The 71663-nt window shown below is 48.1% G+C and overlaps 1 protein-coding gene across 5 annotated transcripts; it reads right to left on the reverse strand.

The window, feature by feature from the left end:
• Positions 1-9459: 9459 nt before the first annotated feature.
• On the reverse strand, positions 9460-57102 carry PRDM11 (PR/SET domain 11). 5 transcript variants are annotated; one of them, XM_075754700.1, is made up of 8 exons: positions 56820-57102; positions 37220-37338; positions 36564-36667; positions 35388-35650; positions 34343-34410; positions 18059-18246; positions 14303-14953; positions 9460-13472 (listed from the first exon to the last, which is right to left on the reverse strand). In XM_075754700.1, the coding sequence occupies exons 2-8, from the start codon at positions 37333-37335 to the stop codon at positions 11308-11310; spliced, it is 3555 nt and encodes a 1184-aa protein (XP_075610815.1). In that variant the 5' UTR covers positions 37336-37338; positions 56820-57102; the 3' UTR covers positions 9460-11307. The 5 variants fall into 5 exon arrangements, with proteins under 5 accessions (XP_075610815.1, XP_075610812.1, XP_075610816.1 ...); XM_075754697.1 differs by lacking the exon at positions 56820-57102 and adding an exon at positions 56323-56550; XM_075754701.1 differs by lacking the exons at positions 14303-14953; positions 56820-57102 and adding an exon at positions 56323-56550.
• Between the last annotated feature and the right edge of the window lie 14561 nt (positions 57103-71663).

Here is a 71663-nt window from a genome sequence, read left to right on the forward strand (position 1 = left end):
AAGGTAGTGCTGATACTCTCTAAATTATGCATCTGTAAGGAGGAATACCTACTTAGCTGACCTAATACCATCACTAGAATTAGCTGGTTCCTAACAAGACATAGAGATCAAAAACTGCACATAAAAGAAAACAGATTTTTGGGGCAGGAGTGGGAAGTATTTACTTCATTGACAGTTTGGGGGCACTCCCTCACCCATCACAGTCAATGTTAAAGCACAAGGAGAAACAACAAAGTGAATCTGCCGGAGCCCCAGGCTGCTGCTGCCTTAGCAAAGAGGGTTGCCACCGGCCTGTCAGCTGCACAGCGAGGCTGATGCTACCAAAGCATTTGCCATAGAAGTGGAGAGAAAGGAGCCGTATTTTTGCCGCACAGGGAGTTGAACATGGGTGGTGCATTTGCCAGGGACAATCCTGCCTGGGGGATTAGCACGGGGTTACTCAGTAATTCCAGCCCAGCATATTGAAAAGCAGCAATAGCCACCACAGAACCATTCTTCTCTTAACCCTGCTGTTCATTGTCACTTCGGATTTATTAGAAGCTTTTTTCCCCCCATGGTATTTAAAAATTAAAATGGGACTGGCCTATAATCCTCTGTCTGGCCAGAGAGAGTGGCACCTAATCCAGCAGCTGTGTCGCAGCCATTACCAGCGCTAGCCCTGGAGGTTTGCAGCCGGTTCCTCCGCTTCCCTGAACTCTTAGTGACCGCTGAACGTGGAATAAACCCAGCGAGAAAGGGGCTCCAAGATGCCCCTGAGAAGACAGCTCAGACCTGAAACCTACCCGCTACCCAGTTTTCCAGGACAGCTCTCCCAAGTGTCATGAGGTACGGTGGCAGCAGCCCGGAGCGAGGGTCTGCAAACCCCGTCCTTGTGCCTCACACAGCTCCCAGTCCTGGCCCCAGCACCTCAACATTGCTCTCCCACTCCTGCGTGCCTCTGGAGGGACCACCAGTCGCCCCAGAAATGGGAAGACTGACAGCAGCATGGACAGCACACTTATTTTTCCCCTCAGATCAAAACAACTTCAAATGGGGGACTTCAGAGAGCTGAAAAGTCTTGTTAGCACATATGCTGTTCTGCGGGAGCCTTTGATTATCCTTCAGATATTTTTAGAGCCCCTTGCAAATGAGCTGTGGCTCTGTTCGTCTGGCAACAGCTCTGTGAGAAGCAGCCTCTGGTCCCCTGTGCCCACTGCTCCGTACCACTGCAGAGCCAGACCTGGCACCACCCTGATGCCTGCCCCGGCCCTCCGATTTAAACACCTCGGGGGGGCACCCACTTAAACCCACTGATGTGCTTGGCTGCCCTCGTTTTCCCTCCTGCCTCAGGAGAGGCAGATAGGGAAGACAGCCCTCAGGAAGCACTGCAAATCCCCTCTGGTTATGCCTGCAAGCCCTCAGCATTGCAGGCACCACAGTCCTCCTGTTTCCAGGAAGAAAAAAACACATTGGGGTTTTTTTTGCTAAATCAGGTTTTAAGTGCCAGCTGCTAACAACAGCCATCTCCATGGAGCATGTCCAGGACACCAGCAGAGCTGGGGAAGAGCACGCCAGGCTTTAATGCTATGACAACCATCACGGAGGAATTTTTCAATTTCCTTTTCACTCATATTGACATGAGAATAACTGGTCCTAAAAATGAACGGCAGCTTTAGCCCTAGATCAGATAAATTTGCGCAAGCTTCCCTTCCTGACACTGGTTCTGATTGTGTATTTTGCTTTAAGGGATCTTGCTTTTAAGTCCTTGGTTTGAAGTTACCAGCAAGGAGGCTGATCACTGCCAACAGCGGTGACCGGTGACAGTCAAGTGTCCACAGCACAAAACCACTTATAGGAAATTAATTACAAATCGCCAGTGCATTTCACATGCTGAAGGCGAAGCATTGTCCTGCTTTGTGTGCTGCTAATTGACTAGCAAAGGCAAAACTCTGGAGATGAGGTTTCCACCGCTGGCTGTCGGGTGCCCAGCAAACCCAGAGCCCATTAAGTTGGAGCTAAGCTCTGACAACTGCCAGGATTTTGCTAGGCTTGCTTACTGCTCAAAAAACAAGCGATTTTAAATCACTACAGTGAAAGCTGCCAGAAAATGGCAAATTGTTTGTAATACTTGGACTGCTTGATGACTTCTAAGAAGTCACTAAAAGCAACCTTTTCTATCGGATCACTAATTTTGGACTATTTTCACTTCTGAGTCTGGAAATTGCCTCAGTCCCTGGTTAAAATTGTGGGGCATTCACTCTGAAAGCAAAGCTTCTGCACAGCCCACCACCCTCAGGGCCTGACTCATCCGTATGCACGCTTCCCCCGGGGCCTGGAGACCTCTAAGGCCAAACTGCCCTCCAGGCCAGAATTTCCACCCAAATTTCCTTTCCTTTGGGAGGGCCAGCAAGCTGCATAGCACTGGCACCTTGCAATCAGAACAGTCACCAGTGGGACACTGCTGGGCATCAAGTTGAAGTCCAAGACCATGAGCATCCATATGACAGTGGAGCCTCAAAGGGGGAGCAAAAACCTTTTTATACAATATGCATCCATGGGATCAAACATTTGGTAGAGAGCTAAACTGCTTGCCCGATTCATGTAACACCGGGTCATCCGCTGGTAACCATTCCCATGTATCCATACCCAGGATCAATTGGAAAACTGAGATCCCTCCAGACCCAGTTAAATTGAAGAGCCAGTCCTGTTTATGAGAGCTTTCACCTCTACACACTGAAGCTCAGCAATGCTATCAGTATCAACACTTGCAGTACGCAGTGCCACATACAGGATCCGTACAGGCTGCACAGCTTCCTCCTGTGTTTTCTGGTTCCCCCCACTGACACACAGAGATGCAGCGAGCAACTGTTCGACATAGAAGGGGTTTTTTTCCTGCCTGTTTCTCTCTAGCTGTGGTTGGCACCCGGTAGCAGGGTTGGCCTAATCCTTTGCAATGTCCTCCCTGGTCGCACTGCCGTGCAAACCTGAAGCGCAGCGAAGGAAGGATGGCCTGTAGTCCCTGCTGCGCCTTGGCCGTGGGGTGTATCTCCAGCAGCAGCCAGGCTGAGCCCAAGGACGCAACGTTTTCAGCTTTGACAGCTGTTTGGTCAGAAAACACAACTCACAGCCCAGTGCTAATCCACGGACACTCGTACTTGTTTCAGAGGTTGGCTTTCTTGCCCATGCTGATTTAGCGGATGTAAGAACCTCCACGTAGAAAATTACTCTTATTTCATTGAACTCTTTTAAAAGTCACAACTCTAGTTAATCCACTGTGGACCCAGCCTCAACCAAAACTTTAATGTCAAAGAAGACAACTCCAAAGTTAAACCACCTCTTTCTTTTAAGGGTAGAAAAAGCCAGCCTCCCCCAGCTGTGGAGCACATATTGCTCAGGAAAAGACTCTCCGTCCTTCAAACCAAACCAGGCACACACGCAACGTTTCATCAATGTGCATTACAAGCACAGCCCACAGCACCAAAGCCAACGATATCACCACTGTACCCAACCAGAAAGGGAGCGCAGGGGCACCCACTCTACACCCCTACCCGACCGCAGCACGTGCCAACATACTCGTGCTGACCCAGGGAGCTCCTGCTCTGCGCTGCTGCAGCCTCGGCACAGTACCGGTACAATCCAGCCCGTGGTGGAATGATGCAGTTCTGTCACAGGACACGCCACACCTGCTCACTGAGGTGAGGAGGTTGGAGGGGCTGCAGATACACCCAGCACATGAAGGAGCGAGTCACCCAGGAGGGAGAACTACCAGCACCTCAGGGGGCTGCAAGGGACCCTTCTGGATAAATCAGCACTGGGCCTGCTCCTTACAGTCATTGGCTGGGGAAGAGGGAGCACACCAGCTTAGATGTCCTTGCTCTGGGAAAATGACATTAACCTCCAAGAAGAGTGTAAATAATTAGCAACTCAACTTGATAAATTTAACTTTTTTTTTTATTAACAATCATTTTACATTACAAGGATAATATGACAAAAGGAAGGTTCTCGTGTACATACTATGATATATCAACATAGCTCTATTCGTATCCAGTGTCCTAGGTCCTTTCACACAGGTACTATAAAGCATAGTCTGTAAAGTAATAATATTTTAATGTTCTCCAAAAAGAGTGATATTAACGTATTAATACATATGTAGTAATAGACATCTAGATATTTTTCTCTCATTTCATGTGTGTGTGTGTGGTGGGTGGGTGAGTGGGTGAGAGATCGCTTGAAACAGTTCAGCAGGGCTGTGCTTGGATGTGGATATGGAGAGGTTTGAGACAAAACCTCCTGTTTTCTGGAAGTAGAAATGCATTTTTGCCAACAGTCGGGTGAGTCTATGAGGATGCCGTGACTGGCAGAAAACTCCGTAGCCCTCCTATAGCATTCGGGACATTACAGCATATGAGACATGGTTTCCCCACGTAGCCCAGCGAGCTTATTCGACATGAGGTGCAGTGCATGGGAGCCCCTCGCCGGGCGGCAGCACCACCGGCACGGGCAGGCAGACGATGAGGCCACGGGCTGAGCCTACGCAAGTGTCAGTGGCATCTGAAGGAGGGGGCTGGGAGCGAGGAAACCGTCTCTGAGGTTTGTGAGGAACAGGTGCCGGGGAGCTCCCCACCGGCGCTGCACGGCCAGGGGGCTGCGGCGGAACGGGGAGCCGCCGGCGGGCGGGTTGCGGCTGAGGTGGATTACCAGTTGTGTGGAGGAGAGAGGCCTGGAAGAGGGTGCTGAGGTGTGTGACAGGGCTTGGGGGGAGCTTGCACAGCATCTGCTCATGCAATACCAGTGTAACGAGTCATTTGGCCATCGGAATTACAACTCACCCTCCTCCCGACCGAAGCCAACAATTAAAACAAACGGCGAGGAGCGCAGTGGTTGACAGGTCTGGTGCGGAGCTGCAAATCCAAACCTCCATGCCTCCCCTTCAACTCTTGTGGGCAAGCAGCATGGTGACCCACCACCCACTGCGAGCCTGGCCAGAGGCACCTCTCGTGTCCCCCCAGGTGCCAGCCAAGGGCTTCACCCTGCGGCGGGGTCAGTGTCCTACAAGCGGCTGTGTGAAGGGAGGGACGGAGGGATGACGTGGCTGGCCAACCTGCAGGCATCGGCAGACACTCAGGGAAGGCTGATCCATTGCACAGAAGTGCCTGTCATGCAAATCCAGGTGTCTCTCTGCACGGGCGGGGCAAGAGGGTTGCACCCTTCGGTGCTTCAGTCTGGCAAGGTCAGCATGCCATGTTGGGGCCCAAAGGCACGCGTGTGCCACTGACTACGTCTTCCACGCAATCATGTCATTCCCTTTCCTCCAGAAAAACCACCTGGGCCCCCAGCCAGACAGGCTGCTCACCGGCCGAGGAGCAGCTGCGAGACCTGAGGGAGTGGAGTGGAGCGGAGCAGCTGCTGCAGCAGAGCAGCGGCCAGCCTGACCCGACAGAGCTGCACATGCCTTCCCAGTGGGGCTTGCATGCTCCCATCCTTATTGCTCCGAACTCTCGGTCCCTCCTCATTCATGCTGCTCCAGCTCCGTATGCCATCCCTGCCATATCCGACCACATGGCAGCGACCCTCCCTCTACTCAGTAACGCCTTTGCTCTCCTGCTGCCGTTACCCGTCCCACAGCTGTGCTGCTGACCGATGCCCGCAAGCGAAGCCACGCTCTCGCTGGGTCCTGCGCGAGTCCCCCAGCAGCGTGCTAGCGATTGCCGAGGAAGGCTGGGCGGAACAGGAGAAAGCCACATTTTCATGGCACCGATACCCACAGTTGCCAACCGCATCCGTGCAGAGAGAGAAAAGTGCATATGAAGGTGGGATATGTATCTGTCCAAGTGTGAACACACAGGACCTCAGCCAGAGGCTTACTCGGGAGAAGACAAGGACACTCGAGCATTTTCCCCCAAGACATTCCCCTATTACACAAACCTTATTTAGCACTTGGTTAACATGCCAGCAAGGAAACCCCTTGCCCTAACCACAGCAAAGCCCCTCTCCATAGAGTGCTATACACGTAAATGTAGGCCTCAGTGTATGGCTAAAACTATCCCAAAGTCCAAAGTCTTCAGTGTTACGTGCCTTGTGCCAGAACACAGGGCCAGCCTTACACAAGGGTGGTTGAGTCTATCTCTATATTATATCTTTATATCTATCGAAAACATAGAAATATATAAATATATAGGATTTTATTTATAGATATATAAGCATGTGATTTTAATCTTTTGTACTGTGTGTATATGTACTGGGATGTGCGTATATACAATATATAGACCATATGCATATGTACTGTATACATACACTAGCTTACATGCACACACATCATACGTGTCTCCAAGGGAGACAGGAATTGCATAGGCATTACTGCATTGAATACAATGGCTGGGGGAGCAACGTACCATTTCTCTGCTTTTGAGACCTCTTTCAACAGGGCTGAGAGGGGAATCTGCAAAAGCAGAGGCTGTTGCTGCTTATTTGCAAGCTGGCTGTCTAGGTTGTCTTACCCACTGGTCAAACAAACAGCAATCCTCATGAGATAACAAAGAAAGGGGTCCCCAAAGACCCCGTGGGCCACCTGGTTGAGTTTGTGCTGTGAGAAAGAGATGGACCGAGCCTGAATCACGTCTGAGGAGTCGTATCAGCAAAAGCGCAACCAGCACGGGGGATATCGCCATGGTCAGCCCCAGACCCAAGGCAGACCACACACCAGGACCCTGCCCACCGCGTCCCCTCGCAACCCCCCGTGGCTCCTGCGTGCTTTTGCTGGTATGGGAAGAGCTTTGGTCTCTTGTGAGGATTATCCCTGCTGAGTTTGGTCTTGTGGCCGGAGGGCCCAGACCCCTGCGGCCACTGGCAAGCCTTGCAGAAGGACACGTCTGCATGTGCTTCACGGATTTCTGCTTCACAGCAGGGTAAAAGAGGCAAGGAGCCTGAGCAAAAAGTGGGGAGGGGAAATTGGCAACCAAAAAGCCCACGGGCTAGAAATGCAAACCTGAGGGCCTGAAGAAGTGTGCATTACTCACAGTCAGATGCCATAGGTAAGACGTGAGGGGAAGGAGAGAATAAAGAGCTCATTTGAGAAGAACTAAACCCTTCTCTCTTTGCAGCCAAAGCTGTTCAAGATGCTGTGAGCAACACGTTCAAAACCACCTCCTTTCGCTCGCTCAGCGCAGCAGGAAAGGATTAAACCCCACGCATGGCAACCTCCAAGCCACGGAAGCCTCCCTCTGCGCCACACCGAGCCCTCCCCATGCCTGCCGCTGCCCCCCGCCCCGCTGCCAGCCGGCCGGGCGCGGGGGTTTGCAAACAGGGCACAGAAATGCATCTGCTCCGGGAAAGGCCGGGCAGGCGGGGCACGGGAGCCAGGGGCACTTTGCATTGGTATTCCCCCCTCCTCCCTATCTTGCTCATGCCGGCAGTCACGTTTCCATCCACAGACTATCCATGGGAGTAACGGCCACAGATCTGAGATAGGCGGGTAAACCTAGAGGGAAAGCTTGCAAAGCACCTGCGTTTGTCTAGGACAAAGGCCGGGTTTATTTTCTGATGTGAGGGTGATGGGGAATTGTTTGTGTTGGGAGAGCTGGGCCGGGCCAGGGCCGGCTGCTCCGCCAAGTGCTCGTTTCCCCCCATCACCAATGCAAAGGGTCTCTGACCTTTCCCATCACCGGTATCCGCAGCATCCCGCGGCAGGGAATCATGCTTCCTACCGACACCGCTCACAAGTGCACGCAAAGTTATTTGCAAAAGAAACAAGAGCTTTCCCTTTGCCAGCTGACAGCCCGAACAAAAAAACACCACTCGCTGCACGTTTCGCTCTGCCATTAGGAATAAGGGCAGCCGGTAAAAGATGTCACTGATGAGAGTGGGTTTTGCAAACAAACCAAAGGAGTGACAAATTAAGAGGAATAATTTCTGAACATGCCTCTGGCAGCTCTTACCTCACCAACAAGGCAAGGCACCATTTTCTCCCCAGTGGCAAAAGTAAAGAGGGTCAGAGCAGGAGCTGTAAACAGGCCTCTGAGGCGGCTCAGCACAAGCCCTGGGGGAGCACTCCCGTCCATAAAGGTGTCTGCAGACTGTCCCAAGTGTCCCTTCCCTCCACGCAGGCCAGGCACTTTGACGGGCCTCTGTGACAGAGCCACATGCTGAGGAGCTTTCGCTGCTGCAAACAGAAAGGCGGGTGATTTTTTTCCTTCCCTTACAAAGAACTACGAAGTTGAGCAAAGGAAAGAGGAAATTTAAAAAAAAGGGGAGGAGGGAAACTGTCTTTACAGCCTCTCTAACAACCACAGCAGCTTGCATCAAACTTCTTTGTTACTTTTGCTCCTGCTGCCATGTGCATGCTTGACATGAAAGCCTCTCCCTGACCTGCCCATTCCCCTCCATCCCCAGTGAATGGTGTGTCCATTCACTTCTTGTCTCCAACACCTACGTTCACCTTGCCCATCTCCAGATCAGAGACTAATAGAGCAGCAATTCTTCTGTCTTTTTTTTTTTTTTTCCTTCTTTTTACATCTCCTCAAATTTTAACTGAGAGGGGGGCCTGCCATCTGCCTGGCAGGGAGCAGCTCTGCTGTGGCAGCACACCGAGCAGAGTCGACTCGCCCAGCCGAGAGGGCTACAAGCACCTCGTGTGGACAGATCCCTATTTTACGGTCAGACAAACAACCACCCAAGTCTGCACAGCTGGTGGAGGGCTTCCAGTTTAATTTTTACTCTTCTAGATGAATGGGTCAATTTGATCACATCATTTATTGGGAAAGACAGGAAAAAATGCAAACAAAGCCATTTTTTTGCTTGCTAGGTGTCGCATATAGATGCCCCTGCGCTACGACGGCATGATGCCCCGACCTAGCTCATGACATTTCCTTGAGGACCGCAGGGAGAAGCGCCTGGTGCCTGCACCCCCACCGGCGGTTCGGTGGCAATTAGGTGGTCCCGGTGCAGGTGCCCCCTCCTGCCCGAGCCAGCCCGCAGGCTGCAGACACCATCTGAGGTAACGCAGAGGGGACAGGGAGTAAGTGCTACAGAGGGTACACTGCCTGCCCAGCCCTCGCCGTGACATTTGCGGGGTCCGCTCTACTCCCCTCAGACCTTCTGGCCAAGGAGCCCCGTTTTACAGCAAAGTAGGCAGAGTCAGGACACAAGGATTGGACACTGCTAGTGCTTCGGGCAGGCTCAGCCCCTCCTCAGTCCCATAGGGACAGAGGGGAAACACTTCTAAAACTCCGACCAGCACCGGTCTAGCTATTCCCGTGGGGTCTGAAAGCCGAGGCAGTACATAGCGGCTTGGCTGCACGCCTCTGCCCAGCGCTGGCTGCGCAGCTCAGCTGCGGGCAAAGGGGTTAGTGGGAGGTGAGCGAGACCTACGTAGAAGTGCGTGTTTTCCCGGGGAAGACAGTGCGTGAACCCTGGCAGTGAAAGTGACTCCAAGAGAGATCGGTTCCAAACATGCTACATCTCCATTGAAAACAAACAAAAAAGTTTAAAAAATAAAATAATATTATATATATATATATTTATATAAATGAAAAGCTATCAACTAGCAGCAACGGTTCTAGAGATATCTTAGCACCAAGACCAAGGGCAGGGGTATAACAGGAGAAAGGAAAGGTTCAGTGTTGCTGATACCACCATCATGTTTCCAAACAACACAGCTTGGCACAAAGCTCGTCCCTCTGGGAAGTGAGAACATGTCGGCTCGGACACCTTCTAGACAACAGGTTCTCACTCCCACAATGGTCTGGTCAGGTTGGTGCTGTCCATGCCACATCAGCGGGACAAGGCACTAGCATCTATGGAGTTTTTGCACCTTTTTTCTTTGTGGTTTTTTCTTTTTTTTTTTTTTCTTTTTTTTTGGTTTTTTTGTTGGGTTTTTTTTTTTTGCTTTTCTAACCTGAAGTGATATTGTGTGAATGCCTGGAGCTCATTTACTTTAAAGAATAAAACAAAGAAGAACCCCAAACCCACAGAACAATCTCTTTGTGATGGAAGGTGCAAGTCCCCCATTCACATCTCAGGTGGACTCCGCATCCCTTCAAAAAAGGAAGAAGTATTTCGCAGGAAGAAGCAGAGCATCCCTTCTTCCTGCTGTCATCAGTCTGCTGTGCTGTGGAACATGTTACCTTGGTCACAAGAGAATACATGAACCTTTGTAGGACATCATCACATGAATATAATCCAAGATAATCTTGCATTGATAGCTCCTGCCACCAAACCGCAGCAGGTTTTTCTTTCAGTCATTCCAAACAAAACAAAACAAAACAAAACAAAAAACCCACAACAATCTAGGATTATAAAGACATAGTATAAATAATGTAAATTAGAATATAATTTTTTAAGCCTTTGAATCTCCACCCAGAGATGGCTCTTGACTCATTGGCTGTCTAGCTTCCACAGCAGCCCTGGTTTTGAATGAATAGTTGTATATATATATATTTTTATCTCCTACAATATAAAAATATAAATGCAAAAATTTCCCCCTGCCTTCTCTATTTTGCTATTTAATAGTCTGCACATGACATTATGTTATAATATATGCATGATAGACTGGTACTACGGTTATCATAAAAGGAGCTGAAAGCCAAGTATTACTCTACAGCCCAAAAGTAGAGAGAACTGAGAAAGGGGCATCACAGTTTAGTGGAGGCATTTGTTTCTAAATCAGAAGAAAAACCCAAAATCATGCCCCCAGCCTTTCCCTCCTGCCAGTAATCTCTGTGAGTGAAGAAAGGTCCCACTCGAGTGGAGAGAACTGGGTGGAGCTGGAGAGACGGGGGGGCAACAGAAACGCACGGGATGCTCTGTCGGAAATCAGAAATCTGATGGTCATCAACAAAAGGCTCAAATGGCTCAATAATTGGACTGAACAACGGAAAGAGAGGCAGAGATTAAAACTGAGGGGAAAAAACCCAAACAACCAACCCCAAAACAAAACAACACAAAAAAACCCCCAACCCAACAAACCAACAACACACATACAAAGGAAACCGCCGGGAGGATGAGGCTGACAAAGACCCGTCGTCTAGCTTATAGATCATTAGGTTTGAACATGTAGAGTATGGCCCCAGCACATGCTTCTAAAGAATGAAATGTTGCCACCTACACTGCAGCTGCCATGGTTGGAGACACCAGTAAATGTCTAAACATTGTCTCAATCTTTAAAATTCTGCTTAGCTTCTATCAGACGCACATCGTCTTAACTTTTAAATTTTCAGTGTGGGTTTTTCCTTAATATATATATAATATATATATATTTTATATAATATATCAAAGTTTAGAGTATAGATTAAAAAAATTATTCAACAGCTTTCTGATCTGAGGCATTCCTTCCTAAATATCGGGGTAAAACTCAGAGCCATGGTCCATGCTCTGCAACATCGGCTTCTGATCAAGAGACGACATCCTGCTCAGCATTTCGGCTGACAGTGCGTAACTATTGCCCGACTTCTCCTCGAACCAACTATCTAGTGCCCTTTTGCAATCGAAGTTGGCAATGGGCGGCCCATTAACGGCAATCGTCAAAAGATCACTGAGCTGCTCCAGCGTGAGCCGAGAGCGGTTGTTTTTGCGCACTCTCTGCAGGGCGGTGCGCCCCTTCTCACAGCAGGCCGATGAGGTGGGAAGGACTTTGAGGATCTGAACTATTTTATTTAGGAGGGGGAATCTCTGTTTGTATTTACAAATGTGACTGAGCAAGTCTTTAAAACCGTTTTTGGTATAATAATCCACCTTGAGTTCTCGCCATTCCATCAGCAGACTCCCTCGGGTGTCCATCCCCTCTCTGCAAACCTCTCTGGAAAATGATGGGACCGTCTCCAGGTGTTCAAATATTTGTACCATATCCTCCTTCCCATAGCTCATGAGCTCATCAGTGCTTCTGGGCCAAGCTGCAAGGTCAAATACCTGACAGGCCTTCACAAATGTCCGGCTACGGGAATCAAACCTTTGGGCTAGGATCACCTGGGTCTTCTGGCAGATCTTTTCTCTGATTGACTGGAATTTGGCTTCAGCCACCCGTAGGTTTTTCACAGCAATGCCATTAAAGCTTTCACGGAAGTTTTCCTCAAATTCCTGCAAGTACTCTCCAGGCGAGTCTGCTAGTCGGCTGATCTCCTGGATGGCCTCCTCTATTTTATCGTCCACCTGTGACACAAGAAGGTACTCCCCTTGGAAGACGTAGGCGAGGCGTGAAAGCACAGCGATCACATCCAGCAGGAAGTAGATGAGTTTAATCGACTGGTAGTCCATCAGGAACTGCAGGAGGGCCAAGGCAATCGCAGAAGCATCTGCCCTTTGGGTCTGGCCACTGACGTCTTTGAGATGGGCCACAACCTCAAGGTAATCCTTGATTAGAGCGTTGAGCACATTCTGCTCCCCAATGATCCACTTCACTGCTCGAATGTCCCCCAGGAACTCGGTCTCCTCACACAGAGTGGCAGCAGTGACCCTCAACTCGCACATGAGTCGGGGAGAGTAACGATAGAAACTGAGCAGTTGCTTCAAATTGTTTTCTAGCTCCTCCAGGCAAGGCAGTTCCTTTCCGCTGATTGCATCCAAAATTTCCAGATGGGGCCTGTGCACCATAAAGGGCAGGCAGAGTAGCCAGGGCAAGGTCTTTCTGATTGTCATGAACAAGTTGGCTCTCAGGCTGGCGGTAATGTTAGCACCATCGACTCCCAAGCCAATAGTTGGCTTCTCATCCTGCAGTCGTATTCCCAGGCTGGAAAAAGCCCTGTCTAGTGCTTGGAGGTAACTGTCTGTTGTAGAAAAACCCAGTTCCTGAAGAGACAGGAATTCGGTTGCTGGAGGCCCATCGCTGCTCGTGTACTGTACATAAACCGCAACCGTGTCTGCAAGCAAGTCATCGCTCTGCCCGTCCAGAATGATGCTGAGGAAAGGAGACTGTCGGATGCGTTCAACCAGGTCCTCTCGAAGAGCCCGGGCGATATGGTGGATTAAGATTTGGCAGTCTCCCTCATTCATGTATTGATCCACCACCTTAAGTTCACACTTTCTCAGTAGTTCTGCCAGAGGCCGAAAGTCATAGTAGGGCCTGCCCTCCAGGGCCAAGTGGTAGGCTGTATTGAAGAGCAGGGTCATATTTCGGCACATCTCTTCCGTCTTCTCTGGGTGCATCCTGAGCTTGTAAAGCTGCAGGCACTTCTTGTGGAGGTTGCTCTGGCTGTGAAGCTTTATTGTGTGTATCTTGAACTGCTTTGAGCCAATGATGAAGGCTGAAGTCCGAGAGGATTGCACTGTGTACTGCCTACAGACGTGGCACCACATTTCATTCAGTGTCGGGGAGTACCGCAGAAACCAAAACTTTTTAAGCCACTCTTGCTTGAACCGTCGTATCCTCCGGCCCGTCGCCGAAGACATCTTGGAAGGCTCGTCTGTAGCAGCAATCATGTCATTGGAAACTGATTCATCAGCAGAATCCACCTCTTGGTCATCGTCCTCCATGATGGTGGGAACAGAGATGATGCTTTCTGAAGCTGTAAGGAAAAAAAAAAAAGGAAAAAAAATAAGGTGTTTACAAAGTTGCTGAGCTAGAGAAGCATCCTACTGGTGACAGCAGAGCATTGCCTGACGAGCTGGCCACAACCTGCTCTCTCCTGCCCACAATGCACTATGGGTAGAATTTGAATCATGGCTTTGAAGGGAAAATAAATCAATGTTTCTGCATATGAACTTTGTCTCTAACATGCCACAATGGACAGCAAGAAATGACACTACATCCTGGCCACTTGCACAATACATGGTGTGACCCAAATACTCCTTTGGTGAAGGCTCCTGGCTGCTGCTTCCTGGAGGACACAAAACATATCTTCAGCAAGGGACACATGGTTGTGTTAAGGCAGTGGAGGAAACAGAGAGGGCTTTCCAACAAGGGACACAGTGGGACACCATTTCATACACAAAGAGGGTGCATTTCAGTGTTACCACAGAGTCATTCAGACTTTCTTGGTAGCATGCGAGGCACTGCAGAGGGGCTTCCGCTGAAAGAAAATGCATCAAAAATACAGCAAACAAACTGTCTGCAATGGAATGTCTTTTTTATTGGCAGTGCATTATCGATTACAACGGCAACAAATAGAGCAAGTTGTCATACAGAGTCTTTCCCAGACAGTGTCTTCCACTGTGCCCACAGCTGTGTCAGCTCCTGGCCCACCCGGTCACAAAACCTGACAACGAACCTTCCACGGAACCACGTGTTCACCTGAATACTCAGAGCAAAACGCTTTAGATGGGTACACAGCACACAGGCATCTCACTATTCTCCTTAGGCAGGGTTTGGAGAACGCTGTTACTTCGCAAGGCTTACCTGTGGGGTCCGAGAACTCTTGGAGCTCGGGTACCTGGGGCGGTAGCACGGGTGGCTCAGGTAACTTCCCAGATCGCAGCATGTCCAACTCGGCCTGCAGCTCCCGGATCTTCTTCTTCAGCCGGATGCAGTTGGGGCAGAAGGAGGTGGTGGGGATTTCGTGGGAGTTGCCTTGTGCAGAGGCCAGTGACAGCTCGGTTGGACTGTCTGCTTTGAGTGACAGGGGCTCTTCCTCCTCATCTTCAAGGATGCCCATCTCTTTGGCTGAGCTGAAAGACGAACCATGGGGGACCATCCATTCCCCCTCGTTCCGGTTTCTGCTGAGGTTCAGTGAGCCATGTTGCATGGCACCGCCACACCTCTCAAAGATGTCTTCAGCCTGGTATTTAGATGCTTTTCTGATGGAAAGCGGCGTACCCGTTGCTAACTGGTTCTCTTCAAATTTGGCGGACTCCAAGGAAGCCTCCAGGACGTCTTTGAAGATGAGGTCAATCTTTTTTTTCTTTGTTTGGGGGTGGGATTCCCCCTCGTCACAGCTGCGCTTGTAGGGGCTCTTCCCTTGCTTTAAGGTGGCGAGCTGGAGTGGCCCCCTCGAGTCCTCCTGATTTTCCACATTCTTTTCTGACTTTTCCCTCTGCAACTTTTTGTCTCCTGGAAAGGAAAATGAGGGGTGGGGATTATCACCGGGAACTGAGCAACATCCCTCAATCTAAAACTCAAATGAAAAAAAGAACAAAAAGGCAGGCTGTATCCCTGCAGGTCTGCACATTGCATCACAAACCAGGGAACTGACACAACTCAGTGGAAACCGAGGCTCGCGAGAGGAGGAGCCCTGCTAATGGGCACGTCTGCAAAAACAGAGACAGTCCTGGGTAGCCACAGCGGAGTAGGACCCACACACTTTAAAGAGAAGAGAAACTACAGGCAGCTTGTTTAACCTGAAGGTATAACCAACCTGTGCTAGAAGGAGACTACAAGGTGAATGACTGAATCGCGGTGGAACCTAACACCCAGAGCCCAAGCGCCATTTCGGCTGGCTGGAAGACCTGTGCCTGTTTTGACTTGGTAAAAGGTATCAAGCGTACAGCAGTGCAGCAAGAGATTTGGACCGTTTCATGACAACCCCGGCGTCTGTGCACGCCATGGCACAAAGTTTGCAAGCCCCTTTACTCTCGTTCAGTTTGGAGGCTGCTCCAGAAATGCAAAGGTAAAGGCGTAAAAATAACTCGCACTCTTAAACCCCAAGGTACTCATTGTCAGCTGAGCTACAACGGGTGAATGCCCTCCAAGGATGGGACATCTAGCTTGTCCCGGTGGAGTCTAGAGCATGGCCATTCAGTGATTAAAAAAAAAAAAAAAAATAAAAGCAACCTCATACAAATTATTAATTGCTTAAAATAAAGGGAATAGCCAGATTTCCTTACCTGGAAATTCAAAAGACGATAGGTTTGGCTCAATTTCCATCATTCTTCTATCTTGTAAATAACTTCAAGCATTGATGGCTTCCCAAACAAGACGCTGCTTTATGCTGATTTTTGGGTTTGTTTGCTTTTAAAGTGTATTCATGCTTTCATAAGAGTTACGGAGCAAAAGCTACCATTCCCTCTCTAAGGAGAGCAATGCTAAGAATGCAGAAAAGATGCGAGACTCGAAACAGTTAGAGTAAGGCACCGTAAAAAGGGCTGGCCCGAATGGCAGGGATTTTGCACTGGGTTTGGGTGCTGGCTGGCAAACCCAGCCATTTCTTGAGTGAATCCGTAACAACAGATCTCATTTTCAACACATTGACGAGAATTTCTATGGGCAAAGCTTTGAGTCTCTGCTCTAGTATTTACCCTGTTACAGACTATAATGACTACTGGCAGAGGTAGGGATTTAGAGAATGGATTCTTCTTCTTTCTCAGTGATTTTCCCCCCCAACCAATCAAGTGGTTCAGCCCTATGGAAAAGCTAGAAATCACAAAACGATCCCTCGTATTATCGGTCTCAACTCCCATTGATGAGGCGGGTCGGAAACTGCCGACAAAAACAAAACCCGGGAACCATGTTATTTTTCTGAGAGTTAATAAAGCGTGTCACTTCACTCGACAGGCTCATCTGCAGGGGATTTGAAATCTTTCAAATAGAAAGTGACTGAACAGATTTTGGAGCTGCTCCCTGACCACTTCCCAGTGCCCTCCCAGCTGAGGCTGCGATGTCTCTCGCAAGTCTAGCAATGGCCCAAGTGATGCTCCGTTTTAACATCTCTGCACCTCTTTTGCTAACGCAGGCTGAGCCTGGCTTGCTATATGATGAGCTCACCGAGACGTCAGGGGGTTTCTAGGATGTTCTCCACAGCTACATGGGTTTCTGCCTGAGCGTGTGGCAGGCTATGGTGTGTCCTGAGGAGCCCAGAGGCAGATCTTCGCTGCACTGGTAGCCAGAGCAGGCTGTGAGTTACCATTTCAGCTCATGTAAACTACGACACCATGATAAACCACGACTAAAGGCATGTCTGTATGGCAGGGCACTCATAGCCTTGGTGCCCCTCCAGAGCAGCTGCTCCAAGGGTGCAGTCTTTCTCTTGCCATACTTTCAGAAAGTACTAAGCAATCTGGACAACAAACATGTGCATGGGATGCAGCAAAATCACTGCAGCCTGTACCTAATCACTCAGTGATGTTCATTAACATAAAAAAAGCACATTCATACCGATGTTAATTCAGAAGTGGGAATTGCCCAAATACAGCCATCAAGATGCAACACTGCAAGTGCATAATAACTCCAAGGTGACGGAGGATAACCAGCTTTTTCAGGACATCTTGTCCACCCCATGATTAGAGAGGAGACACCTTTTACCAAGTCAAGGCAGCAACTGCAGCTGTGTAATAATATACATGGGAATCTTAATTAGAAAGTTATATTTAGTGTGGCTGCCCCTCTGAGGCCCTGCCATTCTGTGGCTAGGCCTGGAAAGAAATGCCCTTAATTAACTTCAGGTCTCAGCATTGTATAGATGAACAGATGCATTAAGAATTTTTACCCTCCTCTAAAGCTTCCTATGTTGCTGACATTACAGTGACCTAAAGGACCACTAGGTTTGTTCCAGCATGGCTACTCTCAGATAACAATTTTTATCCAGGGAAGAATCAGTCTGACAAGTACAAAGCCTCCTGTACGTTGTACATGCACTCTAAGGTTGTGAGACTAAGGAGTCTCTAGCTGATGTCGCGCTGATCCCAAATTATCTTTCTGAAGAAAGAGGAGATAAATTAAGCGAGGAAAATGGACATACAAACACACCAAGGAAATCTCTTTCACATGCACACAAAACCAGCCAGAGCTCCCTCAAACAGGCTGCTCACAGGAGCCAGAGAAAGCAGCAGGTTCAGAAGAAAATACTAATGCCTGTCTGTAGGACCACCAGCTTGGCAATCTTCAGGCCAGGAAGTCTTGTGACAGAGGAGCTCTGTGGTCCCTGGGCTTTGCATCAGGCCCTTGCAGCACACACACACACGACACACGACACATGACACAACACGACATGACACAGCACAAATCTTTCTTTCAAGATCTTCATAACAGTGGTTATATTATTCTTCTTGTACACCCATCCATCCATGCCATGCAGAGCTCTCACCCAGAGGTGCTCTGCTTCTAGAAACGCAGCTCTCCTCGCACAGCCTGTGCACCACCTACTTCACCCACCACACTCGGCCCAACATGCGTGGCAGCCCAAGGGGATTGGGGGAGAAGGCAGAAAGGGAGGAGACTCACCGCTTGTGAGATTTCTGTTGATGGTCTCTTGGGACATACTATGCAACCGCTTCATGTAATCCTCACTGTACCAGACCCGCAGCTTCTCCCCAGGGTGGATGTCACGGCAGGCACGGAAGTAAATCCTCTCGCTGTGCTGGAAGGCCATCAGGTTCTGCTCCCTCTCCTCCCGGGAGATGATCACATACCTGAAGGTGAGGTGACAAGACAGGCATGAAGCACAAACTTCTCTCCTGTGCCCCCCCTTGCACCAGAACAACAACCACGATGAAGCCAGAATGACCTTCAGAGAGAGCCATCAACACAGCCAGACTGGAAAGCATGGAGTTATAAGTAATGGTATGCAAACTGCCAGAGATACAGGACAACGAGCATGGACACCTAGGGAACACCAAGCCAGTGGGTCCATTTCTGCTGGGAAAGGGATGACACCAATGTAGATCCAATCTGAAGGAGTATCTCTGCCAGTAATGGTGACACAGACTCTCATGGGCAGAAATATCTTTGCCTAGTGATGGAAACAAGGGACTTCTGGATTCCCCATCACTTCACATCCCAGGACCTCCTCCTTTGTTCTCAGGAGCATCCGGAATATGGCAGGATCCCTCTGCCTGTCTCTTTCCTAAAACCACCATCTTCCTTTTTAGCAGAAACCAGATTTCCTTGCTTCTCTCCTCTTGGGCAAGCAGAATTGAGATACTCAGGGCAGAAACACGAACACCTAATGCGCATGGGGGTATTCACTGGTTGTCCAAAAGGAAACCAAGGACATGCCAGTACTGGAAGGATTTGCACTTGGGCCTTCAGCAGGCTGTGACATAAAATTACAAAACAGCCCTGCAAGTCTCAGGAAAGCCCAGTACCAGGTTGTGGGGATCTCCTGGCAGTGCTGGCAGAAAGATCACTTTCTGGGCATGGGGTTTGTTTTCCTGATTTAAAACAGCTAAATTTCAGCTCAACAGAAATGTATTAACTCACACTCCAAACAACTGGTCCTCTGTGCAACTTGGTAAGACAGAGATTATAGGTAGGATCGTATTATTTGCTCTCACATTCCCCATGTTCTTGCTAGAGGACATGGAAAAGCCTTGGTAATACTGGTTCCAGCTGCCACCGACATGAGCTCCTAACACCCACTCAGGACCAGGAGGAGGCCCTGTCATGGCACGTACAGACCCGAGAGCAGATCTGAACAGTTCGCAGCTAAAAGCTTTTTCTTCTCTTACACCATTTGCCTCTATTATTCAGCACTCCCTGCCACAGTAACATTAATGAAGGCAAGTGGCATATGGCTTGTCTGACATCTCCTGCTACTAGTCCTTGCCCAAATACTCCTTTATAGCTCATGGATATTTCTTTGGCTTCAGATATCCGTCAATTTTTCCTTGAACACTCTCCCGTTCTCCAGCCATGTGCATGCACAGATAGAGACACAAGCCCACCTGCATGTGATCACACCAACCCACACACATAAGGTCATAAACTTGGTGAAACTTCCCGCAAAACACAGAAAACAAGTCTGCAGTGTCTCAGACTGCCCGAGGCTCCAGCAATTCTGGTTTTAATGTTAAGCAACTGTGCATGTGCCTGCAATCAGCTGTATTTTTCCTAATGTGTGCTACCCAGGATGCTCCGCAATCTTCAGTAATTATTTAAACAGCAGGCTCTGGCACTGCCAAAATCATCTGAAAATTAGCTTTTGTTAACCCTTATTTTACTTTTGATCACAAAACAAAGGAACTTTTAAACCACCAGTTTGCATATTTGAGAAGGAATGGAGGCCTGGACCAGCGTGGTGGGCAGGAGGTCCTGCAATGGAACACAGCTAGCACTCTCACGCTGTCACGTCTGGGTGTTAGTGATCACTCCACAAAAGGTGTATCAGGCATTCAGACAGCCATGAGATACACAGCCCTTGAGATAAGGCAACATGTTGTGGTCAGTCTGATGCCCTGCAGCACAGGAGATCCTAGAAGATGCTCTCCCCAGTCCAAGCATAATGCCAGGATGCTTCCTAGTGCCAGCTGAGGAGAGCCCCTGCGGCCGCTCTGCATCTCGCTGCCCAAACATCAGCCAGAGCAATGACAAGATCGGGCTGCCCCTGCGAAGGAGGCCAGTTAACTGCAGAGATTTATCACCCCCAAGTCACTCACAGCTCCTTAATACAACGTACAGGACGTGCATCCCCACAGCCAGTGGCACTGAGGACTTCATGGGGCAGTGGAAGGACGGTCCAGTGCATTCCCAGCAAACTGCATTTGGCAGCAAAATTTAGAAAAATCTCTAAAACACAACTTCGCGTGGGAAGGGGAGAGCCTGGTTAACTATTCCCACCAGGGCTCACTTTTATTACAAAGTATTTTATTAAGCATGAGCATGCTTTTCCTGTTTGCTCTCCTTCTGCCTGTAAACCCCTCCAAGTTTCTGCCTGAGACTGTCCTTCAGCTCTGCTGCCCGTGTCCTGTGGCTTCGGCTGCTCCTGGTGTGGCAGGGAGCTGGGAGGAGAGAGCAGGCTGGAGGGCGCGAGCTGCAGTACTGCTGCATCCCTGCAGCACGCTGCCCAGCCACCCGCTCCCATCCAGCGTCCTGCAGCGACCGGCACTGCCAACTTCACCAGGAGGTACGAAGAAAGCCCTTAACAGTTGTGGAATAATCCAGTCACAAACACGTTTATTCACAGCTGCTGGTAGCTAGTACCTGGTTTATGCTCTGAGAGGAAGCTTTACATTTGTGGCACTTCCCTGAGGTAATGTAAATGGGGGTGAGATCATCCACAAAAATGAACCGCTTTCAAACCAGAGCTGCCCAGCCCAGCTCCAGCAAAAGCGACCCCAGGGGCACAAATAACACAGGTTATGAAGGATTGCATAAAACCCAAATCCACCTGTCGGTCTAAGATACCTCATGCCGCTGCATGTCACGGATTAGAGGCAGGTGATTTCCCAATGACAGAGCAAGTCACTCCACAAAATGGCAGCCTGCTTGGCAAGGTAGGGGCACAAACTGCCTGCTAAGGAGAGAGACTGTACCAGTCTGCCTTCAGTGACATATCTTCCCGAGGCTGAAGCGCTCGTGTCCTGAGCAACCCTTCCTGTGAAGGCTGGAAAGCGACCAGCCCTCTTGCCGATGCCAAGCACTCAAGCTGAATTGAGGCAAGAAGGCTACCCCAGTTTAGATGCCCAGGACAGGCTGACACAAGTCCTGCACACAGACAGGCATGGCCCTGCTTGCGCAGCAGGTGTCCCGAGGGATTGTGACCCCAAAGGAAGAGCAGGGTTGGGACTGCTATTGGGGCAGACCCGGCCACCCAGAGCTGCTCCTATTCCTGCAGACGGGCATTGCCACCAGCTGCAAATATGTCATTTCATGTCCTGCTCAGTCCCTAGGACGAGCCAGGCTCAAGAACACCGCAGACTCTGCCCAGGTTTAGGACCAGCCATTGCACCAATGGAGACCATTTACAACCCATGTGCAGGTACTGGGGCTTAGACCAACCCCATGGCTGTTAGAGGCACACCTTCTTGTTTCACAGGGGCTCCTTTTGCATAGCCTTTCTAGCTAGCAGCAAAAAAAAAAAATCCTCGTCTCCCATTTTTCTAAGCCTCATCCCACCAAGGACACCAAATTGCCAAGTTTTTGGGATGGCCCAGTGAGCGTGTCCAGAAAAATGTGAAGGTGGCTTTTGGCAGCTGGGCCCATTCCTCCCCAGGAGGGGAACTGAGCAGCCAGGAGAGACAGTGAGGAGGAAGGAGAGCCCTGCAGCTGGAGGGAGGCTCAGGATTCTGTCCCCCCCACCCCAGATTTGCCCCATGCCTACCCTCTGCCCGCTGGCCCCTCTGCTGCTCACCCTCTGGCTGGCCCCAGGGGTCCTCTGCTGACACCCTGCCAGGGCAAAGCACTACAGGGAAAAGGCCACTGGCCTTTCCCAAATCAACATCAGGTGTAGAGCCAGGGCAGGAGATCCCGCGCAAGAGAGCTGTGACCAGCCCTGGCAGACACCATGGGGTGTCGTACCTGCAAACCCTGCCTCAGCTCTCCCATGCCAAGTGCCCCCCAGGAGACCCAGCATCTGTGATGAGCTTATTATCAGTTCAGGGAAAAATTATATGAGAGAAACACAAGACTCAACAGCGGTTGTGTTAAAAGTGTTATGTATTTATTGCATTCTTAACAAAAATACTTTTAAAGAGAGAACTTTTTTCAGCATGTACAAGACATGGAGATACTGGGGTTGAGCACAGCAGTTTGCTTTCACATGGGCACTTACTTTGACAGCCAGTTAACATGATGGGTGCAGGAGGAAGTATCCTTTGCGAGCCAGTACAGAAAAGCCACTCCACCGAGGGGTCTACACAGGGCAGGAGATACGTCCCCAGATCTGGGCCAATCTGTAATAGTCCACAGAGGTAACTGGGGGAGACATCAGGCAGTTTATAGTACAAGGTTTCTCCTGAGCAGAGCCCAGCCTTTTGGGGGTTTGCATGGAAGGCTGTGCATCCTGTGCCAGGACAATGGGGTTCTCTCTCTAAACATGTCTGTGTGGGCAAACCGATGGCAGCGATGCCAACTCCGTCCAGCGCCCAGCACCTGCGGGAGTCTCCTCCTCTGCAGACCCAAAAGGGATCCACCTGGACAATATCAGAGGAGCTAATCCTATCAGTTTATCCATAGGAGAACATCAGCAGGGACCAAATAGTACAAAAATATAAAATACTACTTCTAATATATAGCAGCAGCACTGTATTGACTCAAAAAGCCTTTAAAACATATAACCATTTTTTCAGCTCTCTGTGATTCATAAATTAGATCCACTTCTACAAGACTTCCCAGTCTTCCCTTCAACTGAAGAGAGATCATGACTTTTGCAGAATACAAATGTTACAACAGAAGTAAAACGACATTCTCAGAGGAAGGTGAGCGAGTACTGCCCTGGTCTGGCACCAGCACTACGAGGAACATCTTCTGCATGAAACCAGCATGGCTCATTCCTCAGAAAGGCGGTTTCTCTCCTTGCCAGACCTCTACTTCCTTGAGCAAGGGCCTTTTGCCATACCGCTAAAAATAAATTACTTGAATTAGAATTACAGAACAATTAAAAAGAAAAAAGGAAAAGCACATCAGGAATGCCTGATGCAGCAGACATACACTGAGCTTTCCAGAAGAGAAGCTAGTGCACTATACTTTCAAAGGACAGGCCAGACATATTGAAGAAGATCCTTCAAGACCACATAAACCAAGCCATCCTTCTGCTATACTGCGCTGCCTGTGTTCAACTCCCGCTGAAGTTTATATAACTTTTTGGCCAAGTCTGTAGCCCAGACAGAGCATGATGATGGGCATTCATATTAACTTGAATAGTTTCCTGCAACCCACCTCCACATACAATAGGACAGCCTGGAGAGCAGCGGCGTGCTAACTGTGCGTGGGTAACACCTCGACCCTTTTCCCTGCTGAAGCATGAAGATTTTTCCAGAGATGGGGGCAGCACGGTAGGTGCAGACGTGCAAATCAAGCAGAAGACAGACATGTTGTAAAAAAGCTGCCACATATATGTTATCACCACCTGAGGTGACATTATTAAAGCCTAGTTTCAGAATCAGGGTTGTACATGGAAGCCTTACACAGTGCTAAAGCAATTCCAATGTTATAACACAGTTCTTTCTTGCGTCTGTATAGGGAAAGAAAGCAGTACAAAACCAACATGTCTAAGATTTTAACCTATATAGCTGTGAATTTAGATTGTAAACTCTTCACAAGAGGAGAACACAGTACAGATCTCACCCTGAATAACACTAAGTGCAAAGTAACTGTACTGAAATGGACAGAATTACAGTGATACAAAACCAAACTGTTGCCGAGGTCAGAAGCAGGCCCTATATCCTTCCTTGTTTCTATGCAGACTCTCACGTTTTGAAGAGGGTGAGGTGGTTCAAAACTGAAGATTATAACATGCAAGAAAATAAGGTGATACAGTTCTCTTTAAATGTTGTCATATTGTGAAATAATTGTATTTTAACTGCAATTGTGAAGGGTAGGTAGGGGTTTCAGACTGGAGCAGACAAAGATTAAACTCTTTGATATAAGTGCATGTGGTACTGCAGGATCCAGGCATGTACCACAGCAGCCCTTTTCAGCAGTCTAAAACCACACAGTGCTTAGACCTGTCCTCCTGTCCCCAGCATCGTGCCTTCTCATCCCTGCACGAGCTCCGCTTTACACCCCTCTCCCCAAACCTGTGCCTCAGTCACAGTAAGCCCTGGGTTGCCCATTATTGCTGAACACAAAACTAACGAGCAGTAAGTCTTCAGAGCCGTAAGGATGTATCTCTGCACAGTGCATATACTAATTCGCAGGAAGATGATGGGAAGGCAGTAGTGGGGTAAATTTGTGGGTTAATTGCAAAGGGAGCTCTGTAGTACAATGTCTCAGTAAATAACGTTTCACAGGCACGAGAAGAGATCAAGATAATGATTCCTATTGCATCTCTTAGCTTATAGAGCGCGCAAAGCACAGGGAAGCCGGTGAAAACTCCTAACCTCTATGAACAGAAAGATGTCCTACATCCCAAGCTCTGTAAGATGTGAGATTACTCTTTGTCATTGCAGAGGACCAGCCCTACTACTCAGCTGCCATAATTCATACTGCTCTGTTAGCTAGCAGGGGGATGGACGGGTTGGGGCAGCTGTTGACCTTCCCCATAGAGTACTGATACACATGGAGAGGCCATGTGAGCATGCAGCAGCTCAGGAAGGGGCACCCTTCTTTGTTTTATATGAAGCAGACTAAAAATGGTGTTTTCTCTTTCGTGACCTGGTAGTCCGTGCAGGAGGAGTCTGTTTTGGGGGGTTTTGGTTAGACTCTGCACTGGGCTCAGGGGGCTGTTTTGAGCAAGCTGCTTGCAGAAGAGACCCCTGCATGACACCAGGATCCTGTATCCTATGGAAAGCCTGGACCCCATCGCGGATTTCCGACAGGGTCTGGCACATCTGGCCAACCTGGCTGGTGAGGTCAGCCATCCTCTGACCGATGACATGCATGCTGTCTGCCATGTCTCTGTGAATAGCCACCAGCTCCTGGCAGAACTGCCTGAACAGATCTGTTTGCTGTGTGTGGGAATGGAGAAGTTGGCGATCGAAGCTGGAGAGGGGTGGGCTCCTTGTGCGGGGGTGCGGGGGTCTGCAGGACGAGGTGGTGCGCGGGGATGGACGGTGCAGTTCCTGTCTTTGGCTGGTAGCTTCCGAGTGCTCTGATGAGGAAGAAGTATGGAGGAAGGAGGGCCCGGAGAGATGGTTGATTCCTGCACTGGCCCTCTGCAACGATGAGAAGTGGTGTTCTCGAGAAGTGCCTGGCATCTCTTCATCTTCGTCAGCTTAAACAGAAGAGGAGGTATGAATTATTAATGTGAAATCCCTCACAACTTTGACTTCTGTTTCATGGTCTCTAGAAGCACATGGAAAATGGGTTTTCCCCTCCCCCCAGCCTGCCAGTTGAGACAAGCCTGTAGCTCCTGATACGTAACTCAACATGCACGTGCTGCACTGTTAGCATCTGGGTGACAAGCTTAGTCGTAAGAGGCCTGAAAAGCAGGCGAACCCAGTCAACCGAGGAGGAATCCAAGCTGCCATGGTATCCTGTACACAGCATTGTTCATTACTAGAAGATATATGCATTTCAGAAAGTAGCAATGACTCCCCTTCCCCAAAACCATAACTAGCTAGCACACTCCAACATTTTGGAGGGACAAAGGCTCCTGGCCTTTGGTCCAGTCTCAGCACACCCTGACACATTCGGTTTCTCATGCCAAAACCCTGCTCCCCTGTCATTTCTTACATCCTCCGCACTGAGAAAAGCATAGACGTAGTATTTGCTGCTCACAAAGTTTGTACTGCAAGGCCACTATGTGGCTTGGCACGACTAAGAGAACCGGGCAGTCAGGTGTAGCAGCAACAGGACCCTATATTAATTGGGCAAGTATACTTGATGCAAAACCAAAACCAAAGCAAAACACCATGCAAAAGTTCTCATTAGTCTGATAAACATCTTGTGATGTGCCAGTTCATGGGTACAGGCACATCAAGTGTAAGAAGAGATGACACTTCACTCGTTGCAACTGCCCACTATCTCCTTGCACAAGCTGTATTCATTTTACCTCTGAAATAGTGCAACTGGCTTCCAAGACAGATGCAAAGAATGACCAAGTCCCATTTTGTCAGTTCTTGAAGATTTTTGTCCTTGCTTTCCCACTAACAACATTACTTCAGATACGAGATAAGACCTAATGCAGTCGGACAGTGCTACCCATAAAGTGTTAGTTGGCCCACTTCCCAAGAAGATACCCCCTCTTCCTCTGCTTTGTGTCCCTAAAAGCTCACAGACCAAGAAGTTGCACCTCCACACAAGAAAACTGTATGTACGCAACTCGGGAAAGAACCTGCAAAAAGCAGCTTGTGGTTCAGCACTGGAAGGAGTCTGAGAGTTGTGGTGCAAGAAGATTAACTTAGAAAGCAGAACCAGTAGTTTCTTAAAAAACAGTGAAGAAGGGAGCCATTATCATCTACCTTTTTCACAGCACTTGCGCTGAGCCTTCAGACCACTAGTGAGAAACCATCAGTGGCCTGGCCTCAAAGCATAAACATCAGTGATCCCTGAGCCCCCTCAACAGCTCTCTTGGAAGATGGTTACCATGCAGTGATCCATTAGAGACTGACACATGGTTCTCAGCTTGACAGCACTGCTGTTTTATTGGGGTGCATGCAAGTTGAAGAATTCCTAATCCGTTTCAAACACTTTTTCACAGACTGGAGGTAGTTACACTTCAACTACAGACGTTCCCTCACTTGCAGGATTAGTTCAGACTTCGGACCCATTAAGAAAGTGGAATCTGAATGTCTACCCTTAGAAGACAGTATGGGAAAGGACTAGATAAACAGATGAAGAAGATGATCTTAACTTGGAAAAAGCTTTCCCTCAATCCATCTCAACATTCCATGATCACCAGAGCAGGCTGTCTTGAAACCGAACATGACAGTAGGACCTGGCTTGATAGGCAACCCAGCATCTCAAAACACGCAACGCTCTTCTGGTGTCAAACTGAGATATGCAAACATAAGACAAAGAGGTGTTAAGGCAATGATACTTACAGCTTGTTGACAGGCTGTCAACCACGTCCAGATCCGCTCTCCGGAAGCCGTGCATCTGGCGTGACGAATGCAGCGTCGACTCGATGGCTCTCTCGTGGGCGGTCAGGACGATGGCCGAGGGCCGCCCCGTGCTGCCGGGGCTGGAGAGGGACCTCTGCATGAATGCCAGTTTGTCCTTGGTCCTTCTCTTCATGTCGTCCCATCTGTGTTTAACGTCCTTTACAGATCTGGGGACCTGGCTGACTGATGTGATCTGCCTGGCTATGCTTTCCCAGATCTTGTCCCTGTCAGCATGGGATAGACGCATTGTCTCCCTCCCAAACAGCATGGCTTCATTTCGGGTCACCTCAGTGACCAGAATGTCCAGTTCTTCCTTGGAAAACTTGGGCTTCCTCTTTCGTTCAGCCATGTTCCTTGGGTTGAACATCCCACAAAGCACAATTGGGTAAAAGGAAATCAGCGCAAAGCATCCCCCCGCATCCAACCACTTGGCCAGTGCGGCACTGGGGTAGAGGAGTTCGGTGGGATCCAGCTCCCCCCACCCGCAACAACCTCTCAGTTTTCCTCAATTGCACCGGGAAAGGGCAGCCGTTTTGTTTTTAAGAAGCAATTTTCAAGCTTAAGGGAAAAAAACCAAGCGACACTAGTGTGAAGGAACCTTCTCAGCTTTACAGTTAGAATGAAATTTTACACTCCGTCTGATGCCCTGACTTACATGTGAGAATTTCAGTACAGCCTTGCATCGCTTGCCACAGTCTGTGCGCAGAAAAAAGCGTGAGAACTCACAATCACATTGGTGAATTAGCTTCTAAGGTGACATTGCTCAAAAATGGGTTCTTGAGGAAATTTAGAAGGCCTGAAACATATCTTATTGTTCTGCTTGGCACAACATGCAACGGAAACTTTTACACCACCCTTTCTGTTAAAACTCGCAGGATGTCACGCCGAGGCTACATCAAATCGAATTTTTTTCTGGGGAAGGGGATTTCAACTAGACTCAAGGGCAATTTCTACAACTCACTTTTCCTAAGGAAAAGTCTTTTCTTCAGCACCAGGGGTACTGCACATCCAGTGTTTGTCTGCTTCACAGCAAGCTCTTGTTTCACCCAGAAATGGTTCCCGTTTCCTATTGTTCTCAAAAGGAACGAGGCCACCCACTTGCTTTTCCTGGCTAGCCTTTGCTGTCACTGCTGCTGACAGGAGCCTGCTCCCAGCTTCTGGAGCTTCAAACAAAAACCTCGTAGCCTCAGCCCATTAAGAAGAGGCAATCATCTTGAGAATGAGCAGTTTTGTCCAAAGAGGTGTGTGTGTATGTGTTAATTTTTCCAGTCACAGTCAAAGGAAACTCTAAAGATAAACAAAATATTAGTCCTAAATGGGGCTTTTTATGTGTGCATGTGGGAAAAAGGCAGCAGATCTATTCAATAGGGAAGGAGAAAACAAACCGCATGAATATGCAGTTTTGCACATAAACAAGGTAGGATTGCGGACGGGGAATAATCTGCAGCCTGGGCAATGACCCTTGTGTATAAGCACACAGAACAGCACAGAAGAGATCAGAGGTCACAGAGGAGCAGAACTGCTGGGAAAACCTAGTGTATGCCTTGATTTGAATTATACCAGAGTGAAGTAAAATGCCAAAATGGTTATTCTAGTGCTACACATTACAAAAGACTGCTTTTACACATCTTCAAACATTTAAAAGCAGGGATGTCGGTAAAGTTTTTCAAAAAGGTCAACGTTTTTGGTGCTCACATCATACAGTTCTTAATATTTTAAAAGGTTAAGTTCTCATATAGAAATCTACATCAGCATGGAGTTATGGTAGAGAACACAACACTATCTGAGGTAGAAGACTTCAGTGTTAATACAAACCACTCCAAAAATCTGTCACTACAAGCCTAGAAAATTAATGCTGAAAAAGATATTAAGATGTAACATACAAGAAATAAGACATCTTAATGGTTAGCACACCTAGCAACTCTAACTCTGATGTGACACCATGGGAGGGAAAACCTACTCGTTTCCCCATGTGTTAGTTTTCTTTCTGCTTATGGTCCCAAATTAAATGTGAAACCAAAAATGCCATCTACTAGTAACAGATAACAGATAGTATTACTAGCAGATTGCATCTTTGGTTTCATTTAATTTGGGACCTACTGCTAGCATCTTTGCAATGTTAGGGTAATAAACTCTGACTGGGATAGCTCAGACTCTCCTCTTTCAAAAAACTACATTTAATCCTAAAATCTTGGCTGAATGCTCTATCTCTCACAGGCAGACTTTAGCCACCCCAAAATACTTTCTGAAAAGTTGGTATAAGCAAAGGTCTCAGCATTTTTCCCACTTGTTCCATGTTTGTGCTGGCCCTGCTGGCACCTCCTCAGAGGTGGGTGCCTTTCAGCACCGCCATGGCCCAGAAGAGAGGTGGTTTGGGGTGCTCTCATGTGAAAGGTGCTTGTGGGCTGCAGACTAAGAAAAACCTGCAGAAAGGCAGAGTGACTCTTGTCAGATGTTCTGGTTTCTCCTTAGTGCTGTTACACTACTGTTTAATGAATCTCACTGACACTGCTGCCTTCCATCAGAGTGTCAGAAGCTGTTAACTTTGGTTAAAGCTGGAAAATCAGTAGGAAATCCTGCTCAAATCCAGGCCACATACAGGGGGAGCAGGGAGCTAAGCACACAGATGCATTTCACTTGGACAAATGTAAATGCATCCTTGAGATACTGTTTTGGTGGAGCTTCCTTTACGGAGGGACAGAAGGAGTGTTCAGGAAAGATGGTAATGAAATTATGGAGAGCCAGCAAAGCACTTGCTACACTGACCTCAAGGGAAAAAAAAAAAAACCCAACCCAAACTTAAAAGGAAAAAGGAGTTCTCCCAGCTGAACACTGGAAGGAAGGAAAAGGCTACACAGAACATTGAGCAAGGGAACATTTACAGTTTCATTTTTATCACATTCAGCAAAACTGGACTTCATGTATATTCTCTGCGGGTGCCCATGACTGCACAGTATCATCAGTGCCTCCATGTGGTGGAAACCTCCTCCACTGACAAGCTGCTCTGGTGAAAAGAGTAACACTATTTTGCAAAGTGCCCCTGGGCACAGGTGAGCTTGCAGAACAGAAGTCCCTCCGGAGCTGCTCAGAGCCACTGGTGGGGTCAGGAAACCTGCATTGCCCTTCTTTGCTGAACCCATGGCCACTAGCCAAGCTGCACCAATGGGGAATTACAGCCCTTTTTGCTCTTTCCAGGCAGGGTATCCCATCAAGTGCACTTACGACAACCTGTGGTAGGCCTGGATATTCAGATTTCAGGGCTTCCCCTCATTTGCTCCAGCATGACTTGGGTCAAAACTATTTAAGGTAACTTAAGTATTCCAACAGCAAACTCACCACGCAAAGAGTAATGAGTTCTGGCCAGTTTTAATCACGAATTCAATTAATGTTAGGTTCCCAGCAGGCACATTAACCTCCTCCTTATAAAAATGCAGACAGTATTACTGTCAGGAGATCTTTCTACCCTTGTGCATTTCCTCTAGGATGCACGATGCCTCTAGGAGCAGTCACTGATATTTGGAAGTACCTCTCTGGGGATGCCATGTGGGTTTTAGCAAGCTCCAGAGGAGTCCCAGCTGCGGGTCCACAAATTCACACCTCAGCCCCGGTCAATCTGAAAGTGCAAGACTGTACAGCTATTTCTTTAAAAACACATGTGATGTTGTAAACTATGTGAACAGTGGGCACTTAATGATCACCCCACAAAGATATCAGCTGACTCCACTCTTCTTGGCCTCTAAGAAGCAAGCATATAACCACTTCAGAGCTCTGGGGAATTTTTTGTTTTACAGGGATAACAGTCCTGCAATACTTCAGGACCACTTTGCTCTGCATAAATTTCAGTCTGTAATGCATAAGATCATTTGCTTCACTTGCTGTGAGGTAGCGGAGGTCAGTTTATGAAGTTCAACAAAATGACTTATGGATAGGCTGGTGGCTTCTACTCCCCCTGAATACACAGGCAGCCATGGTAACCCTGAATTTTTAAAAATATTTATTTTTGAAAGGTCCTGTAAAGTCAAAACAGCAGCTCAGTACTTAAAAGATCTACTGATCTAAGTTGGTCCTAGCTTTGAGCAGGTCATTGCAGTGCCGGAGCAAAGGTCCCTTACAAGCTCTGTTATTGTATGGAGATCAAATCGCAGACATCTCCAATACAAGGAGACCAGGAAGACATACAAAACAGTCTTGCTCCCCATGGCCTCTTTGTTACTATGTTTGGAGGGGAAAGGAGGCGGAAAGCAAAGGAGAAAGAAGTGAGGAAGTCTTGCAACAGCCTTTTCACGTGGGCTGAGGGAAAGGATGAATTTGAACTGTGCCAAAATCCCAAGAACTCTGATACTCATGTAAGAAGGGATACAGACTATAAATGTCAAAACTAGCCTGGAAAACCCACACGTTAGGCACTTCAACAATTTGGTTAGGCGCCACCAGTTTGCTGGTGCTTCCTATCCTGCATCTCAGTCTGGGCAAAGTGATATACACACACAGAAGGATGTTTTCTAGAATTTCTGAGTTACTTTCATTTTTTGGTCAAATCCTTTTTTTTTTTTTTAAAGGTCCGCAACAACTGAATAAGAGATTTTCCTCAGAAGTAACCAGGAACAACAGCTGGTTCTGTGCAATGCTTCAGAAGCCCCGAGAACTCGCAGCAGCAGCAGTTTATGGTTTGTGTCTGAGAAAGCACCTATTTCTCTTGAGGTTTGCTGTGATCCACGGTAATTGGTCACTCTGAGCCCCCAGAAAAATAAAAACAGAGGAGGAGGTTTGCACACATCCCTGCAGGTCAAAGCCATGGAGCTTCACAAAGTACTGGAAACAACACTGCTTTACTCTGGGCAGAGATGAAGGGTGCATTACCCTTGTGCCAACAGGAGAACACGCTCCCACCATCAGGAGTTTGTCTTGACTGAGTGACTGAAGAGGGAAAGGGCAAGAGGATGTTACCATTGCCATGCCATCTGCTACGCTTCATACTCCTTCCTCCCTGTCATTTATTGCCCTGGGTAAACAGCCACTTGAAATTAAACCAGCAAGTGCTGCAGTGTACACATTGTCCTCAGTGGAAACATGAAAATGGACTCAGATGTGGCAGTCAAACAACAAAAACAATAGCCAGATCTACAAGAAGAGAGAGGAGTCAGCCCAAGCTGCCCTCCCCGTGCCATACCCACCTACCCAGAGGGTGAGTAGATCTGCTTTGCAAAGCACTCCATCTGTGAGTGATGGCAAAGAGCACCATCTGAAAAACAAAAAGAGCGCTGTCTACAGCGTCCTGGAAGCGTGGTTTCTGTGGGTAATCTCCATGACAGGTAATGTCCTAGCACAGGATATCAAGTGCTGCTAACAAACAAAACCAAAGCTTTTTGAGGACTACTATCTCCACTTGAACCATCAGTCAGACTCAAGATAATACTGCTATCAGAAGCAATTTTCAAGAGTAAAAACAAAAAGGTCAGTAAGCCTGCACAGGTCCCTTGATACATCCTTCCCCAGAAGAGTTGCAAACGTCGCCTTTCCACAAAACCGTAACCTCCTGTACAGCCTTTCATGGCTGTACCAAATGGCCCAGATCACACTTGTCTTGGAACAGCAAATACAAGTTTAGGCAAGTTCATTCTTTGGTGCTGGGGCCATGAATAGTGCTCAGTTAAATCAAAACATCAAGCTTATGTTCATGGCACTCAGAAGAAGAGTTCATCACAGGATTTTTGCCTTACAAAGGCAAAACTGTTTTTTCTCCCAGTTTCACTGTCACCTAGACCACGTAAAGATCCAGATCCAAGCAGAAAAATCTTGCTCTGATTTTTGAACTTTGCAGTCTTTAGTTCAAGATGTATGTCCCCTTACCTATCTGTCCACTGTACCACTGCTTCTTTTTGGAGTGACAACTCCAGCCTCAACCCAGGTCTAGCATTTTCTCTCATCCAGTAGTGAGCAAGTGTAACAGCTGGAATTCTTACAGAGAATTGAGATCCTTTGCTGAGCTTTATGAACATAAGTGTCAGAACAGCTGCTATCCAGGTGAAGACTCAAATGCAGCAAAAGTAGCGCAATCAGCTTTGACCAGATAGGTCAGTCTTGCATCTACCTGTATTTCACGCTCTCTCTTCCCTCAGTGAGTGACAACTGAAAATCCTAGGCATCCAGGCCAATGAACCAGTTAATTCCCATGCTGCTTTACTCTTATATGAAATGCTTTCTTGACAACAACCACTTCCAAAATTCATCCCTGAAAGCAGGATTGGTCCTAATGTGGGACGGGCCACAGTATGCAGCAATGTCCCATTCTGGTGGCTCACCCTATGCACGAGGCACTTCAGTGCTTTGCCTCCGCCTCAGGAGGCTGCAAGAGCGACCTACATTTTGCAGATACATGCCATTAAACATGTTCCCTTACTGCTGCAGTCAACAAACCAGAGCCAGCCCCGCTCCTGGTTCAGTACTGACTGGTGTTTGGGTTCTGCTCTGTTAGTCCTGGGGCCAGCAGAGGGAGCGCAAGCACACGCATGATTTCTGCCTTCCGAGCTGCAGCAACTCACTCCGTGTTTCTCCCAACACAGTAAAGCTGGCACTACCAGTGACAGCCACCACAGACAACTGTTTCAAGTGAAGCCCAGGAAAAAAAAGGAAAAAAAAAAAAACCAAACGAAAAAGCACCTCTTTCAATATCTGTCAAATGGGAAAAGACAAAAAACCCCCAACAAAATAAAATGTTACCTTCGGGATAATGCAAAGCATTTTGCAAATATTTGAACATAAAGTAAAAAAAAAAAATTAAAAAAAATGGAGACCTGTCAGCGTTTGTAAGAGTGGGTACATAGGATCGTCTTTATCATTTGTCCTCATTCCAGAAAACAGCCATCCTCAATACACACATCCTTGTTTTAGTCCCTTTCATTGAATCTGAGTCCAAAGGATTCTCATCACAATAAATACTGAAAAAGCAAAAGCACACCCTTTATAGAAGGGGTTGTGGCATTTTGGTTTGTTTTTCTGTCACACAAAATAACAAGGACTGTTTGATGGCCTCTCTCTGGAAGACAGAGGCCCAAAAGGGAAGGCAGAAGAGAACTGGACTCACCTCATCCAGTTTGCTTTGGTTTCATCCGTCCCATCGATAGATTTGTAACGGTTGTTCTTATCAACAATCTGTGGAACAAGAGAATAGATGCTGCATGTCAACTAGCTGGTCCAGACGTGAGGTCTACGACTCTCAAATCACTGATTTGGTTCTAGCCTTAAGTCAGGACATGAAACTCTACACCATGAATCTCAGCAACCCTAGTACTACAGGCTGCTGCCCCAGATATGCGTGTGGAGGCTACTCTGAACTAAGAGACACTTTCCTATGTACAAATATCCGTAACACAGAACTATGTATGCAGCTGACAAAATTTTTTAACAGTCCTGAGATATAAAAGATTAACTACCCATTCAGGATAGGGCTGAGACACACATTTATTTTAAAGACAGAAAAGCATGAGCAGCATTTCATATCAGCAGCTCTCAATTTTTTCCGCACCTATAACTCAAGTCCTACATCTCATTTCTCATAATAATTAATATCCATCGATCTAGTGACATCTCTATCTCATAGGCTAACTGAAGCCTGTAGTACCAAGGTAAAAAAATATGGGTTTTGGTACTGGAGTCTGCATGTAGATCAGCTCCTGATGGACTGGATCTCCTCTTTCCTGGCCTCTTGGGCCACCTGCTCTGCTCAAGCGGGCTGGGAGGGAGTACTGCAGGCCCACAGGAGAGCTCTACAATCCTTCCTCTGTCCTCAAAATGATGACCAGAGCAGAGAAAGGTACTGGAGGAGCCCTTGACGTTGAGTGGGGATGGATGGAAGAACATGGCAAGGGGGAGAGAAGTAGCAAGCTCTGATTCCTATGTCTGTGAAATAAACTCAGGTGCCATGGCACCTGGGCTTCTTTCACTTACCTATACCCTTAAGCTGCTAATAATTATGGCAGGTCAATGTTTGCCTACTGCCCATGTAGGTCAGCAGAAGAAATTCAGAGGAGGAGGAAGATGGCTAAGGTCTGTCTCCACAGGCCCGTGAGTCCCCCAGGTCTGAGCTGCATGGCTGGGGCATCACTTTGTAGAGGAGACACATCACTCACCAGCCACGAGAAGAATCCTGCGGACTTGTCCTGGCTAGAGATCTGCCCCTCGTATGGCCCGAAGATGTGACCTTTGGGGATCACCTCGTTCATACAGCGCACGTCATTCTCCCCATTGGGCTCTTTCACCACCTCCATTCCCGGCGGGATGGTCAGTGCTGCCCGGTCAGGGATGCCAACAGGCACTGGGGTGTCAGACACGAACACCGGGGGACCGTGGTTCGGGCACTCATCCACGAAGTACTCCTGGCAGGACTCGCAGACTGCGGGTGCGAGGGGAGCAGGGGTTAGGTCGGGCAGACGTGACGCTCGCACAGGCTCACACACCTCCTAGGACGCACAGCACTCAGGACAGCGTGCCCCAGCTCCCTGTCCTCCCGCCGGCCTTCCCCAAAGCCTCCACGCACCCAGACACTGTACCAGCTGCTCACTTGTTTCGCCACACGTCTCTCAAGAAGGGCTCTGCACCAACCCACACCTGTCCAACCAACGCCTGTGCATGTGTCAGCCCTGGTGCCCTACACAGATTCGCCACCAATGGCTACATGGACAGGGAAAGGCCCTGTTACCATCTGCAGAGACAGAGGCTGAGGGCTCCTTGCACATCACCGGTTAGCAGAGATGTCCTCTAGCCCAAAGGTTTGATTGCCCACACACCAGAGAGGAACTAGAACGAATATCTCTGAAAACAAACACCCTTGTCATGCAGCCTTCATTCTGTGCTTGGTAGAGAAACAGCATCCCCAGGCACCTGCTCTGTGGCCAGACAGGGACTTAGGACTATAATTTGGTATTTTGTAGGTATGCCAATGTACCTGGCACCAGTTTTCTTTCCCAGAATATGGGGGAAGGGAAAGAGCTGTCATCTGCATAATGCTCCCTTCGCAGTTTCTGAATTCAAGCCTTTGACTCTTGCGCTTTTCCCATGTGCATTTTCATGTTTCCAGCACACTTTCGACCTACCTCTCCACCGCTGCACAGCCCCACAACGGATAAGGTGCTTTTGTGCAGCAGCTTCCCTATCAAATGTGTTAGTCTTTTCAGGACAGCATGCAAATTTGCCTCTGGCTTTTTTCTTCCCTGCTTCCCGCCCCAAACCAGCAGGGTACCAACTAGGAAAGACCAAAGTCTATACAAGTGGCGATGTTGCTTTTCCCTCACTCACATGACACTTACACCAGAAATCCACTTGCTGAAAGCTCTTGGTCATGATCAAATCTCGTTTCCCTTTCAGTTTCTTGGGCTCCACCTCCATGGACTGCGGGTCAGGCCTTCCAGAGCTGGGGAGGGAACAACAGAAAGATGACGTTAACCTACCAAGACATTGGGACTGCACACAGAGAGGAGCAGAGGCAACAGGGTCTGAACAATGCTCTTACTCCCCCAACCTGCAGCAGAGAAATGATTCAACCTGCCATCCAACCTGCCAAAAGCTAGTACCTTAAGGTTTAAGGCTAAAGCCTACAGCAGGTAGCGGCTTCAGCTAGAGCACCTCCATGCATAGCACATGCCTAGCATGACACACACCGGGCAGGAGAGTGGCAGAGGGGACTCCCACCAGCAGAGAGGCAGCGCTGCTGCTCAGAGGCAAGGCACAGCCCTCAAAGCATGCCAGCACCACAAGGCATGAGGCGAACTAGCAGATACGTAGCAGACGTGTGCCTGGCACGAGCAGGTGACCACCCTGTCACACACCTCAAGGCAGACCTCGCAAGGGAGGGTTTTAGTAACTTTGAAAGGTTCAAGTGTATCCCTCAAAAATAACGTTAAGCTGTGGGGGCAAGTGGAGAGAAGGGGGTGAGAGTACATCAGACTGAGGCTCAGCAGCGTACCAAGGCTGTCCATATTCCTGGTCCCGGTGCGGAGAGCAGGCCTCTTTTTTTATTGTCACCATCTCCCCTAAGGAAGCCTGGGTCTGGATCAAACAGTCCTTCAAGTTTTCACTCATGTTCTGAAAAAGAATGAAAGAAGGGAGGAGAAAAATGAGCAGCCAGGAAATCGCAACCCTCCTCCCCCAGGAACCACAGCCTTCCTCCCCCAGGCCAGGACGCAGCCAGCAGAGCAGGCTCCCTCCCGGCACCAAGAGGCGCCATCGCGCCGGGGCACCTAGGTGGAAACACCTTCCTGCGCTGGGGAGGAAAGAGCAGTTCAGTCGCAGGTCAAGTGAAGAGCGCAAGACACCACAGAGCAATCTGAAGCACAGGGAATCTCAAATATGTTCCACAGTGCCCATTAAAAATGTTGTGCATGGAATTTAAGACTGATGGGTGGGATGTGCTATGTAAACACAGAGCACCACTACCTCAGAGCAGGTCTTTGGGGACAGAATGACAAGAAAGTGGAATGCAGGTCATGGCATAGGATCCATCTACAAATATAACATATGCCAGTCTCCATCTGGAATCAGAGCATGGTGTACTACACCCTTGCAGATGGAGTTTTCCATGTGCTCGGGACGCCTCTGACAAACAGATAAGTACCTACAGCACCCTGCAGGACCCCACCAAAATTGCACAAGTCATGCTCTCAATCTTCCTGTCCCTCCGATGACCGGAGCTGAGCTACCACCACCCTTCCAGCACACAAGCCATTGTAGTGAAAATGCTTCTCCCTCAGCAAAATGCAAGAGCCAGGAACCACTTAATAATGTCTAAGGACAGCAAGCTCCAAAACAATAACACTTCCCTACTCCCCCCCCATCACGGGATGGTGCTGAAGAGAAAACATTGATAAGGCAAGTGACGATAATTCACAATTGGTTTAATTAATACTAAGATTTTTGGAAGGGCCACTAAGCTTCAGAGCATCCCAGATTGAGACAAGGAATAAAGCAGAGCGCCGCTCGTCTCTTCATTGCATTTGTCTTAAGACTTCCTCCAAGGCACACAAACTGGCTGCTCTCAGACACCATACCAGATTGGACAGACTTCAAAGCTGCTCCCCCCAAAGTCCCCTGTGATCCTCCCTTCCATGTCCACTGCCCGATGGCACGCTCTGCATAGTCACAGCGCCCGATGGAGGGGCCTCACCAGCTGATTAGACCCCTTCTGTCAGGGGAGCTGGTAGAAGAGTCCACCCCCATCGCAACTTGACTGTGGGCACCCCAAAATTTGTGTTCTGAGGTCACAAACCCCTTTAGACAGGGATTTTCTTATTCTACATGTGCTTGTACGGGACTGAGCACCATGGAAGTCTGGTCTGCATTTGTGCCCTGTTTACAGCAAGAAGGAATGCTATTCCCAGCCTCTGTGACTCCTCTTTGTGCTAGGGGACAAATAATTAATTTTTCCAGCCCAACTTCTCACATGCCAATGTGCAGCCTGAAAGACCTTTATCGAGCCTGTATCAAGGAAGCAATAGTTAATATTCATACAGTGCTCTGAAAGCAAAGCCTCAGCATAAGTACAACTATATACATGCAAACACACACACTTTTAAGCCTTTACAAGATGCCCAAGACAAGATATATTTTCTTTCAGAATTACCACAGCCAGTCAGAAGGAAAGCAATATTAAGGGCAAGGAAAGGCTCATTATTTTGGCAGGCTGAGCCTCTGCTCTGCACTCTCTGGAGCAAGAGAGAAGCTCTCCAGTCCTGTCCCCATGCACCAGTCGGTGCTGCAGGCAGGGGCTACCTGCCCTTCCCAGAGGAGACGGAAAAGTCTTTCCTGAAAAGTGTGTAGCAAAGCAGCTCAGGAGGGAAAAAGCAGCAGCTGGGGGAGGAGGAAAATGTTAAAAAACAAGAAGAGAGGGGTGCTGCCCCAGAGCTGGTTAGCTGTGGGGCCTGCGCTGGTGCAGGAGAGGCGGATGCTGGCTGCAGGGCTGATGCTCTCGGTCAGAAAACCCACCCGTTTTGGAAGCCTGGCGGACAAGGCACCTGGAGTTAAAACACCCACAACCCCCAAGGCTTCAGTAGGAAGAGATGCAGACATCTGTCTCTGCAGAAACAATGGCTTTTCCTTTCCCACTCTTCCCTCGTGGAGACTCGTTACAGAGCAGAGAGACCCTGTGATGGCACAGTCTGACGTCCTGTGCAAGGCAGGCTGCTGCGCTACTTTCAGTGAACTCCGGGTTAAACTGCAGCATTCCCCCAACAGAAAAATAAAAAAAAAGAAAGAAGAAATCCAGTGTTTATTTTACACACAGAGCTCCTCATTTTACTGTGTGGCACATTTTGCAGCCCTCCCCTCTTGTGGTCCTCCCTGAACTCCCTCCAACGTTCATTGTTATCAGCAACATTCCTGCGCAGCACCGGCTGCAGCACTCCTGCATTGACGGGAGCAGCACCTTGCACCGAGATAACACGCTCCCTGCCCCTGCTCAGGATTTCCATGTTTGTGTCCAAGTACCGCATTTACTTTTTGGCATTTACTTTTTGGCCACCGTGTGCAGCTGGGGTTTTGTGTTTGGTGAACCTCCGTGCTGCCGTAAGAGCCCTAGCTCCTGCAACAGCTCCCAGGCCACTGCGCACCCCTTGCCAGCCCTCCTACCTGCGCTGCCACTAGCTGCCCGCTTTTAAGACATTCACACAACTTGTTGCCTCGCCCAGCATACATGCTATCACAACTCCACCGCTAACTTGCCTCTTTTCATTACTTGTGGCTTGCCCAGACTTTGTGTTGCCCACAAACATAATACAAATTAACATTGTGTTTTCTTCCAGGACACTGACAACTTAGAATCATAGAATCATTCAGGCTGGAAAAGGCCTTTAAGATCATCAAGTCCAACTGTAATTCTAACACTGCCAAGTCCACCTCTAAACCATGTTCCTAAGCGCCACATCAACATATCTTTTAAATACCTCCAGGGATGGTGGCTCAACCTGTTCCAATGCTTGACAACCCTTTCGGGGAAGACATTTTTCCTCACATCCAATCTAAACCACCCCTGGTGCAATTTGAGGCCATTTCCTCTCGACCTATCACTTGTTACTTGGGAGAAGAGAACAACACCCACCTCTTGATTAGCATCAAGCCAAAAAAAACCAATTCCCAGTTGACACTACTAGAAATACACTATCAGCAATGGCTCTCCTTTCGCTGTCTGAGGCCTTTAGTTTAGTGTGTTGGGTTTGCATGGCAAGGTTTTGGTAGTGGGGAGGTCTACAGGGGTGGCTTCTGTGAGAAGCTGCTAGAAGCTTCCCCTGTGTCTGACAGAGCCAATGCCAGCTGGCTACAAGGCAGACGCGCCGCTGGCCAAGGCCAAGCCAATCAGCGCCTCTGTGATAACATATTTAAGAAGGAAAAAAAACAGTTAGGGAGAGCTTTTGCAGCCAGAGAGAGGAGTGAGAAGATGTAAGAAACTCTGCAGACACCAAGGTCAGTGCAGAAGGAGGGGCAGGAGGTGCTCCAGGCACCGGAGCAGAGATTGCCCTGCAGCCCATGGTGAAGACCATGATGAAGCAGGCTGTCCCCCTGCAGCCCATGGAGGGAGGATAAGGGGGTGTAGAGATTCCACCTGCAGCCTGTGGAGGACCCCACGCCAGAGCAGGTGGAGGCACCTGAAGGAGGCTGTGACCCTGTGGGAAGCCCACGCTGGAGCAAGCTCCTGGCAGGACCTGTGGCCCCATGGAGAGAGGAGCCCACACCAGAGCAGGTTTGCTGGCAGGACTTGTGACCCTGTGGGGGACCCCACGCTGGAGCAGTGTGCTCCTGAACGTCTGCACCCCATGGGAGAGACTCATGTTGGAGAAGTTCGTGAAGGACTGTCTCCCGTGGGAGGGACTCCATGTTGGAACAGGGGAACAATGAGTGGAGTCCTCCCCCTGAGGATGAAGAAGCGGCAGAAACAACGTGTGATGAACTGACCATAACCCCCATTCCCCGAGGCTGAAGCCGGGAGTGAAGTTGAGCCCAGGAAGATGGGAGGGGTGGCGAGAGGTGTTTTAAGATTTGGTTTTATTTCTCATTCCTCTACTCTGTTTTGATTAGTAATAAATTAGATGAATTTCTTCTCTAAGTTCAGTCTGTTTTGCCCATGGCAATAATTAGTGAGTGATCTCTCCCTGTCCTTATCTCGACTCATAACCTTTTTGTTATACTTTTTCTCCCCTGTCTAAGTGAAGGAGGGGAGTGATAGAGCGGCTCTGGTGGGCACCTGGCCCCCAGGCAGGGTCAACCCACCACAGTCAGGTTTTTGTTTGTTCATAGAATCATAGAATAGTTTGGGTTGGAAGGGACCTTTAAAGGTCACGTAGTTCCAATCCCCCTGCAATGAGCAGGAACATCTTCAACTAGATCAGGTTGCTCAGAGCCCTGTCCAACCTGGCCTTAAACACTTGCAGGGATGGAGCATCTACCAGCTCTCTAGGCAATCTGTTCCAGTGTTTCACCACCCTCATCTTAAAACTTTCTTCCTTATATCTAGTCTAAATCTACCCTCTTTTAGCTTAAAACCATTACCTCTTGACCTACCACTACAGGCCCTTTTAATAAGTTTGTTCCCATTTTTCTTACAAGCCCCCTTTAAGTACTGAAAGGCTGCAATTATATCTCCCCAAAGCCTTCTCTTCTCCAGGCTGAACAACCCCAACTCTCTCAGCCTGTCCTCATAGGAGAGGTGCTCCAGCCCTCTGATCATTTCTGTGGCCCTCCTCTGGACCTGCTCCAAAAGTGTGTGACACATCGAATCATTCTAGCTGCTTGTTCCGATGACCTGTGCCACAACTTCAGTGCATTAAACACGCAAGACTTTCCAACACTTTTACCTTTATCAAGCAAAATTACAGCAACATCAGGAAAAAAAAATATCACACCATGTTAGAAAAGACCTATTTTTAAAAAATCTGTACAGACTGATTATTACAATTAACACCCCTTAAATCATGAGCAATCCAATCTCTATCACCTATTACATTATTTTACTGGAAGCCAACATCAGACTGCAGGTAGCCTAGTATTCTAGCTTGCCCAGATTAGAATTTATATTAGCGTACTTGTTTATGACTCACACACAACATTTTTTTCAGTCTAACTCATCACATATACTTTTTTTTTAAAAAAAAATTAGCATTTATGGCTCAGAGCGCACTGGTCAGCCAGTCTTTTTAAAATCCCTGGACACAAGTTAGCCAGAACAGCAAACTTAAAAATGTACTGCTGTAGTAGCTGCTGTTTGGTAATTTCCCAAGCTACTGCTAAAACAGCATTACACTGCTGCTGTAACTGGTACCATCATCTAGCTTTTCCACCAGCTACAAGAAAGAAACATTTGACATTTCTCCAGTTCCAGGCATCAGTAGACAAACATGCTTTTAGGACTTTTAGCTTCTGCTGTTTTTAAAGCTGCTTTTAATTTTTCCTAATTTCACTGCCCATTACTTTCTCTTGCCCTTTCTCCTCCCCCTTTAGTTTTCCACAACTACAAGAGTATAGTTCACATTCTGCACTTTTCACTCTTTTTTTTTTTGTCATTTTTATAGTTGTGTTTGTTCTAACACCTAAATATGAAGATCCTCTGAAGATTTCAGGTGATGTGGAGAAACACCATGCAAGCATAGGAGCAAAGCAAGGAGAGGGACTGTTTATCAGAGAGTGTTGTGATAGGACAAGGGGCAATGGGTTTAAACTACAAAAGGGTAAATTTAGATCAGATATTAGGAAGAAATTCTTTACTGTGAGGGTGGTGAGGCACTGGAACAGGTTGCCCAGAGAAGCTGTGGATGCCCCATCCCTGGAAGTGTTTAAGGCCAGGTTGGATGGGGCTTTAGGCAACTTGGTCTAGTGGAGGGTGTCCCTGCCTGGGGCAGGGGGGCTGGAACTAGATGATCTTTGAGGTCCCTTCCAACCCAAACCATTCTATGATTCTATAAGCAGAGCAGGCTCCTTGGTTACTGCTGAAGGTACTCCCAGGGGGTACTCATCCTCCCTCGTGCGTGTCCCTGTGCCCATCAGTCAGTCCTTGCAATGTCAGTGTGCACACAGCCTACTGCAAAGTCATAGCAGCATGTCAGAGAGGACAATCCCTAGGTGAGAGGGATGCTGTGAAGATCCAGGTGCTGTTGGCACACAACATCAAGTCCTTTGGACAGCAAAGGCACTCGTGGTATGAGGCATGATGCCCAGGATACCAGTGTGACTGCTACAAATCCCAAGAGGCATCCCCGGGCTTCACAGGCAATGCCACATAACCTCTACCATTTTTTTTACAAAATAGGCAAGGACCTGTCACGTTTCACACGATACATGTTAAGATCTCCAGCGGTTTTACCATGTTGCTCACAATCAGGGAAGTAGAAAACACAAGAACATCTGAGCTGTTAAATCTCTAATGCGGGAAAAAAAAGTCCAAATGGGGTTAAGCATGAACGAACCTGTGAATTCCTGTCCTCAAGTATGCCGCCTTTATCACTGCCCCTCTTGTAGTTATTAGTTAACAGCCACAGACTCTTATCTGCCTGGATCAGCCTCCAAAACAGAGCTTTAATTTTACATTTTACTGGCACGTTTCCCAGATTGGGACATTCTTGCATGTGAAATAGCCGTATAGGAATCCATCCCCTCCTCAGCACACAGCTCCTTCACTCAAATTCTCACTGCCAGCCTTCTGGAGGTCATTCCCTCTTCTTTTAAGAAAGATCTTGCGTAGCTTGTACCACATTTTAAAGTGCGGGCCCATGGTGAAAGATGGACTTGAATTCATATGCTTTTTCTACAGTTGCATATTATTACCAGAAATAGTAATCCAGAACAGTCAGCTACTGACAAGCCGAGAAGGGGGAATAAAGCACAGCATTCAAGGCTCCGAGCTTCCCCCCAAACAGGCATGAAAGACCCAGGCTGACTGTTTTCCCCAAGGTGAATTCACTCACCGAGGTCCTCAGCCATGCCAACCATTTCAGGTCACTTTATGAAGCACCAGCTGGCTACGCAGCTCATGACCGCAGCCAATGCAAACACCGAGAGATCCCACAAAATAAGAGGGAGAACCAGTTTGCTCAGAGGAGGACCACTGTCCACAGACACTAACCCCATGCTCCACTGGGAAAATTGCTTTCGCCTTGACAGTTGCCACAGCGTTGGCTTAACTTTCCCCTCCGAAGTACAGCGTTCCTGTGGGAGAAGCTGTCCTCCATGCAACAGTGCAGCAGAGCAGCATCCCGGCACGGTGAAGGCTGGTGGCAGGGCAAGACCTGATGACCTGCCTCCCAGGTTGATGCGAGGCCAGGGCTCTTCTCTGACAGCTGCAGAGCAGGGCTGAATGCAGCCTGTCCAGCTGGAGACAAACTGGGGCAGTCACAAATTCAAACTTAATTAGTCAAAATTATAGGGCATGGATGATGTAGGATTTGAGCAGTGTAGGCTGTGACTAGGACTTGTTCAAATCATTGCCAATTACTCCACTACAGTCAGGAGCCATAAAGTCACCAGAAGATAAGAACAGTTTGAGTTTGTAATTCTGAAAACACTGAAGAAGGTCAGGACTACAAGAAAGATACCTGGAAGCACCACCAGTTTTGCTGCAGCTTTCTGAAGAAGTCTGGAGAGCAAGCTTCAAAACCACAAGACTTAAATCCATTTCACAGCAGGGAGGGCTGAGAGCTCCCAGTGGTTTCAATGACTTGTTCAAGACCAGCAACCAACACGACAAACAGCATCAGGGTGCCACAAAACCAAGTTCCCGGTGACATCCCGACTGCAGACAGGCTGGGGACAGGGAAATTCCCATGTGCCAACATGGAATTCCTCCTGTCATTTTAAGTGGATGTGAGATGCGTTCCCACTGTCACTCTTGCATGGTTTGCTGGCAAAACATGCCATCAAAACCTGCCATGATCTACTTCATGACAGACATGTTTCAGAGGGGGAAGAAGGAAAAGAACCTCTGAAACAATCCCTGAACTAGTCTTAAGTTTGTCTTATGGTGGCTTCCAGCGAAGGTGGAAAATGCCGCTGACTTTACAAGATTTGTCACAAAATTCTGTATTACGGTCAGTTGGGAGCATTTGCCCTTTGTTGATCTCAGAGTAGGAAGTTAGTGTCATGGATCAGCACAAGCCTCTGGAAATCAGCTATTATCTGGTGCAACTTCTCTACATTAAGTGTTGAGTAAGGACTCAACACAGTGGGATTCTGACAATGTAAAGTTCCCATGCAGCCTAAAAACCTCTGAAAGAGTGTGGCATGCCATGGAGCCAAGGCAGCTACTTACTGCAGCTGAAAGAATACGTGACTTGTGTTTTTAACATATATTAAAAATAATTCCCGTAAACTGGAAACTTCTCATTTTTGCTGTATTCAGCTCCCTGCGTTGATCCCACAGATTCACAGTTTAAGGGTAGAAAGGAGAATTAGGTCAACCTGACTGATCCCCTGTACGTCACATGTCCTTACCTTTAGCCTACAAACACGACAAAATTTCCATCCCAGTCTAGCATGGGGAAGAGAAGCCAACACTTCATCAGAAGTTCATTCCAACTGTTAATCCCCATCGTGGACAAGCTATATGTGAACTCTCTAGCTGTGGGCATGAGTCAGCAGTTCCTTCAAAGGGCCCTGCAACCCAGCCGGAAAGGCTGAAATACCCAGCACGTTGGGACGCTGCTTTGAGAAAATGGAAAGAATTGCTTCCCAGGTTAATGGCTATAACAAACCTCACCATCTTTGGTCAGGACTGCCAGTTGCACTTCTTTGCCTTTGGCTTCTTCAACATAAATATATACCTACATTTATAAAGTTAAACCAAACAGACACAAAACCTCAGTAATAAACCAAGATGCTATTCCACCAACGTTCTTCTCCCCAAGGAGAGAATGAGTACAACCCAGTGGCAGATGTAAGCTTTGTTCCTTAAGGCACTACTGAAAGGTGTTTGAAAAGCAATAGTGATAAACACTGAACAAAAACACATACATAGCGGAGCCCTGGATGTGTACCCTTGCAGTACCTGCTTAGTTTTCCAACAATTTTCGTCATTCTTCTGTGTAATTCTTCCAATTTTCTCTATATTACCTCAAGATGCTGGCACCAGAAAACCAACCAGAATGAGTCTGAAGTAAATCTGAGGGTTACAGACATAAAACTACATCCTCACCCTAATTCATTACCTTCCCATTTGTGTGTCCAAAATCATGGTCATCTTTTCCAGCCAGGACCCAGCACAGAAAGGTCCCTGGAGCTGCCTGCCCATTCTGACCCCCACGTTCTTACATGGGACTGCTCGGGGAACAGCCCCCCTTCACAGATCACATTCGGGACATGCCTTTCCAGGTTCATAACTCTCCTTTTGTCTGCATGAAAATGATTTTGTTTCAACGGCTCCATTTACCAAACAAACAGCATTACTCCATCCTGCCCCTATCAATATCTACAATTCACGAAACTTGTTTCATCTACACATTTTGCCAGCGGTGAGTCACGTTTTCTTCTGCATCATTGAGTAAGTGTCAGGCAGAATTGGCTTTTCCCTTCCCCTCATTTAAAGGGAAGGGTCATCGAGTCTACTTCTTTGAAAATGTAGTCTCCACATATCATGTCGCAGAGAGTCTTCCCTAAAATGATCAAGGTCTAGCTTAAAATAGCTGGATTATTTGCTCTGCTTGTCTAAGGCAGCAGTGCCAGAGCCTTGATCTTTTGATGCTGAAAAACCATTTTCTACATTAATCTTAAAGTTAATCCACGAACAGTTGATTTATTAGTGTGCTAATACTGTCCTTTAGCTTAGGGTATCCTTCATCCTCCTTACTGTTTATACTGCCACTTCAGTTTATTTATTGGATGCTGACTCTCTATCAATCACTACCCTCACTTCCTAAGCCACTTGTGTTTTATTGATATTCTTTGTCATCAGATATTAATTGGATTCTCACGCATTGAGTTAACTGCCTTATATATACCTAAGTATATCACATCTACAGATCCTTCTTTAAACCAACAGTAAGCTTGGCAAAGAACAAAATCAGACCTGTTTGAGAAGTACAAGTTGTCTGTAACACCAAGTTTCAAGCATGAATTACTTTATATTTACCCAGGACACTATCCAACCTATCATTTCCTGGGCCATCCACTTGGTCATCTTCAGAACCATCCCAAGACAATCACTCTTCCAGTCTCCTGGACTTGCTGTCATCCACCAAGACCAATTAAAAATGAGCAAGCTAGAGACTCTCTTATTTATCTAGTGCTCACTTTGTTTCAAGGGAACGTGCTTTTTCCAAAGCGCAGATGCCAGCAAAACTTTACTTGCCCACAGGACCCATGCAATTCCTACGTGTGTCCCTGGACTCCTACTTATAGGGCTCAACTTCTGGATACCCAGCTTATCCTTTCCTTGCTGCTGGCCCAGATGGCAGCCTCGACAGCAATCAAGCGCACACAGGTCAACAAAGAGAAGTTGGGTTTGGGTCTGGAAAAGTTAAGTTTTTCATCACGCAGATGATTTTATAGAAAGCAGAGAGGTGAATTTACTGCCCAGATGACCTTCTCCTCTCATCCATGGACAAAAAGGCTGGAGCGAGGAAGCGCCTGGTAGGCAGGCAGCAGGCTGGGCCACCGCAGCACTCCTGCTTTTCTGCTGTGCTGGGAGAGGGAAAAGACACTGGAGCGCCTTTGATGTTTCGTAAGGCACGCGCAGGAAATTCAGGACACCCCGGTTGGGTCCTGCCAGCCTCGCCACACGCCTGGGACCTGCCACATCGCACTCAGCACTTGCCCAGCCGCCCACTGCGAGCTCGCACGCATCCAGAGGACCCCTGCACTTGTGCAGCCTGGCCAGCCTAAAAATTTCCGTGGGTGAGCGACACCAGGGATTCATGTACTTGAACATCAACGGAGGTAAAAAGGGAAAGGGAAGGCGTGGGGGTGGGCAGGAAGCAAACCCCAGACACTACTTTCTAAATAGCAGATGTGGCTATTCTGGCTAGCAAACTTCCACTTTAATTTCTAACCCACAGAGATGGGAAATGATTCATGAAAAATCAACAGGATAAAATTAGCTGGAAGGCAGAGAGATAATTCATGCAACCCAACCGTCACGGGCTGAAGTGCCAGCACTACCAGTGCTGCCTGGCATTTCAGCCTCCGGTGCCCTTCAGTGACTGGCACCCGGCCAGCAATCAGCTCCACAGATATTTCCTCAGTGTCTAAATTAGACCCTCTGGAGAGCACATCCATCTTTTAACAAGACGACCTTTCACTCAACACTTTTCTAGAAGTTCCAGCTTTTTCTTTTTTCTTTTTTAAAAGAAGAGATTACCTGCAGTACTCTGCCTTTTTTCTTCCACTAAGTGAACGCTTAGTGGTGTTAGAGGACGGGACAGACTGACGGGACAAGACAGGCTTGCACACACATCTGTACGCCACGGCCAAGCTATGCACGAAATTCAAACTGCCCCACTGAGTCAGAAAGCTCCGTGCATTTCACCAGAGCACCCTTTTCCTGCACAAAGCCAGTAACACACTCAACAGTGACAACTGAGCGTTGGTCTTCCTTTATACATGCTGGTGGTTTTTTTGTAAGACTGCCCTTAAATTCTGTCACATAAAAGGCACAAACCACAAAACACAATTTCACCCTTGATACAGCCACATGACAGAAAGTTTCTCAAGCAGACAGTATTACTTACAAATCACAATCTAAAGCTCTTTATCCCAAAGGCAGATGAGAAACCCCCACCCCTCCAAGAGGCCTCTGGACTTCCAGCAGGCACCTGGCTATTAAGCAATGTCCCTTCCCACCACCCAACTCAAAAGCTTCAGGAATCAAAGGTCCAATTGTAAAGCCTCTGCAGCACCAATACCTCCAGGCAGGCAGTCTCACCTGCAGGGGGATCCCCATTCAATTGGGACCTGTGGGTATAGACACATAATGAAGATAAAATCCTCTGCTTTGGTACCATTCGTCCAGTCGGTGCCTGTTCATGCCTGTTGAAGGATGTTACATGACGGTTCCTCTACGGTTGTTAGAGTGGTTTCACTCTACTTGGGCTTCAGGACACACAAGCGGCTTCTTCGCTTTTACTTGTTCAGCAAAAAGGGAAAGAATATTTGGGGGGGTAAAACAAGAAGGTAGGAGAAAATCGTATTTTCATTTGTTCCTAAAATTCTAACAAACTAGCTTAGTCTTTTAAAAGCACTAACGAATACACCAGGCAGAATGAGAACAAATCAACTGTTCCACAAAATGCAGAGGAAGCAAAAGCAAGAGCCATATTTATTTCTCCTCATTTGTACCCTCTTGCAGGCCATTAGGGAGATAAGATCTCACAGTACAACAGACATTATTCAGGGCTGGTAAATCTGTCTACAGGTTAGGGGCTCATGTTACACCACTTGGATGAGTACTGGCTGAGCATGGGTCACACCGACCCCCTTTTCCTTGGGGCAGGCAGCGGTCCAGATACTCCCAGTGTCAGATCTGCCAAGAAATCAGATATCCGTGTGCTGAATTCACCACCACCACCATTTGATCTGCACATTCCCTTCCATACAGAGAGAGAGGTGTTCAGACCCTGTATGTCCTAAGGCAGCTAACTTCAAAAAAATTTCCAGCAGGGGCCAAGCACTTCTGGTCCATTCCTTTAAACCCTGCTCCTCAAGTGCGTCTTCTACATGAAGGTACCGGGTTGCACAGAAGTACCTGGTCCTCTACACTACAGTCATTTTTAAAACACCGATTAGCAGAAGCATGGAAAGAGCCCAAGAATTCATTCAATTCCAGTCCAAAAAGAAGAGGGAGCACGTCACAGTGACTTCACGTATGCAAGTCACTGAGGGACTACAAAAGTTCACCGACTGCCCCAAGAGAATTCAAAAGCAACATTTCAACATCCAACTACAGAATGATACCTAGTTAAAAAAACCCCAACCAACCACCAGTTAAGTCCATCAGACCTAAAGAGGGTATGTTAGCATCTGATTTAGTTGGTGCTAGCTCTCAACACATCCAGGAGAGGCAGTAAGTGGATCCACCTCTCTGGAGGTACTGCCTTGGCAACAGCAACGCAGCATTAGCTGGTGGGATTCTGCACTGAGGGTCAGGTACCACTGCCACCAGCCAGCGGTCCTTCACTATATGATTTAGGAAAAATTTCTCAAGAAACAAAGCATCTTACACACATACCATACATAAGAAAGTTCTCTTCCCAATCACAAAGTGAAGAGAGAGTCAGTAATTAAAAAGCTTCTATTCTTCAAAAGCTGATTGATCTCATTTGAGCTCAAAAAAGACAATCTGCATATCTAGGTGTGTACACATGACAACTCTAGAACCTATTTTATTGTTCACAAAAGTATGTTCATATGTCATCAGTATTGATTTTTCCTGCAGTCAGTTTCCAAGTGTTTTCATTAATCTCCTCTGAAGGGATACAAGGACTGAATTCTGCACACTGTGGCATATTTAACATTCGCATTAGCCTTTCCAAGCAAAAAGTCTCCAATTTGAAGAAAGCAGCAGACCACGTGAATTACTCCAGCAGCTTCAGAACAAAAGAAATTAAAAAGACCCCACAACAGCAACCCCCCTCCCTGATATACACAGACACGAGAAAGTCAAGGTTTATCCACATGAAAGGTGTGAAGAGGAACATGCTAGGAGTGGAAAGGTAATCCCAATCAAACTCAATCATGTCTTTCAAGGAAGATGCTACGTACACTTAGTCTGCTCAGCTGTTTGAGTCTGCAGCTGAAGATCCACATTTAAGTCCGCTCAGCGTATTATGATACGTTTTCAAAATAAAGCTTCGTTGTACTGAAAAGGCATGTATTGGACAATATTTCACGTTGGTTATCAGCCTGAAAACAGCTGATGTCGCTGACCAACATCAGCTCCAATTACCAGCCTTCAATACTCTGAAAGGGTGTTTGTGGGGGGCACGGGAGCTGTGTGCCCACGGCCGGTGCCCTGAGCCACACTCAGGAGCCTGGAGCCAGCACTCCCCAGGGACGACCTGGTTCGGGGACTGGCAAAGGATGCTCAGTGCATCGGCTCCCCACTGTGCAAGGCAGGAGCACCACTGGCTCTCAGAGGTAGCTAATTAAAGCAATTCTAGAGCTGCTGCACAAGATAATCCCCCACATCACCTCCCATGCACTTTCACCACTCCGTCCTCATACATCACCCCCAGTACCCAGGGTCAAGCCTCCACCGGCAAAAGCCAGCCCCCAGCTGAGAGTGGCACAGGCAGTCCAGCTGAGCCGCCGGGAGCGCTGGCCCCGGCAGGGCTCGGCGCCAACTCTGATTTCAGAACGGCATTCCCTCCTCCAGGACGAGTCACTACAGCCGAAGTAAAACTAGCCTTGCTGAAAAGCCAAAGCCTAAGGAGGAGAGAAGAAAGGGGCCAGAGAAACGAAGCCATTTATCAGAGCGCGCTCAAATTGGACGACTTTGCTTACGGTACCCTTCTGATGGGCCCCTTATTGATGGCTGCCTGTGACCGAGGGACTGCACTGAAACGGTCTTCTGCAGTACGCATTACTGATCTCTCTCTGGAGGCTGCCAGTTTCTGCAGCTTAAACCTTAAATTATATGTATAATGTTTTTACCTTCTGACTGCAGAGAAATTGTTCCGAGTCTGAAATGCCAGAGTGCTGCCTCCCTGCCTTGCAGAGAGAGGAGGCCTTTGGACAACAGCTCTCAAGGATACAAGCTATCCTGCTCGCACAAACATACCAATGACCGGGAAGCACAACAGCAAAGCTCTAAATGTCAATATTTTTAATTGCTTGACTGTCTCTCAGCAGAAACACAGGTTCTTGCAATTATGTGCAGAGTTTGGGATGGAAGGAGGAAAAATGCCAGTGCTAGTACCACCTTTGCTGATTCTAGCTGAGGTCTGAAGCCTAAGTGGTGAGGACAGTGACTAGACCTCTAAAAACCCGCATTTGTAACCGTGATTCTAGACCTCAAGTCAAAATTTACCCCCTTCACCTCTGCTTTTTTCTCTCCTCGCTCTCAATCCTCCTGGTCTTTTCTATTAGTAACATAGTGCCTATCACACGGTGGGCATTTTAAAGAAAAACTTCTCTAACATGGGATGCTTGTGTTGTCCTCCCCACCGGGTTTCTCCTCCATCCACCTTGGCTGCTCCGACCCTCCAAAGAAGCCACACGACTGCTCTGTGGTTTCCATCACTCATCAGTTTTACCTGAAAACTTCCTTTCTGAAGCGCTTTTCCCTCGCCTTCTTTCTGAAGATGCCAGGCAGGGTGACATGAATCTGTCTCTCACCCTGTCCTCTCTGCTTTTTCTTTGGGAGGTTGGACTGCTACCGGAATCCACTCGCATGGGCAAGTTTAACTAGCAGGGATTCCTGAAAAGCAACATTTCACTATGCAGCTTTAGAAGGACCATTGCTCTAGAGGCTTTATTTAAAAACACCTTCAGTAGCAGAAAAGAGGTCACGGGGAGAACAGAAGAGCCTGAGAAATTAAAGCTTTCTTTGCTCCACTACTGCAGAGAGGTCAGTGCAAGACGAGGCACTAAAGCCGTCTGCAGCTGCACAGGAGCTCTGGTCCAAGAAAGTTCACCCTCTACAAGAGACCTCCAGGCAGGAGCACTGTGTAGGGGCGCTTGCAATGAAACATGCCACAAGCATGACAACCAGGGGCGAGACACGGAGCAGCAAAGCTAGCATCCCGCGGCAGGCCGGGAGGAATTCTGCCACTTGCTCAATGCCAGCGGACATTGCACGTGCCGACCCCCCTTCACCGGGTACACCTGTGCCTCAAGCAGCTCCCAGCCCTGGGTCCGAAGGACCTGTGCTCAGGTGACAGCCCAGATCAGCGAACTCAACGCTGATGCAAGAAGGTATGTCAAGCATACCCAGATGCACGTCCAACCGACTCCAGATTTCTTAAAATGTCAGAAAGCTGCAATCCAAATGGAAGGATAAAAGCGATGTTTCCTTGTTTTGGCTTTCTTAGGAAAGTCGATTGTTCATAGGTCTCGGATACACATTCCCAACACAAAATAGGCATCAAAAGTTCCCACCTGCACTCACGGCACTGGGAACAAGAATCATTACTTCTCACAGCTACCTGGCCTTGCATCTTCAGATCAAGTTTTAGCATCTTATTTCTTCCTTCTGGAGGTCCCCCAGTTAATCTTCATTATTATTATTTGTCAAACAAACAAACAAAACCAACCACAAAAGCATTTTGTATTTGGGACTATGTTTAGTTTCTCCATGCAAATTTTCACACACATGCCAACAACACCGGATTGGCAATAACCATTTTAAATATGCTACTCCAAAATGTCATGAATATTAGGCAGTATTTTAAAGCTCTGGAAATGGTTAGTAGGACTTACAGCCAAACCAGCAAGAGAGAGGCCCTGCTAACAGCAACTTTAAGAATAAAGAGATAGGTAAAAGCACATGCTTTTCTTGCATAAATGGACACGGGGCGGGGGGAATAATAAAAAAAACCCACAGCTTTGGGAATCAACCAGCATGAGACAGAAGTTATGAAAAGAAAAAAAGAATAGTACAAAAAAAAAAAAAAGAAAAACAACCAACAGAAGGATAAAGTGTACGTGGTACTTTTTATAAAAAGATGAAAGACCTCTCTTGCCTGGACTTGTCGTTTTTCTCCTCAATATACATACTTTACTGCAATTCCTGACTCAGGGCGGCAACTTCCACTCACCGCAATGCTCGCGGCCCCCCGATCGCAAAGCCAGCTTGCTGCAGCGGAGGAGCCCTCCTGCGTCAGGCCCCTCTTGCAGCGGTCATGGTCACAACCTTACCCATTTTGAGCATCCAGCAAGGAATACGAGCAAACAACCTGCCCCCACCCCATCCCACTAAGACCGACCTTGTCGCAGTACATCAGAAATAAGGTTTCAGACAAGTCCTTGCTTTTGTCCTTACTGTTTAAAATCAGATATTACCCTCACAATAATGTTCCTCCTTAAATTGTCAAAAAAGCACACGTAATTGCTACCAGTGACCAGTAAGGCTCACGATGAGAGAGTCCCCCAAAAACTGGCCCAGACAGTCTGCTCTTCACGCATGGTCCACAAAGATGCTAGAGGAGCAACAGGCCACTCTCCTGAAACCAGCAAGGTGCGCACCAAAACCAGCACTGAGCTGGGGGCTGCAGGACCTCCCTCGCACCCCGCACAGACAGACAGGAGGAGCAGCAGCTTTTGACACGACTCCCAGGCAGAAGGGGACAGCGGCTTCTCCTGATCCTGCTACTCCACACCGCAGTGGGAATGGTCAACTCAGCATCTCGCCAAGAGCCAGGGCAACCTTCAGTATGTCCCGTGGCTACCTCAAATCCTCCCCAGTGAGTGGTTCCAACTAACCAGCCTTTCCTTCACTAACACAGTCCTTCCGCTGGCCACACCAACAGCCCCGACACTTCAACTCTTTGCAGACTGCACATGATTCGAGAGCCCTACGTCGCTCAGCCCTGCGCTAAACTATTATTTTTAGAGCAGGAGCACCTTTGGTTGAAGCACCCCTTGCAAGAAGCAAATACGCATCATCTGAATACTTTCATTTCCGATTGCAGCCTACAGTTGAAAAAAAAAAAAAAGCGCCGTCCTCATCAGGGATGCGCGTCTATTGTGGGGTTTATACACAATACATTAGAAAGTTGATAGAGTCATTTCCCTTTCCACTTTCATTGCTTATAATCTTGGTGATTGCACAAAGGGAAATTTAGGGGACATGCAGCCCAACCCAGGCAGCGTGCTCACGCTCCACTGGTCCCACCAGCAGTTAAACCTCGCCGGCAGGACTGGATCTGGGGGCAGGGGAGCTGCTGGATATTTGAGGTTGGGGCTCCTTGATGGCTCAACAAAACACTGCACACACCTGCAGTGCTGGAAAACAATCCTTTCTTATGGTCAGGTTGGTTTTCGTTTGGGTGGTGTTTTTTTTTTTTTAAGCTGGTTCTGCCAGTTCTCCTCCCACTAATGAGAAGCATTAATCATTGGAAAAAGAGGAAGAAACATCGAGCCAACAGTTTTGCCCACGGGCCAGGTTTTTTTTTTTTCTTCTTTTTTTTAAGGGATGAGAAACGGGACACTGGAGGCATCTTCCTTTTCCATTTGGAATACACCAGGGACTATAGAAATTGGGTTTAAATAATATATATATATATTTTTCATGCTTTTCTGGAGCATTTGCAAAGGGGGCTGAAAGATTCAATAGCTTAAAAAAAAAAAAGAGGGAAAAAGGCTAAAAAAATACGCATTTGGTGAAGTTTTTCCACATAAGTCAATGAAGTATCCTGGCTAAACGGTGCAAGGGCAACTCTTCCGTTGCACTCCGCAATGGACCCGAGAGATGTTGCAGGCATGATGCCCGCAAGCCCGATTACAGCAACCGCGGGGTTCCCGACGTTCCGGGCTTCGCCGCGCCCCGCTCCGCCGCCGTAGCGGCGGAGCGGGGCGCGGCGAAGCCCGGAGCGTCGTGAACTCCGCGATAATGTCGTCCGGCCCCGCCGAACAAGCACCCAGCTGCGACACCGCGACCCGTCGGTGCCGCGTCCCGCCGGCTCCCGCCACCGCCACCCCCCCCCACCCGGGGAGAGCCCCGTTCCGCCCCGCCCCCCGCGTTCCAATGTGGCGCGCGCCCACCCGCCCCCGCCCGCCGATTGGCCGCCGACCGTGTCACTCGTCGGCCCCGCTAACGGCCGCGCAGACGGGAGGGAGGGATGGAGCGAAAAGCGGAGGGGGTGGGGGGGGCAGAACGACACGACGAGGGGAAGGGCGGGCGCAGCCGCGGCGGGGACGGGCCGGGCCCAGCGTCGCCCGCCCCGTAGGGGAAAGGAGGGGTGTGTGTGGGGGGGGGTGCCGCTACCTGTGCCCGCGGGTCGCCGCCGCCGCCCCGCCCGCTGCGGGCACCCTTCAGCCGGGCACCGCTAAGCCGGACCCCCACTCCACCCCCCTCACCCCCGGGCTGGGCCGGGTTCTCCCCCCGCCCCCGCGTTCACGCAGCCATTTTCGTGGCCACCTTGGCTACCAGCGGGGCTGACTCACCTCGGCGCTGCGGGCGCGGGGGGCCCGCCTCGGCGTCGGGGGGCCCGCTCCGCCCGGGGAGGGGAGGGGAGGGGGGGGGAGAGCCCGGCTGGCTGCGCCCTCCCTCCCCGCCGGCCCCGCTGGCTAGTCCCAGGCGAGGACGGGTCCCGGGGCCGGGCCGGGCTCGGCGGAGGCGGCGACGGCGGCTCCCTCCCTCCCGGCCGTGACCACCATCTTATTAGCACAGGAAATGACATGGAGAACGGAAGAGAGGGGCGTTCGGGGGCCGAGCCCGGGGACCCCCCGAACCGGGGGGAGGCGCCGCCGGCCCGCCCGGCCCGGCCCGGCTCGGCCCGCCACAGCTCTCCCGAGGCCACGGCGCTCCCGCCTTCCCTCCAAATACCCGGGGTGGAAAGAGAGGAGGGGAAAAAAATAATAAAAAACAAACCCAAAAAGCCGCACAAAGCAGGGAAAAGACAGAAAAAGCCGAGTAAACCCAAACCGCCCCCGGTTCCCACCTCCTGCTCCGGAGCCAGCGAGTTCAGCGCGGAGCCGGCGGCGATCTGCGCCCGCCGCCGGGCAGGGGCTCGGGGGGGCTCTTAAGGACAAAAACGGCCCGGGCGGCCCTCGGGCACAGCGCGGGGGGAGCCGCCGGCCGAGGGGGCCCGGCCCGACGGAGCCGCTGGGCTCCCCCCCGGGCGCTGGCGCGGCCACCACCTGCCGCCGCCCGGCAGCGACCGCGGCGCCCCGCGGAGCGGGACCGAGCCGCCCGCCCGCGCCCGCGGGGCCGCCCGCCTCTGGGGGACGGCGGTGAGACCTGCCCTGGGGCTCCTCCACCGGCCAGGGGAAGAGCCTGAGTCGCCCCGGGGCGAGCCCCTCTCCCAGCGGCAGGACCCCGCCGGTGCGAGCCTCTTGTCGCCCGTTTGGAGCCTCATGCCCTTCTGCGAGCAAAAAGTGGATGCGAAGACGCGGTGTTTCCCTGGCGCTCAGGGCTTGGTTGTGTTTTAAATTACCCCCCAAAAAAAACCAACCCACCCAACAGCAACAACAACAACAACAAACCCTACCCCAGAGCTCTGTGCAGAAATTACAGGCAACATGACGGATGACAAAAAGTAGGCATAATTTAATAAACAGAGGAAGCATGTCTCACCAATAAAACAAATTCTAAATAAAACCATCTGCAAGCATTAAATTTGAAACAATGCAAACTGTTTAGCAGCTTTGCCAAAAGAGGCACAGCAGGGGGTAAAGAGAAGGATGGATAAATAGCCATAATTTTCCAGTTCCTTTGGTTGACAATGGGCTTGTATGCAAACAGGGCTGTGGTGACAATGTGCATGCTTGGATACTTGGAACTACTTCCTTTTTTCTGCAGCCCTGAGAAATACCTCTTTCTGCAGTCCCAAGAAAGAAAATTATTTCCTAATATCCTCCACCCTGAGGTGCCTGCTATAAAAGGATGAGGAAAATCAGTGAGGGCACAAGTAAAAAGAGGACGGTAGCCCAAGCAAGTTAGAGGCCCACTTCTGCCGTCCTTGAGCTCCTTCTGCTGCCGTCACTGAGAGTTTGGGAGGTGGCGGGACTTAAGGGTCAGGTCTTGATACATCACTTAAATTGGCAAAAGATAATTATGTCTGGCAAAACAACGAGGAAGGTAATCAACTTGGGTTCCAAACAAGCTCACTTTGCAAAGGCAGCTGGTGTGGCACAGATGATTATTCGGAAGTTCAAATGAGTATCATTTGTCAGATCTCCAGCTGTGGTACGCTTTTTGTTACCCATTTCTAAGCTCTCGGGACAGGATTCCTACTCAGAGGGTAAGCGTGCTGTGTAATTTTACCCCTTCCAGTAATCACAGATAGATGGACTTTGAGGCACTTGCGCTTGCCTGGGAAAGACATACCATAAGCTGTCAGCACCTTCAGACTCCTCAGAAATATTAGAGATCCTAATAGAGCTGCCCTAGTTTGCTGTTTCTGTGTGCTGAAATGTGTGAGAACACTAAACTGGCAGCAAGTACGACAACGGGCTTGTAAATATGATTGATGAACGAACCGAGAAAAAAAATAATAATTAAAAAACCAATAAAATTCATGGAAGTAATACAAATGCACGCTGAATACCATGTTAATTTGGAGTAATAGTTTTGTTGTAGCTGTTGCAGTCTAAGGCTGTAAGAGCAGGCTCAAAGGGAGGCATAAAGCTTTTATTTATAAAGAAAATTAACTACGTAAGTACAATATAAATAACAGCTATTATGTCTCCTTGCAAACACGGGCATGCTAATTTATTGGGAGAGAGTTGCCTCGTCTTAATGTGTGCCTGTTGTCTTTATACATTTAATAGGCGATAAAATCCCTGTGAAGATTTTGTGTCTTTTCTGTCTAGAAACTAGTTACAGAAGGAACGCAGTGTAAACTTGTATTCTCTCTGCAAAAATCTTACCTTCAGGGCTTCAAAAGACTCCCCTTCCTCAGCAAACTGCCCCCTCACTTATTAAGAAGACACGGGATTAAGAAGATATAGGATTTTTTTTTTTTTTAGAGTGCTTCAGTGCTTTTTCCTTGCAGGGCTTGCCTAGTGTTCAGCCCCCCACTCCATCACCCACAGCAGTTCCCTTCTGTCTGCTGGGCTGTCAGAAAAAACTTTACAAACGGCAACATCAGTTAGGAATGAGGTAATTAGGTGTCAACTTTCCAGTATTAGACTGTCAAATCTGTTTCTCCACAAAATGCTGGATAGTCTCCCAGAGAGGCAAAAGCGTTTTTCTACTGACGCTGAGCTTTTAGCCAATGGTACAGAAAATAATGTGTGCAAAAGTGGATAAAACAATCCAGCTTGTCAACAACTACACTTAAATGGTCCGCAGAGCTCAAGATGCTGGGAGTCGGCAGGTACCTCTGTCAGGGGCAAAGTCCAACCCCTGCAGCAGAAGCGACTGGATGTATTTTGCTCAATGAGCATGTCATTCCCAAAAAACGTTCAGTGGCTGAAGCGCAACGCTGCAAAGAGGGGGGAAGTCAGGACCCATGCTGGAGGTGAGCTGTTGGGGGGCTGCCTCCCCTGGGGGTGCCTGGCTGTCTCCAAGAGGGTCCCCAAGGAAAGGTAGAAAAGCGTCCGGGTTCTTCTGCAAGCCGACGTGCACAACGTCCATCATGTTACTGAATTTTCTCTCGTTTAAAATTGTCAACATCCTACATAACCACATCAATATCGAGACGCTGGTGTCTGCTTCCCAGGCTTCAAGGAATGAACTGCTTGTGGCCAGACTGCCTTTTCCTCCAGGAAAGGTTGCTCGGCTGCAAGCAGAAAGGAAAATCCTCCTGCCATTACCCAGACAACACCTTTCCTGCACGCAGAAAGGATTCAAATCTGCAGCACCATTGCACTGATGCTCTCAATCAGTGCGAAGTTAGCTGGCTGTTAAGTCTTAACCGGCTTTTAGCATTAAAAACACTGCTAAGAAGCCACACCAAAATTAGGAACATTTCTCTTCCATAGTGATGGGTTGTTGGATGGTGAATTGGAATATAGATTTTTTCCCTTTGAAAATCTGAAAACATCCCACAAAAGAAAAGAAAAAGGAAATTACACGACTGAGAAGGAAACTCGGCCAGAAACCCATAGTTACAAATGACTGTAGCAGGGTGGGACAGGCCCCGAAAGAGGCGCGGGGGAAGAGCTCTTTGAAGAACGCCTAACTGTGCAGAGCTGCAGCTTGTGTTTATTTCTACTGTACAATAGAAGCGGCGATGACCTTTACCCAGCAGTGCTGTGTCTTTTTCCTCATCATCTTATATGAGTCTTTCTCCGTTATCAGTGGGAGAATATGAAAGCTTTAGCAATGCAGTGCTCTCCCTGAATTTTATGGATGTCACTGGATTAAGCCTGATGAACCATCCCCCAAGGAGGCAGATAAACATTGCTGAGTTCAATTGGAAAGAAAGAAACTTCTGGGTGCAGAAGTTTCCTCTCCTTTTTTGTCTTCTCTGGGCCCTGGCAGTTGTGCCACCGGCTGCTGAGCCCGTCTTGAGAGCTAACCCGAGCCTGCGCACCCCCTGGCCACAGCAGCTCTGATGCTAGTGAGAGAGGAGGGACAGTGGGGAGGGTGGAATGATCCTACCTGAGGTTTAGATCAGTGTACGGAGCCAGCGAGTCCTCCCTGGGAATGCTGTAGAGCTTTATGGGAATTTGAGGGTATGGCTGGATGTTAAAGATGCAGCAGGTGGGTAGAGCCACTCCAGCAGGCACGGTCCCTTAGGCTGGTGCTGCTCCCCTCTCCGAGCTGGCTGGCTAACCCGGCAGAGCGCTAGCCACCGTGCAAGTGCCAACACCAGCAAAGAGAAGGTGGTGGGACCGCGCTGTCGGGGAAGGGGAGGAAAGCAGGACCTTTCCCATGGCCACAGCAAGCCACTGGATCAGCCTCAGCATCCGCGCCTCCAAGGCGGTGCTGGCTTTAAGATTTCCTGCTCTGTGGCGGGTCGGTGCTGCCGTGGCTGCCCAGCCCCGGCCGTGCTGACAAAGCTGTTTGCAGGCCATGAACTGGAGCAGAGAGCTGAACTGGGTTAAAAATAATCCACCAAAAAAAGAAGAAAGCTGCTTAGTTATCGTAGTATTGGTGCATGCATGTGGATTGCCTTTTACCCAGATCGGCGCCTGTGTCTCCGGCTGCGGGGACGCCAGCAGGAATGAGCGCTCAAACCGTGGTCAGAAACCCAGAGATTAGATAACCTGCCCAAGACCAGTCCTGAAATCTTTTGGACTAGATGAAGCACATACAAATAGTGCCTTTTTCAAACACGGGGTTTGAGAATTTGCACTGGTGTGTTTTTAATGAATAATCAGAACTGCTTTTCCATCTGAAATGGTCTCTCTGTAGCTGGCCCAAGGACTGGAAAGTGAGGAATGTCTCTGCTCACAAGCACTTCAAAACTCAGTGGTTTGTTTCTAGGCATCCATCGCATGTTTTGGCAGTCCATAGGAATGCGCACTTCTGTATATCACAAGCAGCTCCCCTGACTTGAGCCAAATAACTTGTGTTTAACTATAAAGCTGTCTTTAAGAACAACACTGAGTTCTGATCTGAAGAAATTAAGAGATAAAGAATTTCTCTTTCCCTTTGTCCTCACCCTGCTCATTATGAATGTGGGATTGAATTCTCTGTATGAATTTGGCTGCATCTACCATCTAGCCACTGGTTCTTTTTATGCTTTTCTTTATACTTTGATACATTCTTGGTATTTTCTTCTTGGGAAGATATATCTACGCTGTAGTCTAGTCAACTCAAAATATTTCTTTCTGGATAAGTTAACAAATTGATCACTTTAAACCTCTGAACAAAAGACATTTTTGCCAGTCCTTATATTGTTTTCCTCATTTTCCTGTGAACCCTGCTCAGTTTTTTGACAACCCTTTTAAAATATAGTAGCCTGAACTGCTCCTGGCAATCTGTGATCCACCTAACCAAAAATACACATATATACACAAATTTCTTCTTTACAGCTATGCCTTCAGGATTGCCCTAGTATTTTGTCATATCATGACACTGCAAGTTCTCCATGAACTGTTTGTCCTTTTACCCTTTCCAGAGCTGCTGATACCCAGGGGATGTTCCATCACTCCGTGGGAATGGCCTGTGCCTGAACCACCGTGCATGGCACTGCCTGCAAAACATCTTTCTGGGAACGGGGCCCGTGCTTCTCACATCAAGCACGCTCAGATCAGATAGCGTAACACCTCCGCTTCCCTAGTTTGCTAATCTTGATGTCACCTGTGAAATTTATCAGCAGTAATTTTATATTTAAAGTTCTGGTCAATGATTAAAATACTGAATGGGTTAGATATAAATACACCTTCTTAGAAGGTCCTGCCACACGCTGGGGATTCTCCACCAACAATTTAGATTTCAGATCTGAAAGGAACCAGTTCTTAATCTAGTTCATGGGTACGTTATTAATATAAACCATGCTATTCTGGATTGATTAAGATGTCATCAGTACTAAGTTACCAGGTTTCTTTAATGCTGATAATATGCACTGTCCCAGGGGTACAAACTCCTTGCATTGGCTTCTAAGCTGGAGAGCAAGTAATTCTTCTCTCACACACAGCTACATGGGTTTCATCTGTTCAGGATACGCCAAATTTGAGTGCATATCCCAGCTGCTCCAGTGGTGGCTCCTTCCACGCAGCTGGCATAGCGGCACCCTGCCCGACCCGCTCGGCCAGCGACTGCCCAGACTCAGCCCCCGTGCCTGACCACAGGTCCGGCTCAGTGCTGGGTGCCGTTTGACAGCCCACTGAGCCAAAGTTTGCTTCCCTCCCACTGCACCCCAAGTGGTAGGACCCTCTGCTCCTCTGTCCCATGGGACAAGCATGTCGCTGGGAAGAGAGCTGGGAACGCTTTCAGCTCCGTCCCAAGACCCACGGCATCAGCTGTGTCGTGGGGAGAGTTCCAGATGCTGCTGCATCGTTTGCTCAGCTGTGTATCCTCTCCCGAGGATATTTATCAGTTCATTACTGGTTGTTTATCTACCGCAGTACCTTTGAGGCTGAGCTCCTGAGCAGGGCACACAATTTGCGAGAGGTTGTCGTCGCTCTGGCCCAAGTCTTGCAGTACATGTGGTAAGTTTTGTTCCTCATCGTCCTTTGCTGAACCCTCTACCCACTCTTCTTACCAGGGAGTTGCTGCTACTCCCTGCTGCTTTTGGGAAGGCTGGGGGACCCCCTTTGCTGCTTGCTCTATTGTGAGAGGATGGCCCTTGTCAGGCAGCTCTTACAGTTCAAGACAGCCAGACTGAACGCCTCCTGCACACATCATTTAATAATATCTCATTTTATTGGGGGAGGCAGGAGTGTTGCACTTCCAGAAATGCTAGCATGGTATGTTACAGTCTGTACTACGGTTATCTATTGGCTGCATGTTATCCTTAACAGGCTATTTTATTTAAATAAGTTAATTCAACTGCACGACCAGAGCAGAGAGCTCCAAAGCAAATAGTTCCAGCAGATTTTCACAGGCGGAGCCTCCGCCATTCACTGCTGCACCGGCGTATTATGTTACGGGCACTACATCATGAGAACATGATCTATAAATCTCAGGATTCTCTTGTCCAAACTAGGGACGTGTAGATCAAATTCAGCTCTGAATTTAAGTTTTATTTAAAGTAACCAAATTCATCTACATCAAATAAATACTTCCATGTGCTTTTAAGGTCCTAGAGAAAACAAAAAATAAAATTTCTGTAGCAAGAAGTTTGTCACCTGTTTTTTTGCAGTCCAAACCATTTCATGTTTTTCTAATGCATCAGAGTCTGAAAATGATCATGACTGGAAGCTAATAATAAGCAAAAAGCAAAATGTCTGTCCAGACGTTATTGTCTGTAATGAGAAGGAAATTTGATATCATTACAAACCTTTGATATTTTACTAATCTCAGCTGTTGATAATAGCATAACTGAAGATAATCAAATTGCTTTGTAAAAAGAGCATTCATTTAAAGGGCAACACATTGTACTTAACTATAGTATTGAAGAATGTAAAGGGAAAACAGCCTTTAATTTTCCATTAAAGACAGAATCTGAAGAAAAACAGTGGTAGGGAACTACAGTGTTGCCAACTCTCATGACGCTTGGTATTTTCCTTAAAGCTTCTGATTACATGGGTTTCTCAGCTTTCATTTTAAAAATAGTGCTTTCTTGTCCTCTGGCTAAGAGGTTGCAGAAAGGCTGAACTTATGTACAAAATAGTTAAAGATTCCTAAGCTAGAAATAAATAAAAGGCAGCCACCTTTTTATTATTGCTTTAAATGTCATGATTTTAAAGCTAATTCTGGCTGCTCAGTGGTTAGCTTTTTTTTTTTTTTTCCTCCCCTGAACTCTGCAGGCTGCCAGTGCTCCTGCCTAATGAAGTGTGTTTGGGGCAAGAACCACCTTTTTGTGTTCTGCGTTTGAGTAGCACCTGGGTCATCATACAGTCTCTACATCTTCCATTAAGACAAGTAATAATAGCGACTAATAAAATAATGACTATGATGCAGGGTATTTTTAAAGCAAAATAAACTTCTTTTGATAAAGTACAAACACTAAAATACAGAACCTATTCAAGGTGAAGCACTCCATCAGAAAAGTCCTGCTGACCTGAGAACAGTGTTTCCATGGGTAAGACTTGCATGGATAAGATACTTCAAAAAATACATTTTTTGAAAAAACGAGAAAAGATTCTTCTCTCATTATCTTTTTTAGCACGTGAGCTTCATTTTTAGGTGTGTTTCACATTGCATCAGGAGGAGGAAAATTCCAACTTGATTTTTTTAAATGAATTTTTGGGGGGCTAAAATATCATGGTTTTGCCAAGTGAAAGCTTGAGTTTCCTCTAAAGGCTGAATGCTATTTTCTTGTAGCTAGTAACATTGTTAATGATTTGCTTATCAAAGAAAAGGCTGTTTGGCTAATAGAAAGTGTTGTAAGTGCTTTTAGTAACTATTTCAATAAAAATAGATACAAACTGAAGATGAAATCAGTAAAAGCTTTGGATTTTTTTTTTTTTTAAAACAACTTCAACACTTTAAAAAATCTCACCCAAATGGATTTTCATGTTTTGATCAGTTGTAACAACACGTGAGCAAAGAAATGTCTTAAAAGTATGGGGCAGATTCAATGGATTTTCCAACTACTATGATTTTCTTTTATTTTAAATTTCCACTATCGGTTTCATCTAGACTCATCTGAAAATTGTTTGCCTTGTTTTTTTATAACTGGTCTTTCCACTAGGAGGAGAAGATAAATTGGAGGGTTGTTTTGGTTTTTTTCCCTAATTTACTTTGTGAATATGGCAGTACATTGTGTGTATTCCCTTTCATTGTTTCCTCAGCATTTAGGCAACTTCCCTTGTTTGTGTGCATCTTTCATACTTAAAGCAGAATTGAGAAAACACCCAAGCTGACCCAGGTATAAGCTTCTATTGGCTTCATATCGTTTTCTTCAAACTGGCCAGTGCCAAAGGCTTTGAACACCTTTCTCGCGCACCCACGTTGCTTGCGGCGTTGGCTCCCCAGCGTCGCCGAGCCGAAGGCCGCCCGCCCGGGCCAGAAACCCAGCTCCATCCGTGCCGCAGAGCCAGGGCCCAGGGAAAGATCCTGAGATACCTGTTGGTCTCGTTAACCACGACTTTTTCACGTGGAGGCATCGCCAGCGGGCCACCCGTGAGGATGCTCCATCTATCCCAGCTCCTTCCCGCTGGGCTGGCTCCTTCCCAGCAAAACCCACGCTGTCGCCGGTGCCGGACCGCGGGCGCCCGTTGCTCGTCCTCTCTCCAGACAGGGCGGACGGGAGATTTTCCGTATTTTCCTAACTTTCCTTACCGCCGGGATTTTCCTGTCGCGTATTCAGCTGCTGCACCGTTGCCTCCGGATGGCTGCCGCCTCCATCCGTCCGCCCCCCTCCGCCCTCCAGCCGCGGCGGCCGCGGGCGAGGCTCGGTCTGCGCCCCCGCGCGTCCGCGGAGCCGGGCGCTGCCACGGGCGGCGAGACTCTTCCCTCTGCCGGGTGTCCCCGGGCTTGCACCCTGCCCCGCCGGGTGCGGGCTGCGAGGAGGGACGTCCAAAGCGTTGATTGACCTTAGGGCTGGGCAGGGTGCCCAAAGCTCATCGGCACCCGGAGGTGCCCCCGGAGCCACGGGCGGTCGGGCACCCTTGTGCCGGGGGACAGCGTCGGGAGGCTCAGCTGGCTCAGCAGTGCTGAAATGTGAACAAGAAACCAGCCTGGGTTTGGATTTATTTTACAAAAAAGCAGGTGTAATCGCCTTGTAACTTCCATTGCTCCGTGTCCTTTGCTCCAGAGACCTTACTGCCGCCTTTCAGTACTTAAAGGGGGCTTGGAAAGACGGAGAGAGACTTTTTACCAGGGCCTCTAGTGATAGGGCAAGGGGTAACTCGTTTAAACTAAGGGAGGGTAGATTTAGATTAGATACAAGGAAAAAAAACTCTTCACTGTGAGGGAGGTGAGGCACTGGAACAGGTTGCCCAGAGAAGTTGTGGATGCCCCATCCCTGGAAGCGTCCCTCTCTCAAGATCGACATGTACTGATCTAAAACAATTTATGCAGGAGACATCTCTGGCAGTTTCTAAGCATTTCCTTTTTGGTTATTTCCTTTGTATCTAGCTGGTTTTCCATGCCATTTTAAAACATGTTTTCTCCTTTCCAATTTCTTACTTGACATACTTATTCCAGAGACAAGGTTTTATTATTTATTTCATTATTTAAGTTTTTTTATCATTGGATTAAACTAGAAAATGTGGTAATTTCTCATACAATGCAGAACTTTCTTTTGAGAGTAAAAACCTTTTTTGCCCTTGCAGCTGTCAGAAATACGTGGCAGCTGCTGCTTTTAACTTCGAAAAATTAAGAATTAAAACAAAGGATGTCAGAAAATTAGCCATTTGTTTATGCAGGACCTAGATTAAAACCAATTTTGGTTTATGCTGCTACAGAAATTTCATTAACAAGTCCCTCTGGGCCACTCAGTTGCCGTCACTACCAACAGACAAAGCATAAAGGAGGAAATGAAATGTTAAAAGATGAGTCCACTCACTTTATGCTCCATTAGGAACACATTAAATGACAAACAGCAATAATCATGTGTGCCAAAAAAAAATAATATTTTTTTAAACAAAACTGGACTTTCTTCAGGCTTCCTGAAGACTATGCAGGCAGAACAGCAGCTTCAGAGCAGGATCTTGCAAGGCTTTTCCTGGAGCTCCTCCTTCACCTGACGCAGTATTCCTGCTACTACCTGAAGTGTAGTATTCCTCCCACAAAGGACAGCATTGTTGCTCTTACCTTTGGTGAATCAGCAGGTGCAAACTGATTTGTGAACAAAAAGTTGTGTGTCTAAACATGGGTCTTTCCATAGTTTTCCTACCCAAGCTCATTTCCAAGGAAGCTATCTCCCTGAGGATGGAAGCCAAGCCAGAGCGAGAGGAATTGTCAGGAAGGTATTTTGGGACTGAGACAGCCTGTACCAGAGGGAAAACAATGCGGAGCAAAGGAGAGGGGAAACAAAAGTACTGACAGGAGAGGGCGGGGTGTGGAAATACAAATATCACGTCGCATGGCAATGCTGAACCCTGCGAAGCCCCTTTCCACCCAGCACTGCTGATCCCCCAACCAACGGCAAAGCCTTCCCGGTGGCAGTCGCAGAGCTGCAACTGCCCACGTGGCAGCTGGCTCATGTTAATGTAGCATTAACTTTTTCTACATAACTGTGGCGAATCAAAATCACTTTTTACGTTGTCTACTCTTCTCCTGCTGTTCATTGTCTCTATGCAAGAGCTGCTCAGGAGGTTTGGGTATCTCCATGCTGCAGTCACAGCACTACACACGGTGCCAAATGGAGGTTCCTGAGCCGGCCTGGAGCTTGCTAACTCAAGCAATGGAAACAGCCTGTGACAAGGCAGAGCCCAGTGTGGGCTAGTAAGATACCTGCCCACTAAATGGCTAGTTATTTTGAAGTTAATTTTGGTTAATATAATTAAGTTTATAATTAATTATAAATTAATCTTTATACTACAACACAGTAATTTCTATGCCATCTTCCTCTATGCCATATTAGCATCTAATATCATTTCCCACGTACCATGGTCTCTGAAGGGCTCATTCTGGTTTTAAAAACAGGAGAATATGCACTGTATTTCATCAAACATATAGTGCCAAAATATGGCAGGCCCGTGCTATTTTACATTTAAAGTCGTATGGGTCTATTTGTTAATCTATTCGTTAATTTTTACTGCTGGAAATGAGTTTGGGGCAACCTCTTTATCCATGGGGATGTAGATTCATTAAGTACTTGGCTTTTCTTCTCCGCTTTACTGTTTTCACAGTTTGTGTTGTCCAGAGCTCTGTTATTGCACTGTTTCTCCAGCAAGGGGCATGGGAGACCTTCAGCTGAAGCCTGAAGCCACTTCACCGTGCCTTGCTGGGTTCTTGCCAAAGCTATTTCTTGAAGTCCAGAGCATATATGTTTCTGTGGATCTCTGAGCCACTTAGAAGGACTGAATCAAATGAATGCTCAAGATACGCTGGCAGGCTGCTCTCTGATGCTAGCCCCATGCTATTGTTTACACCAGTTTGGGTCAAAGACTGGTAGGTTTGGAGTAGATGGGAAAATAAAATATTCCTCTTTCATTACTGTTTTATGCATTCCTGGGTACTTGCAATGGCATAACACATCCCATTTTGTAAGTGTGCATCTTAAAGCACAAATGCACAGACACTGCTACTGAAGGATGACATTTTTCCTCTCTGAGCAGCAAGCTGACCTCCGCAGCCTCAAATCAGCCACAGCTGCTCTCAAAGCGGTGTCAGTGAATACTGCAAAAGCCCAGGATGCTTTCACTCTGAGCAACATTTCATGGGAGGTTTGTTTCAGTTCTTCCTTTCTTCGTGTCCTTCCAGCTCCCCAGTGATGCACTTGCCTTGGGAAACATCATCACCAAATCCAAGGATGTAGGCATGTGTTACCTGCTTGCTGATTGCCTTCACATGCACCACCAAAAGATTGATTATAACTCAAGTCTGGATGCAGTTGCAGGGGGACGGGGGAACTGTGACCAAACATCTCTCCACCGCACAGTTAGAGGCACTGGGCTGGGTGACAGAGGAAGGTCCAGCCTCAGCCGCTGTAATAAGTGTGTTGGTACGAGGTAGATGTTGCTGAGTGAGGGTTCACCCAGGACCTGCAGAGCCAGGCTGCTAAACTTCTGCATTTCTGCTGCCAGCTGTGGTATCCAAGACATGGTGCAATCACGCCAGTCCTGATCCACAGTAAGAAAGAGTCTGTGCAGTGGAAAGCAGAACTCGGCCAATGGCAGAGCTGGCAGGTCTGTAGTTGTGACCGATGCTGTCACTTCACAGTTCCCAGGGTAAATCTCACCAGCCCTGTTCCAGGATGGAGGGAGATTTCCTGTTAAGATGCTTTTTTCATTTACCCTATTTGAACTTGGTTTCACCTGTCACTGGATGGAGAAGCTGAACCTGCTCTTTGCACTGCCTTGGTCCTCTCTGGCTTTATACTACTCTTCTCTCTCCCATCACAGCCACACGGCGAGATAGCTTGGACCAACTGGCTGCTCCTCTGTAGCCCCAGAGAGGAGGTAACTTTCTGAGCAACTGCTGAGAGAGGAGACGTGGTGCAAACAATACTTATGGCAAGAGAATAAGGAGCATTATGGCTGACTGATCTTCAGCTCCCCAGGTGTCAGACCAATTGCCACAGTTAAGTGGGACACATTTCTCACCCTACTAGAGCATCTGAAACAAAGGGATTTGTGTTGTTTACTGAGATTCACGTGTCGGGCACCGGTGCTGCCTTAGGTGCAGTAACCACTTGCATTTAATCTTTCCATCAAAAGCTGACAAAGCTTTTTCCCTAGGCCTGTGTTTATCTCTCTGCCTGGCGAAGCAGATGTAACAGGTAGATAAGTCAGCCCTCATACCCAGGAGGGAGCAGGGAAACTGCATTCAAAGGGAGAAAACTATATTGGGAGCTTGACAAGAGCAAGTATCAAAAGAAATAGGAAGTGTTCACATACGCGAAAGAGAGCAATGCATCTTCGGCAGTGCCGCACACACACAGACATACATCACGCAGGGAGATGATTTCCTTGCACCCCTGCCAGTGCTTAGGAAACTTGGGGGTTTCTCTTTTCTGTGCAAGCACATTAGCATATCTCTATATGCAGCCTTTTCAAGTGTCCAGGTCTTCCTCAGTTAGCATAAGCTATTCCCAGCATCATGGAAAAATGAGGAGAGGACCATCTTCTTTCTCATGTCTGAGTCCACAACCTCTGCCTCTTATGTGGCCATATGCTACCTAAGAAACTTTGAGCAGGGAGAGGGGATGGTCACTATGGATTCAACCCAAACAGTGGAGCTGAGGTAGGCAAGAGTTAATCATCTCACATGTTTGGAGTTTCAGGCTAGGCAGTGAAACCGAGGATAATCTATTTACCTGTATTTATCTTTGGTTTAACCAGTGGGTCCAGGTCCAGACATTCCAGTTTATGAGGGAACATGCAAGGTCAGATACCTGTGAGAAGGTTGGCTGGGAGAAGAACAGGGTCACGTGGAAGGGTAAAGACCCCTGAGTGGCTTGAGAAGCGGCCAGTCTCAATAACCAGAGGAAGTCTTAATAATGAAAGAAGATGTGACATCAAATTTCCGGCAGTCCCCAGAGGTGCTTGTGCATGGGCTGCTCTCCAGCCAGCAGACTGTGCACATTGATGTGGGCTGTTTAGGCTTTGCTTGGTAATAGAGAACCAAAATCCCAACCTGTCCCTGTGTCCATGTCCTTCCCAGGACACAGACTGCTTCTCCCTCTGGCTCAGAACATGCAATGCTTAAAAAGATCTGCCATCTTCAAATTCAGCTTAAGAACATCTTGAAACAAGGAGAGCTTTTCTGAAGAGCTACTCTGGCAGAAAAATTGCTGGCTTTTCAGCTGCCCACATTTCCCAATAATTGTGGGTCTGGCCAGTATCTTGCACAGAGACATGCAGGATCACCCAGCGAGGACACCTGCTCGGCAGGATCATGCCTGTGCAGCAAAGACCACGCTTTCCTTCTGGTCATAGCAGCACTCTGGCAGCCCATCGTTCTTGCACTGTGTGTGTTCATGCTCCCACTGTGCTGATCAAAAAAATTGTTCTCCGGAGCACAGTCTTTTCTCTGTCAGTGTAACCAAAATTTATCTGTGTAAATACACCAACTTCTTCATTATTTACCAGCCTACCAGGCAGTGGTTGCTGAGAAAACTGCAGGCACTGAATTTAGGTCCCCTTCTGGATTGCTGCTGGAGTATGGGAGAACAGCAGGTCAGGAATGCACCTCTATGAAACCTCTTGACATAGCAGACATTGTGTTGACTATTCCTGGTTCGTGAAAATGCTTTGAGGTCTATCAGTTAGTGAGTTTCCAATGCAAGAAATATCAGCCCCAGTGACTGGGTATGATTTAGCCACTTTAGTGATGGGCACTGTTCCAGACAAAAGTGCATTTGCAATTCTCCCTCCTCCAAATGGCTTCAGACACAAAGACAACATCATGGTATCTGTAATCTCTCCTCTGTACCCTGCTCGGTACAATAATAACCCAGCCCTGCGCAACTCTGCCTCCGCCTCGCATCCCTCTCCCCAGCGCTGGGCTAGTGGCCTAGGGGACAGGCTGCAGATACCCTGCCTCTCCCTCTCCCTCTCCCTCTCCCTCTCCCTCTCCCTCTCCCTCTCCCTCTCCCTCTCCCTCTTCCTCTCCCTTTCTCCTTGCTGTCCCATTTATACTTTAAAAGTGCTAATGGAAAGACGTTTCCCTT

The sequence above is a fragment of the Balearica regulorum genome, chromosome 5 (assembly GCF_011004875.1).
Source record: "Balearica regulorum gibbericeps isolate bBalReg1 chromosome 5, bBalReg1.pri, whole genome shotgun sequence".
NCBI classification, from domain to species: domain Eukaryota; kingdom Metazoa; phylum Chordata; class Aves; order Gruiformes; family Gruidae; genus Balearica; species Balearica regulorum.

Coding starts and splice junctions, on each gene's coding strand:
- PRDM11 (XM_075754700.1), bottom strand. CDS start 37,335: ATGAGTGAAAACTTGAAGGACTGTTTGATCCAGACCCAGGCTTCCTTA. Junction 34,411..35,387: donor CAGGATTCTTCTCGTGGCTG/GTGAGTGATGTG, acceptor CTTGTTCCACAG/ATTGTTGATAAGAACAACCG. Junction 13,473..14,302: donor AGAGTTCTCGGACCCCACAG/GTAAGCCTTGCG, acceptor TTTTCCTTACAG/CTTCAGAAAGCATCATCTCT.